Here is a 72,089-nt window from a genome sequence, read left to right on the forward strand (position 1 = left end):
TTGTTGAAATCAGGAGCCCGCCTGAAGAGAGGAGTGGCGTTTATTTTTAAAGTTGTTTAAATCTCGCCAACCTAAAGAAAGGAATGGCATTTTATTTTCAAAGTTGTTGAAATCAGGAGCCCGCCTGAAGAGAGGAGTGGCGTTTATTTTTAAAGTTGTTGTGAAAATCAGGAGCCCGCCTGAAGAGAGGAGTGGCGTTTATTTTAAAAGTTGTTGTTGAAATCAGGAGCCCGCCTGAAGAGAGGAGTGGCGTTTATTTTTAAAGTTGTTTAAATCTCGCCAACCTAAAAAGAGGAATGACATTTTATTTTCAAAGTTGTTAAAATCACTCGCCAACCTAAAAAGAGGAATGGCATTTTATTTTCAAAGTTGTTAAAATCAGGAGCCCGCCTGAAGAGAGGAATGGCGTTTATTTTAAAAGTTGTTGAAATCAGGAGCCCGCCTGAAGAGAGGAATGGCGTTTATTTTAAAGGTTGTTGTTAAAATCAGGAGCCCGCCTGAAGAGAGGAATGGCGTTTATTTTAAAAGTTGTTGAAGTCAGGCGCCCACCTACATAACGAGTGGAATACATTTCAGTCTTTAAATTTTGTTGTTGAAATCAGGAGCCCGCCTGAAGAGAGGAGTGGCGTTTAGCTTTAAAGTTTGTTAAAATCAGGAGCCTGCCTGAAGAGAGGAATGGCGTTTATTTTAAAAGTTGTTGAAATCAGGCGCCCACCTACATAACGAGTGGAATACTTTTCAGTCTTTAAATTTCTTGTCAGGCGCCCACCAACATAACGAGTGGAATACATTTCAGTCTTTAAATTTCATGTCAGGCGCCCACCTACATAACGAGTGGAATACATTTCAGTCTTTAAATTTCATGCCAGGCGCCCACCAGTATAATGAGAGGAATACATTCCAGTCTTTACTTTTCAAGTGTTGAAATTGGGAGCCCGCCCATAATAACAGAGGAATACATTCAGTCTTTACTTTCAAGTGTTGAAGTTGGGAGCCCGCCCATATAACAGAGGCATACATTCAGTCTTTAGATTTCTAGTGTTGAAGCCAGGCGCCCACCTGTATAACGAGAGGAATACTTTTCAGTCTTTACATTTCATGTCAGGCGCCCACCTGTATAACGAGAGGAATACATTTCAGTCTTTACATTTCATGTTTCAGGCGCCCACCTGTATAACAAGAGGAATACTTTTTAGTCTTATACTGCAGATTTTGGAAATCAGTAACCCCACCGGAAGGTAGAAGGTTACAACAGGAATCCCCAGCAGGAAACAATAAAGATCCCCAGCACCGGGAAGCAGAAGGCTACAACAAAAATCCCCAGCATTCAACCAAGTTATAAATAGCAGAAGCTCGCCTCAAGAATGCGAGTCAACAGGCTGAGATGGTCAACAAAAGCTGGTCACAAAAACAAAAACAAAAAAAACAAGAAAAGAAAAAAAAAAGAGGAAAAAACGAATCCAAAGCACGGAAGTGGAGAACATATGTGGTCTGCTCAAGAACTAGCACCTACAACTAGCAAGTATCAAGGTTCAAATCCAAAGTCTGTATGAAGCACCATTCAAGAGTCAAGATCAAGTTTCAGAAGACTTAAAGATAGGAATCCTTGTAACTAGTAGCTGATAGGCTTAGTTAGTCTTTTTCAGTTATCATTTTGATGTAATGACAGGACCGCGGACCGGAACCTCAACGGAACGGCACCTCGATCGGCTCTTCACCTCGGTACACTCTACCATCTCTCTCTCATTTCCGAACTACACGTGGCCTGATTCCTGTAAAACCAAGGATATGTAGGCAGCTCAGATACCAGGGCTCGGTCACATTCCCTCCCTTTCCTTAGTGTAGTCCGTCCAAGTAATGGTCGGGTCAAAAACATGTCTAGTCGTTCTTTGTCGGAAAACTCTTCGTGTTTCCAGTCAAAGAGGGCAGCTGTAGACACCTGATTTTTGACCCTCCCCGAGAATTTTCACATTTTTAGCGTGAATATGTGAAATTGGGTCTAATATAGCCATTTTAACTATTTTTACTTTATTTCGTTGCAAAAAGAAAAATTAGAAAAAATATATATATAAATTTTAGTTTATGTATTTCTCATAAACTTGAAAAAATACAAAAATTGTACTCTATTTTTGTAATTTATATAATTTCGAAAATAACCAAAAATATAGTTCTATTAATGTTTTGTAGTCATTTTAATTTTTGAAAAATACAAAAAATATTACTTTATATTTTATCCTTATATAAAAATGAAAATTACAAAAAAATAGTTTTATTAATATTTTGTAGCTATTTTAAATCTTGAAAAATATATTAAAAAAAAAGATATAGTTTTGTTTAAATATTAGTCTTATTTTTGTAGTTATTTTGCTTACATAGGATTAGTCGAACAACGTCGTGTTCTTAATCGGGTCCGGGCAAAAGAATAATATTCGGGTTCAAATTACCCGCTTTTAGGCCTAATTTCGGACCTAGCCCATAATAATCCGAGTCCACCACACATGAGGGGACACGCGTGGGGAACACGGACGGAATCCCGTACACGGGGAACCCCACCACGCGTGGGGGACACAAGTCTTGAACCCCACCACGCGTGGGGCTCATTTTCCTAGCAAAGGGATACTAAATACACGGACAAACATTTTTGGGAGGAGGGGACTTGGGGAAAAAAAATTTAAAAGTGCACTGTTCATGTTCTTCTTCTTTAAGAAGAAGAACAAAAAACCCTAGCAAGAAAAAAGCTTCAGCTCCCTCACCTTCCCCGACGCCTGAAACCGACCCCAAATCAGCATACCCTCACCCAAACCATCGTCAAACCACCCAAACACCAGCCCACGACCATTCCTCCTCCTCCTAGCTCCATCGTCGACCACTACCCAAAACCACCCTCCACCCGACGGTCCAAACACCACCACCATCGTTCCACCTCCAAACCCTCTCCAGCTGCCTCGTCCGTCAAACACCCGTTAGCAGCCCTCCCCTTCGCCATAGCTGCTCCCTCGCGCACAGCTGAACCAAGCAGTCCAGTGAACGACCACCCCTAAAATGACCCTTCCAGAGAACCTCCATAACTGGCCGGAAAACGAAACCAGAAAACCAGCTCCCTCCATCCTTTTCGGCACCCCCACGCACCAGCCATAGCTCGTCGTCACTGTCCGGCAACCACCACGCCTCAGGTTGGTTCGAACAGCAACTGTTGTTGCCTCCCCATCGTCACCCCACCAAGCCAACGTCTCCATTTCGACAAACAAAACAAAACGAAAACACTACCACCAAACGGGCTCGTTACCAGCTCCCTCCATCGCCCAAATAACCCACTGCCAGTCAAGGTCGTAGAGAGAGAAGGTGAGCATCGAGGTCGTTGAAAATCTTGGTTCGAGTTTTCGTTTCCGTTGAGGTCGTCGTTGTTCGTTGAGGTCCGTTACGTTGAGGACAAAGAAAGGTCTGTTCCTATCACTCTCTTTTATTGATCCATAGATATATTACACGATTCCGTGAGTTTTGGAATCTACTATGATCCTAATGTTGGTCATTGATTGTATTTTGTTTAAGTTGGGTTTTAATGGTTGAACTATGTGTTGAATGCTTTATTCAGCATATTTCAAAAAGAAAAGAAACGAAAACATTACAAGTTTGAGGTCCAGTTTTATTCTCTCTTTGTTCTGTTCTTGCATGATTACATTTTTAGCCGGAGTGATACTTGAATCTCGAATGAATACGTGATATTGCTTTAGTCGTAAAATTTCCATCTTTTGATTCTCTGTTTCTGGATTTTCCCTTAGCATGCCTCTAAATTTCTGTGATTGAATGATGTAGCGCGAATTTAGTTTGTGTATGAATTATGAAACTGTTAGTTCTCATGAACGAATGAGCTTTGATCGTTATTTTTATTAATTATTTTCGGTCGTTATGAACATTCGTAGCTTACTTTAGGAATGTATACAAATCATCATCGTGGTTAGGGGTACGGTTCCCATGACATGGTTACAATGCCTAAAATTCGGGGGTACATTTTATGTGATCCGATTATAATGACTTTAAGATCTTAGTGAATAAATTAGGATTTTTTAGAGGCGAATAAAGTAGATAATCATAGTTGTTTTTAGGCTTGCCTTAAATAAAAATGAGACGAGCCTCGACACATAAAAATGCACAAGCTGCGGGGCCCTCCAAACGTGTCTATTAAAATACTTAGAATTCGGGACATGCCGTTTAGCGAAATTCCACGGCCTTACCCAAAATAATAATACGCTAGTCGCTTTAGGCGCGCCTTTAATAATTTAATTTTCTTAAACTCGGGTGCACATTTATGTGACCCAAATCCAAATCTCAACGGAGTCGAAATGTGTCTCTAATCACGGGTACATTGATTGTAACGTGGTTCGAGATGTGTTTCCACGATGTTGCAATTCTTGATAAAAATAACAGTAAATGATAAAAGCGGTTAAAAGTTAAATTTTGCACATAAGTTCATATTTATATAAAATCAGATAATCAAGCCGAATATAACAGTTGAGCGACCGTGCTAGAACCACGGAATTCGGGAATGCCTAACACCTTCTCCCGGGTTAACAGAATTCCTTATCAGGATTTCTGGTACGCAGACTGTAATATGGAGTCATTATTTTCCTCGATTCGGGATTAAAATTGGTGACTTGGGACACCCTAAATCTCCCAAGTGGCGACTCTGAAATAATTAAACAAATCCCGTTCCGATTGTCCTTTAATTGGAAAAACTCCCTTGCACCCCCGCGGGTGCGGAAAAAGGAGGTGTGACATAGAAAACCCTACAAAATTATCTACTTAGCTTAATTTCATGCATCATTAGTATAAAAATTAGCGGTAACAAACAAACAAGAATGATTGGAAGTGTAATCAAGAGCACTACACACTACTAGATTAGATATGAATCCAACTCCAAACATTGTATTAGCTCCATGTGGATTCAATCCCGACCTTCTCGGGTAAAAACTGCATCGACCACTCTTGCCACTCTGTAGTGGTGTAGGGTTGGACCCGATCAGCAGTATCTTTATTATTTGACCAGAAAAAAGTGGGAATATGAACAACAATACAAACGAGAAGTTGCGGAGTTGAAGGAGAAACTCAAAAGGGTGGAAGAAGAAAAACATAAGCTGGAAGAAAAATTTAAGTGGTTGGAACAGAGAATACTAGGCAGTGGTGACTAAACAATGACATGTATGTGTTGAGTGTAGTAGTATATCTTTATGTTTCCCATGTCATGTGTTTTCATTAGTTGTACTGAATTCAAGTTATGTTAAGTTTCTATGTTTGTGTTTGTGTTGTAGCATTAAAATAAAGAAAAAATGGGGTAATAAAAACATAATGCGCATATTATGTAAAATTGTTGTTATTATTTACATAAAATACAAAAAGAAAATGAGTCCCAAAGCCCTTGTGCTTCAATGCAGTCATTGGCCTGAGGCGCATCCCCTCCTGCCCGGATACACTATCAGGATCATCCCCATCACGTCGCCTCTTTATATGAGGATGCGCTGCAGCATGATCGTCAGTTGGGCTGGCAGGATCAGTAGAAGGGGTCGTCGGTCCATCAGCAACCAACAAAATAATAAGTAAGCTCAATATATGAAAATGTATATTAGTAATGTACGTGTTAAGTCAAAAACATTTTCTTACCATGGTCTCGTCGAGATCCTGAATATAAGCATCTGTGGTGTCCTCAACATCACACAAAGTGGCCTCCGCGATGGGCTGGGATGAAGCCTTAATAAGAAAATTAAAAATTAATTTATGGCGAATCAATATTAATATTGAAAAAAAAAATTAATAGTAATACAAACATACCTGCACTTGTGATAGATCCACAGCATCCGACGATGATGAACCAAAACTCATCCTGTACCCACCATCCACATCTCGGGTCGGCCAATCCTCAGTTGCGGTCGATGGGCCTGAAAGGAACTGCTCCCAACCTCTGGTGAAGCTTGTGGCCATAATCAATAATGGCTCTAACGGGGCCACTTGCAATGCTGGCAGTGCCAGACGGCATGTGGCTGGGATGCTTGTCTGCCTGAGGAATGTCACCCGGCAGATCAGCTCCAACCTCCTCATCAGGTGCCTCAACACCCCCTTGTTGGGGACCACCTCCTCACCGGACCCCACAACCTCGTGGGGTACCCCTGCCTCGTGGGACAGCCCTGCCTCGTCCCCGTCCCCGTCCCCTCGGGCGTGCGATAGTCCTACCCTAATGGTAGTGCTCTGGCACCACATAATCAGGGTCGTGATCTAAGCGCTTGCCCTCTCTGGCTCGCTGCAGTGTCTGGACAGCCAGCTCTGTCACTTGCTGGCCGAACTCCTACAAAGCGACCGCAGGATCGCCGGCATGTTGCTGCATCTGCAGTCCCAACTGGAGGAATAAATCTAGACCAATAGCCTGCACAACATGTAAAATATTAATTACAAAACGCTATGTCACAATTGTAAGTAAGAATACCAAATAACATATTAGTGCCTCGTGCCTATCGGCGTATGGTCTATATCGACTGCCAGCTTGATGATTGGGATTCCCGAAAAAAGTTGGGTAACGCAGCGGTACCAGGACGTATAGAGCTAAATAGTCATCGTCTGGATCTGTGAAGGTGGGGGCGAAATTAGGTCTTCTCGTCGGTCCCAAGTATGGACCCGTGCCTCTAGCCATGCTACAAATGCGTCGTCCGCCCTAGAATAATTATCCCGCTGATAGAGTGTAGCCTCATATGTAAGCCCCCTCGGTATATACTGTGGACGGCTAAACTGGCAAAGTACCCGCTCCGTGGCATGATGCTCCACAATATCGAGGCACATCAGCGGGATGGAAGTGCTCCAAATCAGTCAGACGGCCGAGCAATAATCGGGCAGGCCACCTATCAAGTCGTCGTTGTATGGCGTCCAGATGAACTATCAAATAAGAACATAAAAGTGAGTATGCGCAACACAAGTGAACCTATACCAAGTAAGTTTAGGTACACATTTACTTGTGCGCCCTCCAGCATATCCAACACATCCTTGCAAAGGGGAAGATTATGATGAGCAACATAATCTCGTACATATCCTGTAGAAGAACCCACCTCCTAGCTAGAGGGAGAAACGGAGGTGGTACATCCAGAGGTAATGGTGGTAGAGGTGGCTGCAACTGCAGGAACCGCTCCCTAGCCCAAACCTAACATACAAAGTTGACGTAAAGTTTAAGATAAATTTTGACTAGATAGAATTGGAAGTAATGAACAGAGTATTCGAATATGTTGTAACCTGTAGAAGCAGCAAAAAACTACATACGTCACTCTGGATGCCCATGCTCGCTCAGCACAGATGCTTGTACATGTAAGCAAGAACAACAGCACCCCAGCTATACTGGGGTAAAGCATCTAGCTGCTGAAGATGATGTAGAAATTGCAAACTCACTAGATTTCCCGAAGTGTTCGGGAATAAGACCCCCTCCCCCAAAAAAAAGGAGCAGCACCAACCTCGTATACCGGTGAATATGCAAATCATCTGTCTTGCCGGTGATGACGGGGTGCAATATCTCCAAATGCTGTCTAATAGCTGTCAAACTCATGCGATTGGCCCCTAAATGTACAGTCTCATCCTGTGGCCTGAAACCAGTGAGCTGCTGCAGCAAGTCCAAATACTGCCCACGCGTCATCTCTCTCATGGCCTGAGGCAGTGCAACGGGCAGTCCATCAACAGGCATCCCATATAAAACCTCCACGTCCTGCAGCGTGATGGTGGCCTCGCCAATGGGCAGGTGGAAAGTGTGTGTCTCCGGTCGCCACCGCTCTATTAAGGCCATGATCAGAGACCAGTCGAGCTGCAGCCGCCCAATCTCAAAAATCTTGTAGAAGCCCGTATCCCACAGGCGCTGGACTACACGGGGATGGAAATCTTTGCCCCTCATAAAGTCCCACAAGTCGTACACTCTCCTGGCGCGGAGAGGCTGGACCAGTAGCTCTCCCTCCCATACGTAGGCGGACCTATGATCGCCCTGTAACACTAATAGCTCATCGGAGACAAGTCCAGGATGCATAGGCGGCACATCCATGTCATCTACTGTAAATTAAACAATATTAATTGTATGTTTGTTTTATAAATTAAATAATTAATTTTTATAAATTGTAATTGGATAGAATATATATCTATGGGTTCCAGGCTCGATATTTGAGGCCCAATAGCACCAATCTATCTTGAATTCTTATGTGTGTCAATATTTTTATAATTTTGTGTGTTTGTTTTGTCAATTAAATAATTAATTTTTAATAATTTAATTGGACAGAGTATATATCTATAGGTTCCAGACTCGATATTTGAGGCGCAGTAGCACCAAGCTATCCTAAATTTTTATGTGTGTCAATTTCAATACTTTTCATAATTTTGTGTGTTTGTTTTATAAATTAAATAATTAATTTTTGTAACTTGTAATTGGACAGAGTATATACCTATGGATTCCATGCTCGATATTTGAGGTCTAGCAGCACCAAGCTATCCTGAATTCTTATGTGTGTCAATATTTTTATAATTTTGTGTGTTTGTTTTGTAAATTAAATAATTAATTTTTATAAATTGTAATTGGAGAGAGTATCTATCTATAGGTTCCAGACACGGTATTTGAGGCCTAGTAGCACCATGTTATCCTAAATTCTTATGTGTGTCAATTTCAATACTTTTCATAATTTTGTGTATTTGTTTTATAAATTAAATAATTAATTTTTGTAAATTATAATTGGACAGAGTATATACATATGGGTTCCAGACACGATATTTGAGGCTCAGTAGCACCAAGCTATCCTGAATTCTTATGTGTGTCAATTTTAAGATTTTTCATAATTTTGAATGTTTGTTTTATAAATTAAATAATTAATTTTTCTAAATTGTAATTGGACAGAGTTTGTGTTTGATCTATCAATATAATAGATACTTAAACTACAGGGATTCTACGCTAAAAGGCTCTATATTTTACTACGCTAAAAGGGCACTAGTCTTAGGCAAATAAATAATCTAAACTAAATAAAAACAACAAATATATTTTAATAACATAGCATTTACGAAATTACATATAAAACAGTAAAAGAAATTTATGAACATTTTTATTAACAAAAAAAATGATTTCTCAATTTATAAATATTTTCTTAAAACACTAATATCATAATACGGATAAAAATAACATATTAGTTTAATCGCAAACAAAACACAAAATAACAAATACATTCAAGACAACTAATATGCATTATTATACTAGTTTCGACATAAACCAAATCGGAATACCTCAATTTATATTTTTTGAAAAGTCGATGAATTGAAATTTCGAGCCCGAAACGAGGAAACCACAACAATAGAAGGCTTGGGTAGGATGTGAGACCTACAATATTATCTTTTTGTGTGACGGGTGGGGTCCACTCGGATTTTTTTGGAGAAAAATAGGAGGGGCCCCACCGCAGTTTTTTATTTATTTAAATTGGGACGTCTGGTTTCCGTCGTTGGGGAAGAAGGAGGGTTTATTAATGAGAAGGTATAGCGCGGTATATAAATGCGCTAAACCCAGTATAGCGCGGTTATATAATGCGCTATACCTCTCCGTCACATGATGTCAGCATAGCGCGGTTTATTCATGCGTTATACATATATAACATGGTTTTATACCGTGCTATACTTTAACGGCCAAAACATCATTAAAATATAGTGCGGTGTAAAATAGCGTTATATATAGAAATGTAACTTTTTCTTTTTAGCATTAAAAATGTATTTTGAGTCAAAATTAACAATATTTAGGTTCCGGATTCGTAATCCGATTCTAATAAAAAAAATTCTAATAACTTTTATAGAAGTATATTGTTAAAAGGCGTCAAATAAACAAAATCAAACTCAAATTAAACCACACGTTAGTCTAAAGACTCTAAACTAAAGGTGTGTTTGGTATAACAAAAAATGTTTTACAAAAAACATTTTTGGAAAACAAATAGTAATTTTATTCATTTTTCGGTGTTTGGTATGCAAATTAAGAAAAATAACCTTTCAAGAGAATTCATAAATAATTTATATACAATAAACATGAAACCATACACTTTCGAACTTGTAAACCGAAAGATGAAAAAACTAAAACTGAAAATATAAAAAAAAAAAAAAATCGGGAGGGGGGGAAGGGTGTAACAACAAATTTTCGCGTCGAGAAAAATAAATAATCAAGACTGAAAAATTGTGTAACAATGTAGTAATTGATTTCAATAAATGAAAGTGTTACAATCTCTATGGTATTCCTCTTATTCTTCAAGAATGTAAAGTATCTTAATGAAATTGACTTTGATTTGATTGTAAAAAATGCACGGGCCGCCCTATTTGGTCGCCCCCATTTAACCTATACTCATTTTTTTAAAAACTTTTAACTTATACCCACTTTTTAAATAACTTCAGCCCCCTTCTCATCCTCCTTCTCCTCTTTCGTTTTCTTCTTCTTCTTCTTCTTCTTCTTCTTCTTCTTCTTCTTCTTCTTCTTCTTATTTCTTCTGTTGTTGTTGGTGCTGCTATGGAATTTCAGTTCATGGGATGATTGCCATAAATATAGGCTATAAAATTGAAAAGTAGAGAGCCCAGTTGTTCTATGTGAAATTTTCCCTATTTTATCTGCTTTGGATTGGATTGTGCATAGATAGATTTGTTAGATGATAACAGTGGGACCGTGTATTTACATTTTTGCAAGCTGGTTCATTTTTACGTCCTTTCTTCACGCAAATCGTCTACTATCTTGAACTACACATACTGTGAAGCCAATGCTTTGGAATATGCTTTCTTCAGTAGTTAAGTTTTTGGAATTCGCTATTGTTTGCAACCTATATTATTAATTATTAGCTAAGGCAAAACAAAAACTTCAGCTCTAGAGCTGAAGTTCGCCAGTTACAAAAACAAAAACTTCAGCTCTAGAGCTGAAGTTCGCCAGTTACAAAATAAAAAAAAACTTCATCTTTAGAGCTGAAGTTCGCCAGTTACAAAACAAAAATTTCAGCACACTTGGTTCATCACACTTGCTACTTCAGGCTCGTCTACTAGAAAGCTGAAGTTTTGCGTGATTGTCTTTGCTACTTCAGGCCCGTATGCTGAAGTTATGCGAAAAAGCGAGTACGCTTGCAACTTTTTTTGCAAAGCGGGCACAAGTTAAAACGTGACACAAAAGGTGGGTATAGATGCAAATGCCTCGATTTGATTCAAGGGCTTGTAAAGCTTGATCTTGAATCCTCCTTGAACTTCAATTTGGGTTTGATCACGAACAAGTAATTTGATCTTGAACGCCTTGGTATTTGATTTGGCTTCGTTCTTGATCTTGAACTTGAACTTGAACTTGAACTTGTAGCTTGAGTGCTTGAACTTGTATCTTGTAGAGAAATCTGCGGTATTTGATCCACGAGCTCTCTGCTTGTTTTTTGTTATCACTTCTGGTGCCTTCTAGCTTTAGGAAGACCTCTATTTATAGTTGTAGGGGATGGTACGGCTCTGCGATTTGATTGGTCCGTTTGAACTGACCAATACCATCCAGACACTTGGCATGATTTAATTGGCTCATTTATTTGGCTTGGATTGCCACATTACTTGACACATGTCATGATTTCATAGGCTCATTTACTTGTCTTGGATTTCAATATCACTTGACACATGTCATGATTTTGTTGGCTCGTTCATTTGACTTGGATTGCCACATTACTTGACACGTGGCACGAGCCTGGGCTTTAAGACGCGCAAATAGCCATTTGGACCTTGGGCTACTGAACTGGGCTTATCATTTAATTTATAGTCCAATTAAATGGACTAGCCCAACACATATATTGGCTTTTAGTAATTTGCCTAATTTACTAGCCACAATATTTGTTTGGACTAATGTCTTGAATTTAATATGATCCAAATTATTATACGGATTTAAATTCAATAAAATTTAAATATTTACAAATGTCCCCTACTTCAAGACTTGTCGAATATTAATCTTCAAAGACTAGGCTTGAAGTACTAATAATATCCTTAAATATAAAGGGTACATTGAGCTAATTAATGAAAATATGTTAACTTGCTAATATTGCTGCAAAGTACATCTTTTAATTCATACTTTAACATTAAAATAATATAATAATGTTAAAGTGTTGAATTTTGCAATAATTGGCAAGTTTTACTCATTTCAATGGTAAAAGGCGTTTGTCGCTTTATTCTTTTCCAAAAAAAACGACAACGACCTTATCTTCTCAATTTGCAAAGACTTTGTGTTGTTTTCCCATTCCGTCGCGAATTTTTTTTAAAAATTTTCCCTGCTCTTTGAATTCAGCTAGACTCAATCTCTATAGGACTCTTCAACTTTATCGGATCTTCTATTGATAATTCCCCACGCTACTATTTTCCTATTTTTAGGAGATAAAATCTTATTCTTTGAGAATATCCTAGCCACGATACATCTTACTGGATTAGGAGAACTCCTCCAAACATCTATAAATAGAGACACCATAAGCCTGGATTGAAATACACACAAAATTCCAAAGCAAAGAGAACTCAAGAAGAGAGGAGAAAAAAAATCGTTCTCCAACATCTGCTGCGAAATAGCTATCAATGAGTAGTTTTATATTTCTTCTGTGAGTAGTTTTATCTTTCTTCTGTGAGAATATGAAATTTTTATTCATATATAAGAAGAATGTACCATGCCAGATACTTTCTTTTGGCCTTGTACCATTGCGTGATTTTTGAATCACATGACTTTATTTATTGCAATACGTTTGTTTTTTTAATCTATGCGTTAGTTACTTGCTTGGATCATTCATGAACTCATCCATTTGTTGCTTGCTATAATCCATAAGTGAAACTTGTCTGCACTTGCAAATTCAGTCAATATTGTAAGTCTAGTCAAGTGACTTCTTCAATATATCGCCATAGGGGATCTTTATTGGAATTGACTTGATTGCCTTTAGATGAATTACTTCTGCTATGATTCCATCTTTAGTTAATATCACCTGGCTATTCACACAAATCCAAAATATTTTTTTTTGTTGTTTAACTTTGGTCGTTTTGCTTGTCATGCAAATTACTTTTCAACTTTGTTTGGTGAAGACCATTACATTGTCTAAGCCAAAAGATTTTGTCTGAAATAAAAACCATTACATCGTCTCTACCAAAGATTTATTTTGTCTGAAGCGAAAACCATTACATTGTCTGAACTAAAGACTTCATTTTATTTGAAGCGAAAACCATTACACAGTTTAAGCTAATGACTTCATCTTGTTTGAAGATTTAACTTTATTTTATCTGAGGCATAGACCATTACACCGTCTAAGCCAAAGATTTTACTTTATCTTAGGCAAAGATCATTACACCATCTAAGCCAAACATTTTACTTTTAGATGAGGCAAAGACCATTACACTGTATGAGCCAAAGATTTATTTTGTCTGAAGCGAAGACCATTACACCTTCTGAGCTAAAGACTTCATTTATTTGAAGCGAAAACCATTACACCGTCTAAGCTAATGACTTCATTTTGTTTGAAGATTTAACTTCATTTTTATCTGAGGCATAGACCATTACACCGTCTAAGCCAAAGATTTTACTTTATCTTAGGCAAAGATCTTACTTTATCTTAGGCAAAGATCATTACACCATCTAAGCCAAAGACTTTACTTTTATCTGAGGCAAAGACCATTACACTGTATGAGCCAAAGATTTATTGTATCTGAAGCGAAGACAATCATCCAAGCTGAAGACTTTACTTTGTCCGAGGCTAAGACCATTATACCGTCTAAGCTGAAGACTATACATTGTCCAAGGCGAAGACAACCCTCTAGGCTGAAGACTTTGCTTTGTTCGGGAATAATACCATTACACCGTCTAAGCTGAACACTATATTTTACCCAAGATGAAGACCAGCAAAGTCTATTATATAGTCTAACTTGAAGATTTTACTTCACCACCAAAAGATTTGAACTTTTGGCGCAAAGGAATGAAAATTTGTCCTCATTTCGAGATACATGAATCAGAGATTGTATGAAGCATGATTTATTTATTTTTTCAAAAAGCTAACCACCAAGAATATCTCTTCAACTTCAATCTTCGCAAGCAATTTTATGATCTCCTTTATATAGATATGTTTCTCCTTTTCTTTTTTTTGCAGGTAGAAGAAGAAATCAATTCCAAAGATATTACTTTAATAAAGATAACCTCATAGTCGAAGAATCTTTTTTTACATTTCAAGTTGAAGACATGGCAGACTTGAAGGCTTCTACTTGAAGACTTGACAGATTTGAAGACTTCGACTTGAAGACTTTAACTTGATGATTCACTTGAAGGTTAAAGTATAAGAGTTAAATTTGAAGACGTAGCCACTTTGAAGAATTCAACTTGAAGACGTGGCAGACTTGGATAGTTGAAGACTTAGCGGACTAGAAGAATTTAACTCAACTTCAACTTGAAGATTAAGTATGTAGAGACTTCAAATCAATGATATAGAAAATATGAAGAATTCAACTTGGCGATTTGGCAAACATAGAGAATTCAGCTAAAAGACATGATGGTCTTGAAAACTTTGATTGTCTTGAAGATACCAATCTCGGTGAAGATCAAGTCATTCTGTAGTTTATAACGAGTGAGCTTCTTTGTTTTTAATAATTTGTGAATTTGATGACTTGGCACACTTGAATACTGCAACTTTAAGACCTAGCGGGCTTGAATACTTCAAATTGATGATATAATAGACTTGACATAGAATTGGAGCCTTCAACTTGAATATTTAGCCTTTTATTAAAGAAACTACAATCATTCCATCAAAGACCTTAATTTGACATGGAGGGCTTGCCCCCATTGACCATCAAGATAAGACAAAGAGTTCAACTAAAGAATACATGTACACCTAATTTTCAAGTGTCAATCAAGTGAATTATATTCCATCGTACCTCATTTGAATAATGCCTTGGGTAATATTTGAACTCATATGACTAAACTTAGAATAAAACTCTAAACTGCCTACGTACCTCGGTGAAAAGGATCAAGTCATTCTATAATTCGAAATGGGTGAGGTTTTTTTCCTTTTTTGCGTCCTAACTTTTGCCTAGGCCACCTCTTTCGAGATTTTCAACCTAGTGGACTTATTTAATTTTTTTGATGTCCTAACTTTTGCCTAAGCCGCCTCTTTCGAGGTTTTCAACCTAGCGGACTTTTTTTTATGGGCCGTGCACAGTTTATATTCTTGCGGGTCAATAGTAACATGCAGTTTATGCTCGTGCGTCGAGGAGCGTATTTATTTTCTTCAAGGATAGTATCTCTTCATGAATTTCCCATTAATGGGGCCAATCCGCAAACCTTCTGAGTCAACTATCTTGTAAGCGCCACTTGAGTATACCTCTTGTACAATATATGGTCCATCCCACATCCCACTTAGCAGAGAATTTGCCCCTATATTGACGAGAGGTAATAATAGGCCTTTTGACCACAAGAACTTGGTCACCCACTTGGAAAGATCTAAGGTGTACCCTTTTATTAAAAGATCGAGACAGACGAGCTTGATAACATTCAAGGCTTTGTTGATCTTCTAGCCTCTTTTCATCAAGAGCTTCCAATTCTTCAAGGCATAACCGAGCATTTTCTTCATCAGTGAGTCCTTCTTGAATGGCAAGCCGCAACAATGGGATTTGACGCTCAAGTGGAAGGACTGTTTCAACTCCATAAACAAGCAAATAAGGAGTCTCTTGCGTTGGTGTGCGATATGTTGTCCTATATGTCCAAAGAGCTTCTTCCATTCTCTCATGCCAATCTCTCTTAGACTTAGCAACAACTTTTTTCAGCAAGTTTCAGAGTGTCTTGTTAAATGCTTCAGCTAGTCCATTGGCAGCAGCATAATACATGGAGGAATTGTGTTGCTTGAAGCCAAAAAGATCACATATTTTATTCATCAACTTGTTATCAAATGGCTTACCATTGTCCGTTAATATATATTGCGGAATGCCAAATCAATAGATAATATTGACTCGGATGAAGTTAGCTACATTTTCCTTCTTTACTTCCTTAAGAGAAACAGCTTCTGCCCCACTTCGAAAAGTAATCAGTTGCGGCCAAATATATAGATGTCCACCAGAAGACTTCGGCAATGGACCAACAACATCTAAATCCCAAGCATCAAATGGCCAAGAGGCAACAGTTGGGTGTAATACTTCAGGTGGTTGATGTATGAAGTTAGCATGGAATTGGCAAGCTTTACACCTCCGAGCGTAATCCAAACAATCTTTCACCGTGGTTGGCCAATAATACCCCATTCTTTTTATGTTGAAATAAGTTTTGGCCCAGATTTATGCACACCACATACTCTAGAGTGTGCTTCTTGCAAGGCTTGAAGGGATTCATCAGTCCCCAAACAACGTAAGAGCACTCCATCAAATGATCATCTGTAGTGTGTATTCTTGTAATAAAGAAAACGAGGGGCTCTCCTTCGGATTTCCATTTTCCTTCAAAGATTTTCTGGCAATATACTGTAACAAAGATAAATGGTTGTCGCCAGTATTCAATTCCAACCTCAAGAACGAAAGCAATATTCTCAACTTTGCTTTATTCTTTCTCATAGTCATTTGGTGGAGGAACTACCCATCTTTGGCAAACAATGACTTGTGTCTGATCAGGCAAAGATAATGTAGAAGCTAAGGATGCTAATGCATCAACTCTCTTATTTTCCTTTCTCGGCACGTGTTGAATAGTTACCTCTCCAAGCCAACTTATCAATCTTTGAGCATATTTGTGATATGGCACTAACTCTGGCATCTTGTCCTCATAGCTACTCAAAATCTGATTGATCACTAACTTGGAGTATCCAAAAACTTGTAGTTGCAATTGTTTGATATCCACAGCCATTTCAAGCCCAAATATGAGCGCTTGATATTCAGCAATATTATTGGAGCACCGTTGTGTCAGAGTGAAAGAATATGGCAAAACTTCTCCTTGAGAAGTGATAAACACTATTCCAGTGCCATCTCCTTCACGATGTGCAGTGCCATCAAAATACATCTTCCAAGGAGGTTGAATTTCTATGACTATTGCATCTTCATCAGGCAATTCATCAGACAACTCCCAATCATCTGGAATCGGATGATCAGCTAGGAAGTCTGCTAATGCTTGTCCTTTTAACGCTTTTTGAGGAACATACACAATTTCAAATTGTTGAAATTGGAGGTACCACCTTGCTAACCGATCACTTAGGACTGGTTTAGACATGACAAACTTGATAGGGTTCGCTCTTGAGACGAGTCGCACAACGTGAGCTTGGAAGTAATGCTCTAGCTTTTGAATAGAGAAGACAAGTGCCAAACATAACTTCTCAATAGGAGAATACTTGAGCTCATTTGGCGTCATCATCATACTCAAGTAATAAAGCGCATTTTCTTTGCCTTCATTGTTTCCTTGAGCGAGAAGCGCTCCTACTGACCTTTCTTGTGCTGAAATGTATAATATATATGGCTTTCCAGGTATGGGGGTTGCCAATACTAGAGGTTTCATCAGATAAGACTCAATGCTTTTAAAAGCATTTCTGCAAGCTTGGTCCCATTCAAAATGAACCCCTTTCTTCATGAGGTGACTAAATGGTTGGAACCTTCCAGCCAGATTCGAAATAAATCTTTTAAGATATTCCAACTTACCCTGCAAGCTTTTTAATTCATGAATATCTTTAGGCTCGGGCATTTTCAAGATAGCATCCACCTTAGCTTGATCAATTTCGATACCTCGATGTCGAACAATAAAACCGAGGAACTTCCCAGAAGTAACTCCAAAAGCGCACTTCAACGGATTCATTCTGAGTTGGTATCTCTGAAGCCGTTCAAATACCATCCTCAAATCTTGCAAGTGATCATTCGTCTTCCTTGACTTTACCACTACGTCGTCAACATAACACTCCACGTTTTGATGAAGCATGTCATCAAAAATATTTTGCATGTCACGTTGATATGTAGCACCAGCATTCTTCAAACCTAAAGGCATTACCTTGTAGCAGTATATACCTTTAGGGGTGCAAAAGGCAGTACGTTCTTCGCCCTTCGGTGTCATACGAATTTGATTATATCCAGATGAACCATCCATGAATAACATTGCCTCGTATCCAGTTATTGCATCAATCATGAGCTCTGGGATAGGAAGAGGAAATTCATCCTTAGGACAAGCGTTATTTAGGTCCCTAAAGTCAACACAAACTCGGATTTGGCCATTCTTCTTTCTTACAGGGACGATGCTTGAAATCCATGTAGGATATTTAACTTTACAAACAAAACCAGCCTCAATAAGCTTGTTAACTTCGGTTTCAATCAAAGGAACCAGTTCAGGTCTGAAGCGACGTTGTGCTTGCTTCACAGGATGAGAACCTCGTCTGATAGCAAGATGATGAACAACCACCTTGGGGTCTAAACCTGGCATTTCTTTGTAGCTCCAAGCAAATACATCGTTGAACTCCTTAAGTAGCTCAATATATTTGTCATCTTCATCATTAGTTAGAGAGGCACTGACATATGTGGGCTTTGGATCTTCAACTACTCCAAGATTGACTTCTTTTAGCGCATCAACCATTGTCTTCACCCCTTCTTCAAGCTTAGGTGGTGAATATTTAGCATCTTCATCCTCTTAAGGATCACCATCATTGAAAGATATGTGATGACATTCATGAATATCAAGGCACTTTTCCTCGACTTCCGTATAAGATGAAGCATTTTGTTCATCATGAATGGTGATATGATATAATGACCCCACACTTTCTTCATCTTCCTCCCGTTCTCTAGTGTGTACTATAGTATGAGCCTTTGCTTTGAGGACCTTTTCGCATGAAACTACAAGTTTGGTCTCTCGCCTCATTCTAGAAGGAATCAGACTTGGGCAGTTTGTGGTCAAAATCTCCTTTTTAGCGAAGATAGGTGCTCCAATCCTTCTATCACTTCCATGACGTTTGTTTTCCTTCTTCAATGGTCCCAACATATCAAAGACTGAGGTCCTTGGCTTCGTAAGTCGATCAAACACAGAAGGTTTCTTATTAAGCGTCGTAGACACTTCTTTAGCAGTAATGTAGTTACAACTTGCCCTTTTAATGGAGATACGGATTGGCGAGGGTTGTTTGTAACCCAATCCTTCACGTGATTGCTTCAGTGGGTACCCTTTCTCCATCATCATCTTTTGAGTAGGGTTTGAAGCTTCAGACGGGAGCTTTCCCAACTTGAATGGTTCGTTGGGATCATATCCAGCTTTTGCTAACAGCTTGTAGGCGTTTGGGTCAAAGCCCTCATCTGTGCGCTTTGCAGGAAGTGTTAGATTTAGAAGCGAATTGTGGCTTGATGATTTGACAAACCCTTTAAACAACTTTGTAGACGACTTAATTGCATCAATTCGCTTGATAGGAAGGGTCAAGTCTCCCAAAACCTTACCTTGTAGTGCAGAAGATGGATCTTCGACATCCCTTACCTTTGGGACATAGCGAAGAACATGAGTCACTTTCTTACTTGAAGATGCCTCATTCATCTTGTTCCTATCATAAAGCACCTGATCTTTTTCAACTGTAATATTTTCCTTGCTAGTTGTTGCATCAACCTCCTTTGCAACATTTTTGGTCAATATCACATCATCAACCTTAACCTCCTTTGAGACGTAATTCTTTAAATAGAATTTTGCATCGGCAAAGTATGATTTAGCCTCGGTAAAGGGCTTATCATCAGCAACTATATTCTTTTCGACCCCATCTTTGCAGTATTTCAAGCACTGATGGTAGGTGGATGAAACCACTTTATTCTCGTGTATCCATGGCTTCCTAACATGATATTATATGAGGTTTTTTGCATCGATCATGTGCATCCATGCACTCGAATGCAAATCTCCCATATTTATTTCCAATTTGATAGCCCCTATAGCTCTTTCCCCCCTTGATTGAACCCTTGAATCATCAAACGACTCTCACATAGTTCATCAATCGGTATGCCAAGCTCTTTGATAGTACGAATTAGGAGAATATTGACTCCAGACCCATCATCGATCAAGATTCTACTTATTCTCTGTTCTCACACAAAACCAACCATAAATAGGGGAGATTATGGCGTGTTTCACCAAGAAAAAGATCATCATTAGTAAATGTGATTTTTGCATCACAAACGTCCACCTCCTCAGATTTCCCAGTGAATTTTTCAGGCAAAGGAGGTGGCAACAATGATAGATCCTCCTTTGTTGTCTCTTCTTCATCTATCTTACAACATGAGGCTTTGATATATTCATAGGAAGCTCGCGGGTGTAACCAGATTGGCAGGAATTCCTCCAATGTTACTGGACGACGTAGCCTTTGATAGTGATTCTCCGGCATTTTTGCTTTCTTCTAGTTCTTCTTTATCATTTTCTTCTTGGTTCTTTTCACCATTTTTACCCTAGTCAACTGCTTATTTGACTCCCTTTGTGAATTTGTCTTGCAGCGTCTCCGCCGAGTCACAAGAATCCAACCTTCATCATCAGTTTGATCATCATGTGATTCACCTTTCTCTTGAGATCTTTCCTCCACTATTAGTTTATATTCCATAGAGAGAAGCAATGGTTTGCTCACATTGATAGATTCAAAGTCACCAAATTTAATCATATTTGGTGATGATGCAGTTTGGATGCCATCACATTCATGTACTTCGACAAAATTGCAAAGGAAAATGGGATCAAGTGAACCAAAAATGAAAGATACTTGATTTGAACTGTATTTCTCATCCTCAAGCAAGATTTTTCCTTCAGCGGCCAAGTCCATGACTTTCTCCTTGAAGACAAAGCATTTTTCAATAGGGTGGCCAATCAACCGATGGTACTTGCAATAATTTGGATTATTAATATTTCCAGCTTCATCTGGCCGCTTCATTTCGGGTAACTCAATGAGTTTCAACTCAAGGAGTTCTTCAAAAATTGTTGGGACATCGGAGTCCAAGAATGGATATTCTTTCACTTGCATTTCCTTCAGAGTTAACTTTCGGCCAACTTTATCCTGTAAGGACGTTGTTTTCACACTTTGCTTCTTTCTCACTTTTGTAGTGACCTTTAATGGCGAGGCATTAACATTCATTGATTCTTTGCTCTTAGACTTCGGAAAAAACCTGCCTCCTTTCTTTATTTCTTGTTTATCCTTCACTTTGCGAGGTTCATAAACATGTGGCCCTTGATTTCCGCTTGAAGACACACTTAGATCCATATCATGAGCACGTGTAGCCAATTCTTCAAAAGACTTAGGCTTGATACTATGCAGGATGTAGCAAAGTCCCCAATGCATTCCTTGGATACACGTTTCTATTCCAGAAGCTTCATTAAGTCTGTCTTTACAATTGAGGCTCGCATTCCTCAATCGATTGATGAAATCAACAACTGGTTCATCCTTCCATTGATGCGTATTTGTGAGTTAAACCATACTTACAATGCACCTTGTGCTATAGAAGCGATTGAGAAATTCATGTTCAAGTTGCTCCCAGATATCGATGAAACCAGCCTCGAGATCAGTGTACTAATCAAAAGCATTTCCTTTTAAGGAACGGACGAACTGCTTGACAAGATAATCTCCATAGGTTCCAGCATTATTAGAAGTTTCGACGAAGTGTGCAATGTGTTGCTTCGGATTTCCTTTACCATCAAATTGTTGAAACTTTGGGGGTTGATAACCTGCAGGCATCTTCAAACTATCAATTCTCACAGTGTATGGCTTTGCATATGCGAGAGAAGACTTTGCAGCAACATCGTACTTATATTTGATGGTTCTCATAATGAAGTCTTTCAATTTGTTAATGGGAATAACCCTGTCAGATGAAATCTGAAACTCTTTAGGAGTCGTTGTCTGCCTTGCAGATGAATCTCCTTTATCTTGCATCATCGGGAGCTTTCCAGGTGCTTGACTTGAATCTCCCTCCATCATGCTTTCAACTATATCTGTCAGCTTGATAATTTGATTATCTTGATCTTGCATATGCTTCGTTGACCCTTCAATTGCCTTTGTTAAATTTGCGAGTTGTTCTTCAACAGTTGAAGTATTAGTCACCATTGCTTGGATAACCGTCATGGATGGTGGAGCAAAGCACGGATTTTCTCTTACACCATACTTTGAGTGGAATAACTCATGTGGAGTGCTTGGAGAAGATCCAGTGATCAAGACATCACCATCGCCCTGTGCGATGAGATTCTTAGATCTAGAAGGGCTAAGTAGAGCCAATGTCTTCTAAACAATTTCAGCAATGTTCGCTCCTTCTTCCAATTCAGTTGGAAAGGATCTTGCCCTCTTTGAGGATTGAAAATCAAAGATAGGAACCGATGCAGATGGCATTTGAAATGTTTTTTGTCCCAGCAAGTTTGCTTTGTTCCTAGTGACAGGCCCTACGCTTTCCATAGTAGCATCCAGCAAGTTTTCCACATCAGATGAAAATTTAGAATCCGTAGCCTTAGCAGAAGTGAGTTTGAAGTTGATCTTCTTAGGAGTCATTTCTGTGTTCTTGAAATTTGGTAATTTGAAGAGATGGGAGGTAGAAATTGTTCCACTGGGCGTGCTAGAAATTTGTAACAACAAATTTTCGCGTCGAGAAAAATAAATAATCAAGACTGGAAAATTGCGTAACAAATGTAGTATTTGATTTCAATAAATAAAAGTGTTACAATCTCTATGGTATTCCTTTGATTCTTCAAGATTGTAAAGTATCTTAATAAACTTGACTTTGATTTGATTCAAGGGCTTGTAAAGTTTGATCTTGAATCTCCTCCTTGAACTTCAATTTGGGTTTGATCACGAACAAGTAATTTGATCTTGAACGTCTTGGTATTTGATTTGGCTTCGTTCTTGATCTTGAACTTGAACTTGAACTTGAACTTATAGCTTGAGTGTTTGAGTGCTTGAACTTGTAGCTTGTAGAGAAATCTGCGGTGTTTGATCCACGAGCTCTCTGTTTGCTTCTTGTTAGCACTTCTGGTGTCTTCTAGCTTTATAAAAACCTCTATTTATAGTTGTAGGGAGTGGTATGGCTCTGCGATTTGATTGGTCCATTTGAACTGACCAATACTATCCAGACATTTGGCATGATTTAATTGGCTCATTTATTTGGCTTGGATTGCTACATTACTCGACACATGTCATGATTTCATAGGCTCATTTACTTGTCTTGGATTGCCACATCACTTGATACATGTCATGATTTTGTTGGCTCGTTCTTTTGACTTGGATTGCTACATCACTTGACACGTGGCACGAGCCTGGGCTTTAAGACGGGCAAATAGCCATTTGGACCTTGGGCTATTGAAATAGGCTTATCATTTAATTTATAATCTAATTAAATGGACTAGCCCAACACATATATTGGATTTAAATAACTAGCCCAATTTACTAGCAACAATATTTGTTTGGACTAATATCTTGGATTTAATATGGTCCAAATTATTTTATGGATTTAAATCCAATAAAATTTAAATGCTTACAGTTGTAACGATGAATAAGGAGTATTTTATTAGCTATTATCGTTGTTGTTGTTGTTATTGTTGTTTTTGTAAATTAGACCGAGCGTTCCAAAATTGATAAACTAGCCAAATTAGTCTTTTTCGTGAATCAAGTGTAACTAATTTTAGCTGCAAACTGTTGGAGAAAATGATTAATTTTATTGCAAAAGTTCCTCAAATAATTTTTTTGCGGGGAGGGGTAGCAGGGTGTGTAGTGTCCAAAAATAAATTGAAATTTAAAAATAAAAAACCTTTTTGGAGAGAGAGGGTGGGGTGGGGTGTGTGTGGGGAATTTTTGGAATGGGGACGACGAGCATATCAGCTTAGATAGTTTACTCACAGAAGAATCAAATGCTGCTCCATTGCCTCTAGTCTCTACGGAAGAAACCACATATACTGCATTGCCATCATTCAATGAACCGTTTAAGCCCTTAACTGAAGAAGAATTGGCCTTTTTTGATAAGTTGTTAGTGCAAGTGCAGAAGGATCAAGAAATTGCCTTTGTTTGTCCCAATAATGATATTGCTTCTTACCATAAAGAATTGGATGCCTATGCTGCAGAAATACTTAAACTTAATCCCCCATTTGTTCCTGACATTCCACAAGATTTGGAGGATCAATGCCCCCTTTTCTCTGAAGATTTTTATAGCTATTGATATATTCATTCCTGATTAATTTCAAACTGTGCTAATTAAATGTTTTGCTGTGATAATATGATGCTGTTATTTGTCTATTGAGAAGTAATGATGTTCTTAGTTTGTTTATGAAAATACAAAAGGAGGGAGCGTGTACTATAGCAAGCGTGATTTAGGCTAGTATAATTTAGCGGACACATGCACTATATATTAATTGAATTTAATGTATTATCTAATGATAGTGTAATAAATTATTCTCCAGAAAATGTTTTCCTTCTTACCAAACACACCTAAATGCGTAACAATTTCGCAAAATCGTACGGCGGTAGCTCTGTTTTTTCTTAAAGCTTTACGTTTTACGAATATGGAGAAATGGCAACTTTGTAATAATACCTAAATCCAGGACCTATTTAATCATGCTAACCATTTTGCCTTTATTGATGTTCGATTTTAATGCTACTAAATTCACCTTTAAGATTTAATGGTCTCCAATTTCGCTGAACAAGACGTCATCGAAGGGTATTCATAGTATAATTCTATGAATTGTGTAAATAATATTTACACAATAATGCATAATTAAAGATATACACGTAAAAGAAAGTGAAGACTAGTGTATATTTCCTTTACGTGGACCTCAACTATGACTTTTTGGGTTCCAAATATCTCTTTCCAAAAGGTCATTTCCAACACTTGACCACCACAGACACAGTTTGTTCTTGTTTCCATATTCACGTGTAAGTACAATCTAATCTGAAGTTGGCGTCATTCATTCTTGGACTTATATAGCTAGATATACTGGTCTTTTATGTAAGCTCTGAACTGGTCTTGCATTTGCCTCAAATCCCTGTTTTTTAAATAATTTTTTTTTTAAAAAAATAAAAGAAAATTAACAAATCAAAACCTAAATGAGATTTACTCATAATTGCTTTGCATTTTAAAGTACACTATTAGGGTATATATATAAGTCGTAACATGTTAAAATACGTAAAAAAAATAAAATTGCATTATCAGTTTATATAAGTTAAACCGTAAATACATTATCAACAAACACATTTTATTTCTAACCTTATGGAAAACGGCAAGTCCGTAATATACGAAAAGTTTTCAAGATTTATAGATGTCGAATAAAATTTGTTGAAGTTAGGACGATTAAATGAGAAGTAATACTTACATCATGAACAGCACTTCTATATGCCATCAATTGTTCCATAGAAACAGTCCTTGCCTACATTAGCCAATAAAGAAGAAATAAGATACTAAGGGAGTAATTAATTTAGAATTTCATGTATTATAAATATGCAGTTAGGAATAATTCAGCAAAATTAATAGAAATTAGACCTAAAACGCACCATTCCAAATATAAAAACATTTGAGAAGATGAAAAAATAAAAATGGATACCTTGGGGAGTACATTCCAAGTGATACCCTCAGTGCAAGGAGGAACAGTGAGTGAACCAATGTATCGATAGAAAGGTTCATCGCCGACCCCAAGTTGTTGAGGATCAACCCATCCCAATTTCAGACCCTTATCATCAACTGTCTCGATGTGATGCATTAACTGGTACAAGAGAAAAAAATGTTAAGTTTACATGCAAAATAAGGTAACTAAGGAGAAAGAAACAGAGAAAAAAAATTAGAAGAGGATTTGTCTAATAATTTGTTACGTACTCCTAGTATTTTTTCTTGACCTTTTCCTTATTCATGTAAGTTGTGGTAATAGTGAAATGAATTTAAAGAACATCAACATAGTATAATTAGGATATGAAATAGAAGGAAGAATAGCTAGAAGAATTAATACAAATTAAATGATTTGGATCATTACCTCCTCAAAGAAAGGGTTAGGGCTTCCAATTTTGAAAGGTATTGCAACCACAGCTATTTTCCCATCAGCACTCTGATGAACCATGTGCGCCTCCATTGCAAAGCTGCAAATATCAATATTGTCCTAAAGTTTTTAAGGTTTTGGCACACTCACTAAGAAAATTATATATTTTCTCATTAAGGATTATTCAGAGTAGATTTGGACAAAAATCATTAATGCCTTCTTATCTTGAATTTGACTAAAATGATACTTATGTTAGACCAAATGGAATTGATAAGCTAGTATAATGAGACAAACCATTTATTATTAAGTTTGTGCTCAGAAGGAGTATGCCAGTGACATTGTTGTAATTTATACTCAGTACCATCAATATTGATATATCCTGCATCTCCTTCCCATTGCAACTGCCAAAAATTAATAGTTTTTTTTTTTTTTTTTGAGCAAACCAAAAAAAAATAAAAAAAGGCCAAAAATTAATAGTTGGATTCACTGAAACTGTATAATTACAGGCAAATCTCTATTAAATTAAATAAAAAGAAAACTTTACATGGTCAGACTCAGTGTATATATATATATACCTTAATATCATGACCTCTGTTAATAATAATAGCAGGTGCGACTTTGTAGTTTGGTTTCAAATGCTGGAGAGCAGTGGTAACCGTCACAGTTTTGTTACGGATATTAACTGGAGACTGAAATTTGCCCGTAGTACATAGTGTCCATTCTGGTTTAAGGTTACCCCAATTCTCTGGTCCTTCGTTGGTTCCCAACAGGTAAGTGAATTTTGACTCATCATCTGGTGTTTCACACACAAAAGAAAAAAAATATCATATACATATAAGAATTAGAGAAGAAGAAGAAGAAATAAATATCATTGCAGAATGAAGAGAGAGAAAAACGCTTTTATTTTGTTTCTCTTGTTTAACATAATCCAGCCACCTTAGTAAGCCCTTTTTATTGAAAAGAAAAATTATGTCACCTAGTAAATGAATATCAACGAGAAGAAAAATGTTCGAGCTTTTCATGTGATCATTTCCACCACAACAAAGTTAAATGTTAGGACATATTATTAAAGTATAAAATTATGTATTTGTCGTGCACTATGAAAAATTAATTGGCTATACTTTGATTCAATCTCAGAGACAAACCTTCATTAGTCCTATACTTCTATTGCAAAAAACAATAGGTTTTTTTTTTTTCCATCTATACCAATACTTGTACGGGCGAAAGGTGGCAGAATTTAGTAATGCAAATTGACTCGATTGAACATCGATCACCGTTATAAACATACATACTCCCTCCGTTTCAAATTATATAAGTTGCTTTCTTTTTTAGTAGTTTGTTTCAAAATAAATGACACATTTCTAAATTTGAAAATAATTTAACTTTAAACTCTTCATTGTACTCGATTTACTCTTAATGAGAAGCATTTATAATCATACAAATGTCATGGTCCCACAAAACTTTTACCCTTTAAGCTTTTAAAATCACAAGTTTTTAAAAGTCTTTTGTTTTCCTTAAATTCTGTACCGAGTCAAACTACCTTATCTAAATTGAAACGGAGGGAATATAAAATATCTAGTATATTGATAAAACAAAACCAAATAGAGTACATAAGAAGGTGAAATAGTAAATATGAGAAAGGGATTAATGAAAGATAATTTATACCAACTTCATTATCATCATGAGCACTGCAAAAGGTCTGTGATGAAAGAAACAGAAAGGCAAACACAACTGGGACAAAACTTGGCTTGGCCATGATTTAATTTACGGTTGCACTAGGTTTCTCAGCCACTACGTGGCGGCGGTTCACGGTGGCAATGGTGTTGCTGGAGGCCCCTTTTAAAATTTAAAAAAAAAAAGAAGTTTTTAGTGTTAATATACAAAAGGTGCCAGCTTTCCAGCAAGCCAGCAGTTAAAAAATTAAATGGAAGGAAAAAAAAAATGAACTTTATATAGAAGAGTGGTGCGTTATTAATTAAAGACCTCTTGATTTGTGGGGATATGAGGAATTAAAACAGCGAATGAAACGGGGATGCAGTGAATTACAATAGTATAATGTAAAAGACCTCTAAATTTTGACAAGACTAACGCTTCACCACTGGATAATATTTATTTATTCAGTTACACAATTAAAAGCTTTCCAGCTAGTATAGTAAGCATGCAGAAAAATATCTTTTTATCAAGAGAAATCTTACCTCCCTGTTGCAAGATTCTCTGATTGTTTTGATGCCCAATTACACAATTCTTCAGGAATAGAATGTGATCAGAATCAGACTATAATATATCGTAACCAAAAATAGTACAGTAACACAGATATTTTCAAAAGCAACTAAGTAATAATTAATTGTAGAATCATATTTAAATATAACTGTTAATATTATTGTTTACCCTAAAAAATGGATAACAACTGAATTTATACTGTGGTTTTAAGGACACGTGATTTACTTAGCACAAACTGAGAAAAAAAGTAAATTGATACTGAAATTAACTGCAAATATAAATAAAGCAAACCAAATGAGATGTATAGCTTTGATCCTTGAGCTAGGTTGCCTTCGAATCAAGTGAATATTTCGCCGAAAAGATGAACAAAATGACAGAAATATTGAAAGCTTAAGAGAAAGAGAATATATTGTTTTAAGTAACGTGACTATGATGCCTTTTACAAATGGTTAGACTCTCTTTATATAGTAGGGGAGTCCTACTCTTGGTACAATTCTAAATACAGTAAGAAATCCTATGATTGGCTAATTAATCGGCCTCTTCTTGATACATGTCGAGACTTGCACCGTGATCCTCGCCCGATTGCGGATATTTCGTCTTTACGCTATTCGACCTAGTAAGCTTCCCTCGATCTCTATCTTATTCGGTCCCGATAATGATCGATATCGATCTCATTCGGTCTCGCTTTTAGTCGGTCTCGATCTCAATCGGTCTCATGGTCTCGAGCTTGACAATCTAACCCTGCACTATAGTTTGATATAAATCGAAGCCGATCCTTAACTTATCATGCTCCACCCTCGATCAGTTGCACAAAAAGGGAAAGCCCGATTTTGACCGCATATAGATAGTCCCCTCATTTTTTGGAGAGTAATGACAAGAAACGATTTGAGTCCTCGATCTTCGCCTCGATACATCATGACGTAAGCAACAGGGATAAATGAAACGTCTTGTCGGTACGGTTGCCCAGGCACTAATGCGCGTTAGTCGACGGTCGGCCATTATCGGCTTTGAACCGTCGTTGGGAAATTATAGATACCCTCCTTCTTAACTTTTCAAACTTTATTTTCAAATCTTCTTTCACTTTAATCTTCAAAATCTTGTGTCTTCCTCAAAGCTTTGTATTCTCATATCCCTGAGTTTCATCACAAAATACCAAGCACTCCTCCAAAGTTTCACTCTTCTTTACTCACCAAAGCAAAAATGGCTAAGACTTTAAAAACCGTTCTACGAAAGGAGACTGTTTCATCGTCACGGTCGGCCGGTGAGGGGCCGGCAGCGGAGCCACGCCCTGAAGAGATTTTCCTAGAGGATATATTCCCGATTCTGATTTTAAGGTTGAAAAAACTTCTTGGTGTCGGGCCGATGCGACTCGGTATCGAGGTATATATGCTCGATAACCGAAAACTCCTCTTCCAAGTTAAAAAGATTGCAATTGCGGTAAAAAAATACGTGGTGGTGCCAGCTCCAGAAGAAGCAATCACCACCCATGTGGAAGGGTTCTTAAGTGTTTACACTTACCCCTTCACGTTGGGTCCCCTTGATCTGATCATCATAGATTTTGCAAGAAATACGAGGTGACCCTCGGTTAAATTTATGCCTCTTTCTGGAGGATAGTGATACTACTCAGTTTCTTCTCAAGCAAAGTCAATGGGCTTCTCTTCACCCTCGACTACCTCATACGCCTATATAGCCCTCGACTCTATCGAGGAGGACTAATAAAGCTTCAACGTTGAGCCACTAGGGCACCTTTCTCGAGCATAGATGAAGACAAAAACCTAGGCTGGATGGGCCGATTTGTTTGAGTGAAGACTTAGACTTGATCCCGGTCGAAAGTATGCCATTTCCCAAGAAATGGAATATGAAACGTAAGTATAATTCCATCCTTAGCTTCTGTTTATTTTCTTCATTCTTTCACCCTTTCTTATCAGTGTACTTGATATAGTCGTTGCTTGGATGCCGGGTGCGGTTCCCCAACTCGAGAACTCGGTCAGGAGCCTAATATCGCAGTCAACGCACGCTAAGCATGCATGGCGCGATTTGGCGAAGGGTCGATGGAAGGATAGTAGTCATGGTAAACCTTTCTTCCTGACTTAATATTTGACCATTATTCGAATATTTTCCCGGGCTTACTCATTTCTTTCCTTTTGTAGGTCTCGGGAAGGATGTGATGATGAGGCTCCCGTCTGGTGATGAAGAAATCCAACCATCTATATCGACACTGGAGAAAAATAGGAAAAGGGCTTCGAATTCCATGGACTCCAAGGGGCAGAAACCCAAAAAGAAAGCAGCATGTAACTCAAAGGGGGAAATCATCCCTTTATCTATGGAGCCAGTCCAACGGCTAAGGGATGAGGTTGAGGAAGAAGAAGAAGACTCCGGGCTAGTTTCCCGTGTGCGAGCTGGCACCGAGATTCGAGAAACTACTGAGCCGGTGCGAGCTGAAACGGCTCTGTCTCGAATTGATGAGATTGAGGGGGAAGTTTCAGCCAAAGTCCCTGAGCCAGTAAGAGTCGAAGGCATTTCGCCTCGAGGTGAGAAGGCTACCAAGGAGGCGGTTGATGCTGGTGTAGAAACCATGCTCGAGGCTCCCCGAGATGAAGGCGGTGCCCCAAAAGATTTACCTGGGGCGATAGAAATTGGAGATTCCCCTATCGCTTCTTTCATTCACTGAGTCAATGATTAAGGATTCTCAGGCGGTGGAGACTTTCCATGATGAAGGGGTCCATAGTGCAGAAGACCCTTTCCATGGCTACTTTGTCGGAGTGGAAGATGTCACCAGTCTGGGTGACTTGGAGATACCAAAGAAGAGCTCGAGCGAGGCTTCCTCGAGCCTTAAACTGACTACTTGGTTTCTATCTCCAAGTGTTGATCTCGGGCGCAAGCGATCAATTATCATCTCGGTCCCAGAGGATGCTCGGGTCTTTTCTGCCCCCGTAGGACACGTGATTTACTTAGCACAAACTAAGAGCAAACATAAATTGATATTGAAATTAACTGCAAATATAAGTGAAGCAAACCAAATGAGATGTATAGCTTTGATCCTTGAGCTAGGTTGCCTTCGAATCAAGTGAATATTTCGCCGGAAAGTATGAACAAAATGACAGAAATATTGAAAACTTAAGAGAAAGAGAATATATTGCTTTAAGTAACGTGAATATGATGTCTTTTACAAATGGTTAGACCCTCTTTATATAGTAGGGGAGTCCTACTCTTGGTACAATTCTAAATACAGTAAGAAATCCTATGATTGGCTAATTAATCGGCCTCTTCTTGATACGTGCCGAGATTTGCGCCGTGATCCTCGCCCGATTGCGGTATTTCGTCTTTCCGCTATTTGACCCAGTAAGCTTCCCTCGATCTCTATCTTATTCGGTCCCGATCATGATCGATATCAATCTCATTCGGTCTCGGTTTTGGTCGGTCTCGATCTCAATCGGTCTCGTGGTCTCGAGCTTGACAACCTAACCCTGCACCATAGTTTGATATAAATCGAAGCTGATCCTTGACTTATCATGCTCCACCCTCGATCAGTTGCACAAAAAGGGCAATGCTGATTTTGACCGTATACAATTATTATGTACGTATAATTTATATTTAAATGTACAAGAGGAAAATATTAAATCACTACAAAATAAATATGAAGCATAGAGAAGGTGGGAAATAATATCATATTTTTCATTATTAATAACCAATTTTTATCATATAAAGTGTTAAAAAAATCAGGTCTCAAATTAAATACGGTCAATCAAAGAAATTTTGATTTATTATAAAAAAAATTGTACTTAAGAATGCGAGAATTATCATGATAACCAAGAAGGAACAAAGTTACCCATACAAATTCTTGACTTCGGTGCAACTAATGATGTGGTCAAGTGGCTAATGAAGTAATTTGAAATTATAGAAAAGATAGAGTTTAAATTGGCATATGTAGGATAAAATGGTCAAAATACGGGCAAGCTAGTTTTTTTTTTAATCACTGAACCATGACCAAATTAGCCGGAACTCAACGTGATGCTCTTAAATGGCTGCCTGTTTTAAGGTTCTCCTTTTCCTTTCTTATACTTTGTTCCGCTGGGACTCGGAAACATATTTAGAATTCCTTGGTAAACTCTGTCTAAAATTAAAAACTCAAGTTTCTGTATTAGTTAATGGTAGTTAGTGTGTCAGTTAGTCGGTTAATGCCACTGTACACTTAGTGCCCAATCACGTCCAGCTCATAAGTTAATTGTTAGTTAGTTAGGCTCATTATAAATACTCTGTGTTTTCAGAGAAGTGAGAATCATTTTGCATTACCTGCTTCTTCTTCATTTTTGTGCTCTAGAAACTTCTGCCATTAGAGCAGTTTAGAGCTACTGCAAATTTGTTCGGTGTAAGTGCGGATTTCATCATTCTGGATGTTTTAATTAAATTTGACACTATAATCATGAGGCTTGCTGCAATTTTTCTAGCACTCTATTTAGAAAACTTGAGTAGATTTTTATATTTATGTACAGCATTATAATAGTCGTATAGCAAATTAATTGTTGTTGAAACGCTGCCAGCTTACCAATATTATATGAATGACTAATTTTGCAAAGTACATGGACAAATATGAAATTTTCCTTTTCTTTTTTCATGTGTCTCCCTTTTGTAGCAAGTTAAAATGGTTGTCATACTTAAAAATGTTCATATAGGAAACCATGAAATTGTTTTTGAAACAAACTTTTAAAAGGTATGAATAACTAATTTCTCAATGTCCAGGGCAAAATGTGGGCTTTTCCCCTAGAATATAGGGGGGAAATTAGAAATAGCACTGACAATTGAAAATAATTACAGTTTCAAAAGAAATCAAAATTTAGTCACTTTTTTATGTAAAAATAAAATCTGAACAAAAATACTCTTAAAAATCCGAAAAAAATTCAGCATATTATGCTGGTATTCGAATTTTTTATATATGACATTCCAGCATAATGTGCTGGAATTCGAAAATAATAGGCTGAAAGTTTAGACGCAGGAGCTCCATAATCCATCATATTATGCTGGAACTTTTCATGTGCTTGAGTTCCAACATAATATGCTAGAAGTTTATATGCAGGAGCTTTGTAATCAAGCATAATTTTCCGTGTTTCAGCAAAATAATGGCTATTTTTCAATGACTTTGTAAACGTTACTATTTTTCAATCATCAATAGCAGAAAACTAAAATGTAAAGCAGAATTGAACTTGTGGAAGCATTAATTTTCTACATTCTTTCTCAATTTTAGGGACAATTTATTTTCCTCATCTTCTACCAAAAGATAAAATCAACTTTTCAAAAATGAACCTGCCAATAGAGAAACTTAGTACATTTACAAAGATAAATCCAGGACAACAAACTATATAACAGAAACAGGAAGAAAAAAAGTGCAAAGACATCGTGTATTTTGTGCTATAATGCTAAAGTACTTAAAATGATCCATACATGATAATTTGTATTAATCAATCTATCATAACATTAAATGTGCCACCAGCAAGTTGCTAACGAACAAACTCCCATGAAACTTTGCAAAATCATTACACATTCCAAGAAACATATTATCAAAACTTTACTCATTTCCCTCATTTGCCATTTGCCAACATGTAACTTGCGCAAATTAATGGATTTGCTCACTGTAAAACCGCCCACGTTTATGATGAATATTCAACATATTTCTAAGAATTAGCGCAACTAAGATGTCACTGAAGTAGATGCCTTCAACTTCTTGGGTGGTGGATTACCCCCAGACAGTATCACATAGGAGTAGAAGCAGAACATCGCAGCACTGCAAATTTAGCAATAAATTAAAGATAATATTGCACGGTTGCACCTGGTAATGAATACTCGCAGAGAAGCAAGAAAAGAAAGACGTTGCAGTACCTGATGGCAGCGGAAAAGCCAGTAGGGAACAATTTTCCCGTCTGCACCACACAAAAAAGAAGACCACCATTTTTATTAGACAATGTAAACCTTGCAATAAAGTTATTAGAAGACTCTGACATTATGGAGAACTACCAGTGAGAAGGTCTGCATATTTTTCCACAGAAGGGCCGCAGCAAGTACTGCAGGACAACAAAAAGGGAATGACGAATTAGTGAAAGGAACATACATTCTGCAATTTATTTTAGCAGGTAAGGAACCAGACAATAGGGAGTTCATTAAAAGCTTCAACTCTAACTGGAAAATGTGTAAGATGGTATATAAATGATGCATAAAGTGAATCTAAAAACTATATTTCTTTTCAATTAGTAGCAGCATATCTACAATAGGTTAAATCACAGATAACTGCAGATTAAACTTTTCATTGAGGAGAAATATTTTACTTGCAGCCATATAGGTTGAAATTTCACATTACGCCCTTGTTATTTGGGTGTCTCACAGAGAAGATTAGTAGCTCACTAAGAATCATATAGCAATAATAAGAACTTTGAATGCAGTGCCTTGAATTAATGTGTTATATTGAGCTCTTCATAAAATATGAGAAAATGCATGCTTAATAAAGTTAGAAATTAGCTTTGCTTGTGATTCCACAATAGAAGCAGATATTGAAAATGTTACAATAGGCTGGATGTATTGATGTCAACAGCAACCACCTCAAAATTGGGCACATCGACATGGCAATCCACGACTAATAATAATACAAAGGCACAGCATTGTCCTTCTCCCTGAGTCAGCAAATATCATACACTACCACAATCCCGACTATAACAGTACAAAACTGATCACACAGCAATACCTATTGAGAATTTGTTTTACATTGTTCAGGTGATATAGCGACTACGTATTTCTGAAGTTTTAAAAAGCCATAAGCTTTACAATAAAAAAAATAAAGAAGCGTAATGTTGGAAATCAGATATTGCCACATTAACAAGGCCATAATCTATTAGCACTGCAGAATGGCACTAAAATGTGCAGTCAAAATTGAGTAAGATTGAACTATTCATTTCAGTCAAGCCAGGTTGGAACATGCAAATGAATATTTACCATTCGTTAAGTTAAAAGGTTCACAGTAACACATAATCAGATGATTTTTCAGTAGTAAGCTATTTTATCAAAGATCTAAGAAGTTGTCATCTTCCTTCTCTTTCTCTCTCCCTCTTCAGCCATCTCTCCAACTCCCCCCCCCCCCCCCAAAAAAAAAAAAACACCTACACACAAAAAAAATGAATATCTGTTTGCTCCAACAACTGTGGAGACAGCTCTTTGGATTGTTTGGGGAACTCACATCTTTCTTTCCCTCTTTTACCCTTTTCATTTTAGCATGAAGAATATCCTTATGGACCTCACTCTACTTATATCAGGAGGCAGCTGTGGTTACAACAACAAACCCAGTGGAGACCCACTAGTGGGGTCACCCCTACCCTTGGGAGGTAGAGAGGTTGTTTCCAAAAGACTCTCGAGACTCTCGACAGGAGGCAGTTGTGGTTGAAGTTGTTAAATTTAAGACTTGAGCGAAAAATAGAAATTAACCATGGGAACTGAGCTCAATGATGATTTAGGTTCATAGGGTAATTAGGCTATGGATGCCTAAGTTAGTGCATTAATAAACGTGTCTATGATCACATATAATGCTAAACCTATGATCACATAGACACATATAAAAAGAGATTACACTCGAAGAGAGTGTCCCCTGCTCACCACCAATAACAAGGTGAAGCCCATCCAATAGCCACAACTAGATGAGGCAGAAAAACAAATTAGCAAATAACTGATAGAAAACCAGCAAATACCTGCTTGACCCAGTATGAATGGAAAGCTAGTTTTCCCCTGTCTCCAGACCTTCATGCTAATGGTGCTGAGGGCCAATAACGCACCTCCAAAAAGAACACCACTGCTTAATGTGGCTGGATTTCTTGAGAAAATAAAACCAATAAGCCCCCCCGTGAAAACAAGACCACCTGTGATGTAAATCAATAAGTTGTTGACAATAAATTGAGTAGTGCAAGAGACTAAAACATCTTTCTTACTGTAACAACAAAGATTAAGATAGATCCGGAGGATATGCGACTTGAATGATTTCTCTGAGAAATAACAGAAGAGATCATGAAACTGCCAAAGCATTGTACTTTATGCCTAGTGCTTTTATAGACACTATCTACAATACAGTAGTTTAATGTAGTCTGCTGACATTACAATATTACATTGATACACTTTCCTATAGATGCGCACATTTCAGAGCACCCACTCAAGGTAATGGATATACATATGTACCAAGTTTATTACGTATGTACCCAACATGGGTGTATCCAGAGAAGTGCCACGCACACGTGTGAGGTACATGTTCCGGGAATTTAGAACTAGGGTGGAACATGAAAAGTGCATTGGACTTCTGGTAGTAAAGTGACTTCATGGGCTGCGATTCACAGGACTTGCCCAACTTTTTAAAAAATCTAAACTGGCTGAATTCACCAGTGGAAAAGGGATTAACTTGAAAAGAATTGCAAGAAGATGTAGCAAAGAGAAAAAGTGCACTTGTTTGTACCACTATAAGCATCATGAAGAAAAGTATGAAAAATGGAATGCCTTAAATACAGAAGTATCATATGTTCCTCAGCCTCCTCAGAGTATGAGTTAATACTCACCGAAGGGAATTCCTAAACAAAAATCATGAATTTTTGCAGCCTTTTTTGGCTGGCTGCTGGAGTTTTCTTGCACCGACTCATTCATTTCTTTCCTAGTAACATATTCTTCTGGTGCAGAATATGAGTTGGATGAAGTTCCATTAAGTGATTTTGATGAATCTGTTGCATAACTTAAAGAATTCCTGCTCCCTAAACTGGATTCGTCCGTGCCATGTCCGTCGTTATTCATAGCAATTACCTGAAATCCATGGCAAGTGAAGTTTGTCTAAGTGAAGGAATACAGATTCAACATGGAGAGACACTCTACAGACTGAAATGTCAACCATCATACAAAAAGTCAAACCGAAGGAGCCTTTAGCCTTATATCAGAATTCAGAAAGAGAAAAACAGTTATTATTGAAGTCATATCCGTACTATCAGCAAAATTATCCACTCTGAATTTGCTTCAAAGAAACATAGAAAGAAAATGAGTGAGAACGAAGGTTGAAAAATAGCGGCTGAAATCAGAATAATAATATAGTACAATCAAGTATAAGAAAGCATCATAGAAAGTTTGAGGATTCACTTAGCAAATTTGAAAATCAAAGCTCCCAAAAGTCCATTCTGGTCGTATATTATATGCTTGTTTTACAAAGAATAATCCAGACACAGTTCAGGTTCCATCTTTCCTCTGTTTATGAGCAAAATCATATTTAGAAAGCGCAAGTATGTGCCAATCTTCGGCATAATAATTATGATCACATTAAAAGTAAGTAATTTTATTGGACAAAACATATCAATCAATAAATCAACTATCACAAACCAGTTGGGGTTAGCTAAACGAATCCTCTCCAACCATTCTGCTTGTATTATTGGCCCATTTTAATCGTAACATATGATTGGTGAATACACCATATAAATTCATCAAGAGACATTACTTAGGAGATTGTCCAAAATTTCTTAAAATTCTTTACTCTTCCCAGTAGGAGTGGCAAAAGGGTGGGTCGGGTCGGATATGGTTCGGATTGAAAACGGGTAATGAAAAACGGATCAATTATCCGACCCGGCCCATATTTAATACGGATAAAAAAGGGTTAACCGGCGGATAATATGGGTTACCCATATTATCCATGACCTCTTGTATATGATCACTTTTGGAAGAATTCTTAGTCTCTCTAACTTGATGAACCTCCAATTTGAGGCGTTACAAATGTAAAAATTAGATCCATTGGTTATCCATTGGTTACTCATTGGTTATCCATTTTCTAAATGGATAATATGGTTCTTATCCATATTTGACCCGTTTTTAAAAAGTTAATTATCCAACCCATTTTTAGAAATAATATGGGTGGTTAACTGTTTTCTTTGAACCATTTTGCCACCCTACTTCCCAGCATTAACTTCCAAACAGTCAGAGGCAGATTCAAGATATTAAACTAGTTCAGCAAGGTACATCATCACACCCTATCTACTTATAAAATCAACTTTATATGCACCTCGAGCTTAAGGAAGCGGATGCAAGCCCCTGCAAACAGTAACTAAAGCAACATCCAGCAGGAAAAAACATTATTTTTGCAATAACCCTAAAAGAAATTATGGGGAAAAACATGTCTTGGCAATAATAATGGACAAATAAAATTCTGGGTATTCATAAAAATCATTTCTTGAGGGGAAAAAAGTAAAAAGATTGTACCTTGAAGGGAAGAGGAGAACATGGGTGCAGTGGTCGAGTGTGAAATTGTACCAATAATCTGCGATTGATTGAAGAGAAGCAAGAGAACTGAGAGATCGCCAAAGACATGGCTGCTTATGTTTGGATGTTGATTCTTGATTTGGTTCCAACTGCTCAGTTTACACAATAAACAAAACAGTGTTTTGAGTTTGGGGAAGTCAATGATGTTAGGTGCCAGCAATTAACAACTTTGCTTTGACTGAGGCTTCAGCTTTTGTATTTGACCATAAACCAGTAGATTCTAATGATGAAAATTCGACGGAAATCAAATTAGGGGAAATGTTGAAAAATCAAACAATTCCCTTTATTCAGATCTGTCTTTCCCTAATTAAATTTGCTCAGTAAATCCGGGTTAAGAAATAAGAGGAGTCCGGAACCTAAATAATGTGTGTTTGGACTCAAAACACACAAATAAGTGTATTAAAAAAATGACATTTCTATATATAGCGTGCAATAACAACACGCTATATATTAACAGTAACGTCTGCCGTTAAGTATAGCGTGTTGTTGTTACACGCTATATGTATAGCACACAATTAGAAAACGATATCCTCTGATTTTGGCCCCACCAATAAGTGAACAGACAATCACAATTATTTTAATGTATAGCGTGTTTAGAAAACGCTATATATCCAAAATTTTCTACCTCCCGGACTAGCCATTTCCTATATAAAGTGGTCAGAGTATTTGGAAAAATCGTTCACATACAATTCTAATTCTCTTCAATATTTTCTTATTGTTAAACTCTGAAGCATTTTTTTCGCAATGTCTGAAGAGCATAGAATAAGAGTTTCATTATATTGGGGGTGAGGTTGTGACGGAGAATAACTCTGTGAGATATAGTTTATCTCCACACGGTCATGTAAATTACCACTTACACTAGAGTACGATAAATTGATATCGTTGTTATGCAAAAAAATGGGAAAGAGGAAACGTTCAGTGATACTTAAAGTAACTGGAAGATATCCGTATTCCGTCACTCCGCAAGGGGCTGTTTTTTACTCGGAGTTAAACATCTACGATGATGAAACTTTGAGGGATTTTCTGAGGACTCCGGATGAATACCAGAAATATCTTGTAATAAATATGTTGGATATGTACGTCAAGGTCGAAGATGTTCCAAACAATGAGGTGGCCAGACATGTTCCGGATAATCCCCAGTCATCAGCTGGCTATTCTGGAGGAGTTTTTGTCGGACATGTTCCTGATGAAAGAGTTTTCCTTGATTTAAACGTATCCCCGCCTGCTTTACATAATTCACAAGACGAGTGGTAAGCTTCAATTTTCCTTTGTGGTACAATGTACAATTTTGTTGTATTCAATTTGTATTAACGCTGATATATTTAACAGGGGGTACATGCCATATATGAGTTTTATCAATAATGAACCCGAGCATAGTTTTGGTGTGTTGGATCAAAGTGGTCCATCCGAAAGCTATTACCTACATGAAAATGTCCATCATGGAATTTCATCACATTGCGACTTGTAAGTGAAGTGATACGGCTATAAGAAAAGTATTTTGTAAATTTAGCATCTTATTAATTTGTTGATTGTGCAGTGAAAACTAGCAAGTTGAAGCAAATATACTCACTCATTGCCCGAAGACGACGTATTAAATCGGGATCTGGCAGATGCACAGAGTGAGGAAGAGAACAGTGATTACGACAACAATGTTGATGAATCTGGAGGCGATACACCCTTTCATCGTGAGGATGGTGATGAGGAGGATGAGAAGGAAGGACCTGATTTGACGAGAGAGTATGCTCCACCCCCCTAGACGAAGAGTGCATGAGTCCCAAGTGTCGTTTCATTCAAGGGAGGTTCCTTACCTTGATAACTTGCCAAACATGCCGGATGTGGAAGCTCTAACAAGGGATTTTGATGAAATTCGAACAACAATGTAGGATGAGTCTAGACCAACGGTGTTGGCAAAGGGCATGTTTTTTCCTGATAAAGCGCGCCTAAGCAGGGCTTGTAAAATGCATAACGTAAAAGAGTATCGTGAGATGACGGTATGGGAGTCAAGTCCAGTTGTATACAAGGTTGTTTGTCGCAGGTGGTTTTGGCTATGTCATTGGATGTTGCGTGCGATGAAGAAGAAGATAGGTCTGTGGAAAGTGGGTAAATACATTCCCACCCACACATGCGAAATGGACACATTCAACGGGAATCATTTCAACTTAGCTATTGACTTGATTTCTCTTGTTCTTATTCCACACATCGAAGAAACCATAAGGTATAAAATCAAAGAGTGCATTACAGCAGTCCACCGGGAACATGGCCATACAATTACTAAAAGAAAGGCATATCTCGGGCGGAAAAGAGCGTTTGAAATAGTCTATGGTAACTGGGATAAGTCATTTGCAGATCTCCCTAGGTACATGGCTGCACTGCAGCAGTTTAACCCCAGGACAGTTATTGAATGGAAGCTTGAGCATATTCCAGGTAAACCAGAATATATGTTCAATTACGTTTTCTGGGCGTTTAATCCAGCAGTTGATGGTTTTTCGCATTGTCGGCCCTTAATATCCATAGATGGCACTCATGTCTATGGAAAGTACGATATCAAACTGTTGATAGTCGTGGCAGTAGATGCTGATGGGCAGATATTTCCTCTAGCTTTTGCTATTTGTGCCAATGAAAGCCAAGAGACGTGGACTCTGTTTTTGAACCACTTGAAAGAGCACGTTGTGAAACAGCGTTCCGGTATTTGTCTAATATCCGATCGGCACGGTGGTATCTTAAGTTCTGTGGAGAACTTGCCTGCATGGCAAGAACCTTATGTTTATCATCGTTACTGTTGATACCCAATTTTTCCCTAAGTATTTTTTACACTCAAAATACTTTCAAAATAACATATATGTGCATACATAATCATGCCCAAGTATTTTGGTATTTTTCCCAAATTTTTTAAGGATTTTTCAAAACCAATTTATTGTCTATTTTTAGCAGTGCAAAATCCAATAATTATTCCCAAAATTATCATTTTGGTGAATAATTTATTTATTTCTCATATTTACACCAAAATATAATTAAGGTGATTTTTGCATATTTTTACAAATTTATTTGGTATTTTTAAAGCTAATTTGCATATAATTGCAATTATAGCCCATGTTTCGACTAATAGTATTTTTATAATTGCAAAATCAGTTCCAGCATCTTTGTATTACTAATGGTTTCAGTACTTTTAATTTTCTTTTAAAATCATTTCCATTATTTTTATAAAATTAAGAGGGAGAAATTGGCTATTTAATACCTAATATATTATTATTGCAATTTTAGCCCCAATTGTAAACCACCCCATCAGATTTTTAATTAACCCAATACCCAATCCAAATCCGCCCAGCCCAATCTCCGAATAACTCGACCTAGCTTCGATTTAATTTGAGTCGTTGATCAAATGAGATCAACGGCCCAAATTTCGTTTCCTTAATTAAATTCTAACTACTACCCCCTGACCCCTCATTTCATCGAGACCGGTCTCTCTCTCTACTTGGTCTCTTCCTCTCCTCCTTCTCTCTAGAACCTTCTGGTTCTTCTCCGTGGCCTTCACCATCTATCCGGCCACCTCCAGCCTTACCTCTTTCGACCACCAGCCGTCGTGAAACCTTATCTCGCTGATTCCCTCTATCCTGGAGACCCCAGGAGCCTCCACCATACGATATGGTCACTGAAAGCTTTGCCTGGTTTGTCTTTGGTCTTTCTCCGATGGGTTTTGATTCGATGGTGCTATGAACACCATTATTGCTGAGTTTCACAACCAGGTTTCTCCTACTTCTCACTGGTTTCTTATGAAACCCTAATCTCTTCCCAGACCTCTTAAATCTCTGTATTTTTAAACGATTTTAACTCACACCTTTATGTTTTACACTACTCTCTACTCGATCTTTACGATTGCTCAAGTTTTAAACGTTTTGTTCCCTTTTTTCAAACTAGGGTTTCTGAACCCCTCTTTGAAATCACTTTATCTTCTGATTTTGAGTACTATATGTTTGTGTTTATATTATTTTCTTGTTTGTGTGATTTTCTGGGTTATTCTCCGAGTTCTATGCTTTAATTTTGTTGTTAGGGTTCCAACCTTCTACTGTTTCTGTGATTTCTTGCTTAGGGTTCTCTGATTTTCGTGCCTATCGTGTTTAATAGATTTAATTATTCATTGTTTACCAAATATTCTGCTGATTCTGTGCATCTCTTCGAATTCCTGATTTTGTACACGTTTTCCTTAGAAGTTTTTCACTGATTTTGAATCACTTCCTTATTTGTGAGATGTTTTCCTTACTTAGAACTAATTCCTTGTGATTTTAGTCTCATCCGTGATTCTTTGACTAATTTTCAGAGTTAATTTATATTTTTTACCATATTTATGCGCATAAACATACTTTCAAATATTCAGTATATATTTTCCTTACTTGAAATATTATGTATTTGGTCCTTATTACATGTTACATGCTTTACTACTCCTATTATGGTAGATTCAGTAGTCTAAGTGATTTTTTCCTTATCTGATATAACTTGTACCCATTCGAATCATGACTCCCTAATTAAAAGGAGTTTGGTCCTGTGATTGATTCCAATTGGTATTGCTTCTATAATTGTGTACTTGTTACCCTATTCTCTACTTGTTTTCAAAACTATAAATACTCTACCCTCTATTTAGCATAACAGTCGAACAACCACACTGTTCTGAACTCTCTCTTATACACACAAGCATACTCACTGTTCTCTCTTACTTTCCTACACATTCTCGCTCGCTTCTCTTATTGACTACTGGTTACCTAGTCGGCTAGAAGCCAAGATTGAGTAACTTGTTACTCTACTATTTTATTGCTCTATACATTGCTTCCCACATCCCTGCACACTACTGCTCTACTTCCCTGCACACTACTGCTCTACTTCCCTGCACACTACTGCTCTATTATCCCACTCCTGACTGGTATGTCTGCTATTTGATTTACAGCTTCCAAAACAACATGTTTTTATGCATATTGCACTTTCTCTTATGTCTTTTATGCTTCTACTTATGGTTCTGCTGTTTTCATTGCAATTATCGTGCCTCTTTGCTAGTTCATTGATGTGATTACCCTTCCCTTAATTCAACATGTCTACTGCTTCCCTTACTTGTTTAATACAGTTCTTCCTTACCCCCTAACCCCAGTATATTATTAGCATGTATTCACGACCCTTCCTAGCTACTAAATAATCCTGAACCTCTTCCATGAGCACTTTGGGATGAAATGTGTTGTGACTGTTTAAGTTCCGAAATGTTTTCTCTGATGTCTACGTATGTGCAACTATGCTCTCACATGTGAACTACTTGTCCCCATTTCCCCTTTCCCCTATTTGTGTTTGCTTCCCTGAACTATGTGTGATATTCTAGTTCTGAGATTGTCCTACTCACCTTCTTACAAAATTGTCACACTCTTCTATTGTTTTTCTTTCAAGAACTGATTCTATATGGATCATTTTTAAACTGTTTTTTTTCTCAAATCAATTTCCTTAAAACTATATCACGCACTCTCACTACTCTTAGAGATTAGGTCCTACCCCCTTCGTGTAAGCATTGCTTTGGGTACCTCTGAGTACTCACTGGACTTTGATGCACAAGGCTGGTAATTCCATACTGCACTTGTTCAACATTTTTTGGTAAATGTTTGGGTGTTGGTATTGGTCAGGGACCCAATGGGGCCTTAGAGAGCTTTGCCGCACCCAGACCATGGCAAAGGTCGTGAAACTCGAAAGGAGTGAGGTTGGAAGATTGGGTCTGGCTGAAGGCTCCCTATAGAATAACTTCTTATTTTTTATTCTTTATTACTGTAATTCGGCTATCCTTGGTTTGCAATAATTTGTAAACGAATGATTGGGGTCGAATAGTGAATATGGGAGGGGTTATGCATGCTTAGTTCAAGTAATGGGTAGAAAACATGCTTATAGGACTTTGTTTACCTACTTGTGCAATAGATATCATGTATAGGACATGCATATCACATATTAGTAATCCTGTTTTAGGCTCTTTACTTTCAGTCTGTTATTATACTTATTTCGTAATCACGATTAGTTAATAACCAACAAGTAACTGTTATAAAATTACTGTTGCATTCTCATTAGCATTTAGAGACCATGTTTTAGGAGCTTCTATGTGCATTAGACATCCTGTTACTTAGGGTTTTTATTTTTTCTGAGTTGCAATTGTTGAACGCCTCACCAGTATGTTTAATCTAATAATACAAGTTTGGTTAATTGCGTCTTTTTAAAACTGGAATTAATATGCGTGTTCACCCCCTTTAAGGTAATTAGGCAACGCATACGACGCCTAGACAAACTTTAGGCCTAATAAAAATCGATTAATCATGTTTTACCGGTTTAAGACCAATCAGCCTCTTATAATTTGGAACTCTGCTGCTCCCATTCTTGCTGAAGTTCACTCTGGGTTTTTTATAAAAAAAAACTCCCGCTCTATCTGGAAACAAAATCTTGAAATTGTGCATCTATTTACTCTCATTGATTTTCTGGTTCTTGTTCTATTATGTTTTCAAACTATTGGGTTACCATTCTCTGCCCAGAATCGTGCTATTTTGAATACTTGTCCAGCACCTCGTTAAGCTATTGTCACTACTTGGTTTTCAAAAACCATGCTTTAACGATTTTTTTATCTGTCGCTAAACTCAACTGCTGTTATCTATTCCTTTTTTCTGAAAACTCCTATCTTTGAGACCTTAAATGTGTTTGAGACGTGTTGATTACATGTTTACTTGTGGAGGGATCTGTGAGCTTTTTATTTGCCTTTTTGTTCCCTTTATGTGTAGTCCTACTTGTTATGTATGTCGCTTAGCATTTTTTCCTTTAAACCTAAGGGTTCAGCCTAGTCCCTACCTTGTAGGAATAGTGGTCCTAAATACCCTCTAGGATTTATAGGATGGGACGGGTAATAGCATGCAATAAGTAACGATACCATTCTGTGCTTTAATACCTTAACGGGGTGGGATGGGTAGAATATGAATATGATGACCGGTGCGCCAATACCACGTGCGACCCCTCTTCTGAGTAGTGATTGCTGGATATTGCATTGATGTGATCCATATTATTTGTAAACCTAGGACCCCCTTCCCTTTATTTGCTTTCATCTCTTCTTGTAAAACTTTCAGATCCTTTTTCATAAATTTTTGCCCTCTCTACTTTCCTTCTAAAGTTTTCAACCTAATTGTAATGTTATATGCGAATCCTTATTTGAACCTTGATTTTTTACTTGTAAAGTAACAATTGTAGCATGGTTGGGACCACACTAGTGGATCTTGAGGGATGCCTAACACCTTCCCCTCGAGATAATTTCTAGCCCTTACCCGAACTTTAGTTTTCCAACTCAAACTCTTCTATAAAGTGTCCTAATGCACTATAATCATTAGGTGGTGACTCTTCAACTTCTAAACCCAATTCTCGAAAGGGAATAGAGTTGTCCTCCCAATGTCGTATACACAATTTTGACCCGTATAGAAAAAGGGGGCGTCAACAGCATGGCGACTCTGCTGGGGACTCTTTAGGCTTTTACCATTGCATGTTGCTTGTGACTTTACTATCTCATTAATTGCTTTATTTACTGTCTTTTATTCTTCCACTACGAAACTGACTTGGCTCTTCATGTCTTTTCTTTCCTTTAACTGCTTTCCTTTACTGCTTTATTTCAATATTGTTGTGATTACTGCAATTATTGTAATTATTTATCTTATGAACATGAAAATATATGTCAATTTGTTTCATTCTTGTAAACTGCATCTTCAACATCATATTCCACTCGTGCCAAACAAATACCATAGTAACGCTTATAATGAGTGGTTGCGCTCTTCTAATATTATCACCCTTTAAATTTGGCAAAAGCGTATTTGCGGTAAAACCAGTCGATCAGCGGTGCAGTCGACGGTTCTGTGCCTTTCCCTCTTGAGTTGTCCACTCAAGGGTACCTGTCTAATACCCCAATAGAAACCTTACTCTATTTAATTGTACATGCATCATGGTCAAACCTAGCCGAGTCAGTTATGTTGTCTGCATAATGACTCATTAAGATAGCCTTGTCCAAAGTCCATCGGGTTTCCCTGAAACCCAAACGGACACCTACATGTTCTATGCATTTATTTGGAGAACTAAATGCTTTTTATGTTGATTATTGGTATTAAATAGTCGAGTCCGGTGGGGTGAGGTCTTAACCCTTTTGTTTTGCAGAAAATGAATGACAAAGTTCCTGACTTCGGTATGGTAAACATACCTTCACTCTTGCAGACTTGGTGGAGAAACCTCCCATCGAGCAACCAAATCAACGAATGGAAAGAGAGAGTCACCAAGGCTAGTGAGAATCTAGAATACCCGGAGTACAACTTGCTGGAATTGGAAGGGAAAGTGAGGAAAAGAGTCATCGACTGTCAAATGCTGAAGAAGGCAAAGGAGAACGTCTGGCGATAGCATTTTTACTGGAAAATCTGCGTGAGCTGGAGGACTTGATCAACGAGAACGTTCAACCTGAAAACGGTCCTTCCGGGACCAAGTAGTTAGGAGTCTTTCATTTTGCTTTGATGATGTAATAAGGCCAATGGCCACTAGTGACATTTTACTTTCCGTTATTTAGTGTCATTTTGGATTCGTCTTATTTTTATCAATAAAATGAGGCATTTAGCATTATAAGTTCTCCAAATTAATTTGTCGCTAGGCCTACCTCGGGCACAACGAGGCACCCAAATCAGGACGCGATTTATATTCTTGCGCAATGTGTTTAAATATTACAACATTTTCTTCTTATAATCCGCACTAACTTGTTACCTTTTTTATTTTTCTTTTCTTTTATTATTCCCCTCCCCAAAGGTTAGTTCGTGCATTCTGGCACCATCATCATACAGTACGAGATCCAAGGGCCCTCCTCCTCCTCCTCCTCCGAGTCATATCCAGAATAAGAACAAAGGTAGAATGGGAGATTCAAGTGCCAGAAAGGAAATTGAAAGAATTGAGATTCCTCCGGGTACCCTGATTTCTAAAGAAACTGCTGCCCAACTCGAGCAAAAAATTATTGAAGTTTCGAGAAGAACTAGTCCAAGTTCAGAACTTGGCAAATTTATCATTCTCTCTCACCGCTCCTGATGTCAACTTTCCAAATGCTCAAAATCCCGCACCTCCACAGAATACCCCATAACCACAGATGCAACCCACTCATGCTCAACACTTCAACACATGCCACACTCCAAACAACACTCCACTACTCATTCCTAAACCACTGAACACCACAAACGACCACCTCCACAACACTCCCATCTACGTAGATACCGTACCCTGCTACACTCAACCAATCTCAAGTGCACCTGAGTCTGATGACAAGGAGTCTCTTATCAGAAACTTGGTAGCAGAACTCAAGAAGTTGACCAGCCGAGTCCAGGGCATGGAAGGAAACAAAGGTATAAAGGGGATGAATTATGAGGACCTCTGCATTCAGCCAGATGTTGAACTTCCGGAGGGGTACAAACCTTCCAAGTTCGAAATGTTCGATGGCACAGGAGATCCCAGAGTCCATTTGAGGACATATTTTTGATAAGCTGGTTGGAGTCGGAAGGGATGAGAAAATCCGTATGAAACTCTTCATGAGAAGTCTGAAGGGGGATGCTTTATCCTGGTACATCAGCCAGGACCCCAAGAAATGGACAAGCTGGGTAGGTATGGCATCAGATTTCATGAACACATTCCGATTCAATATAGAGAATGAACCAGATGTATTCTACATCTAGAATTTGAAGAAGAAGCCTACCGAGACATTCCGTAAGTATGCTACTCGTTGGAGATTAGAGGCTGATAAGGTCAGACCGACCTTAGAAGAGGAACAGATGAACAGATTCTTCGTCCGGGCTCAGGATCCACAATATTATGAGAGGTTGATGCTTATCGAGGGCCAGAAATTCTCTGATATCATCAAGATGGGAGAAAGAATTGAGGAAGGCATTAAGAATGGTATGATTACTAATCTTGAAGCATTGCAAGCCAGCAACAAGGCTGTACAGTCTGGTGGCACATCCAAAAAGAAGGATGTGAGTGTCGTGATGGTCGCACAGGGAGCCAAATCACCACTAAAATACCACACTTACCCGTCACCTCCACTTACATATCAGCCCATCCCAAATTACCAAGCACCCGCACCCTCTTACCAAAATCCACCACCCGTTTACCAATCATCTCCCTCTCCCGCATATCAACCCACTTCACCCAGATACTCTCAACCTGCACCTGTTTACCAAGCTTATAATGCCCAACCCTCTCATTACCAATCACCTCCCACTCACCAAAATTTCCCTAGACCCAGACCAAATCTCGACCGCAGACCTCCCAGACAATATACGGCCATCACTGAGCCAATTGACCAGCTATATGAGAGACTTAAAGCTACTGGTTACGTCTCCCCTATTCCTGCCATAACTCCAAAAAATCCTTCCCAATGGGTTAACCCTAATAAGACCTGTGCGTACCACTCCAGCATGAAGGGACATACCATTGAAAAGTGCCGCTCGTTGAAGGACAAGATTCAATCTCTGATCGACAATAAGGTTATCGTAGCAAAGGAGCCTGCTTCTAATGTCCGCAACGACCCTCTACCTGATCACAAAGGTGGAGATATTCACATGATCGAGATCGAAGATGACTGGGACCCTAAGGGGTCGATAGGATTAATTGCTGAGGGTGATGAGCCAAAGAAACCGACAGTCACACTTAACCCGATTGTTGTGCAGAATCAACCCTCCAGGGGTGGTGAAGTAAACATGTCTATACCTCTCGAATTTGAAGCACCTTCTTCTGCGAAGGTGGCCGGGCTAATTAAAGTTGAGTTTGGAGTCTCGAAGGCACCTGTACCTTTCGAAGTTGTTGTGTTACCACCAAGGGTACCCATTCCTGTAGCAATGTCAGACATAACACCGTTCCACTCAAATGCCATACCATGAGATTACATAGCTGAAGCTAGGAGGAAAGGGAAGACCAAGACGGGAGAAGCAATTGCTGCGCAGGGTATGACCAGAACAGGCAGGGTTACACTCCAGAGCACCTAGCCAAGTCCAGTAAGCAAACCTCTGGACGGACTATTAAAACTGGGCCCGATGATCTTTGGAGGAAAATACAAGCTAAGGAGTATTCAGTCGTTGAGCAGTTGAACAAAACACCAGCGCAGATCTCCATCCTAGCTCTTCTACAGAGCTCTGACGCACACAAAAATGCCTTGATGAAGATATTGAGCGAAGCTTATGTGCCCAGCAATATAACTGGAGGCGAAATGGCAAATATAGTAGGACAAATACTGGAAAACTACAAAATCACCTTCCACGAAGATGAGCTGCCGTCGGAAGGACTGAGTCACAACATGGCACTGCACATCACCGTGCAATGCGAGGATTACTTCATTACTAGAGTCTTTATCAATGGAGGCTCCAGCCTCAACATCTATCCGTTGATAACTCTCAGAACATTGGGAAAGAGCCTACACGAGATCAAAGATGGGGCCATCAATGTCAAAGCCTTCGATGGGTCCCAAAGGTCCACTATCGGAGAGATCAGCCTATGCTTGCAAATGGGGCCAACCTGGTTCGACGTTGACTTTCAGGTGATAGATGTCCCAGCATCCTACAATTTGGGAAGACCATAGATCCACGCCGCCGGAGCTGTAGCATCGACCCTGCATCAGGCAGTGAAGTTCGAATGGAATCACCAAGAGGTGATTATTCATGGCGATGGTAGCAACCCCATATATAGTCGCCAGACCATCCCGATGATTGGAGGCAGAAGGAGAATAGGCGGAGAAACATACCACCACATTGAAAGGGTCAATGTTGTAGACAAGGATAAATGGTAGGATAACAAGATTGAAAGTATCTTGAATTGGTGTGGGTACGAACCTGGAAAGGGACTCGACAAAAACCTCCAGGGAATCACCAAACCCATCAAACTGAAGAAACATGGTACTACATTTGGTTTGGGGTATGAGTACACTTGGGAGGAGTTCAATCATTGGTCGCCACCATGGTGCGGTCCCTACTACCCACTGGAGCATCTGATACCTCACCTAGAGCAGACTTTCCAGCCGGCAGATACTATATATGGGTCGGAGGAAAATGAAGCATTGGCAGCCATAAAGAATCTGTTCCTGGAGGATGATAATATGGATTGTTGTGTTATTTTCGAGGAGGAAGGCCCTTCTATACAAGTTGTGAACCAAGGAGAGCGCCTAGGCAATTGATCAATCAGAACCACCAGGGCCCGGAAAGCTTCGGGGTAGCAAGGCTAAACAAAAGCACCATGCATCACATTTTTACCTTTTACTAGCTGATTTTATTTCCACATTGTCTTCTAATTTTGAAAAGAGCTCTGATATTCAAAACAATTATGAATTCAATCGAAGCATTTCAGTTTATTATATATCTCTCTCTTATTATTTTTTCTATCATTTACTTTATTTTACACAACATTACTATTACTTGCCTTGACGATGAACCAACGATTGTGACTTGCAACGAGACAACGCAACAAACGGATACGGACTCAGAAGAGGGTGATATACCAGAAGAGGTCGTTAGAGGGGTTGAGAATTTTGAAAATAGGTCTAAGTCTAACTTGGACGAAACTGAGGTCGTTAATCTGGGAGATACAGAGAATGTCAAAGAAACGCGCATCAGTATTCACCTGTCACCATCAGAAAAGAAAGAGTACACGGAGTTACTAAAGGAATATAAAGATATATTCGCCTGGTCATATGATGATATGACTGGTCTCAGCACATCCATTGTAGCTCACAAACTGCCAATAGATCCAACATGTCCGCCGGTAAAGCAGAAGCTCAGGAAATTCAAACCCGACATGAGTTTGAAAATCAAAGAAGAGGTTACCAAGCAAGTCAAAACCAAGGTTCTCAGGGTAGTAGAGTATCCGACATGGTTAGCCAACATCGTGTCAATGCCAAAAAAGGATGGGAAAGTTAGAGTTTGTGTTGACTACCGGGATCTTAATCGGGCCAGTCCCAAAGACGACTTCCCCTTGCCGAACATACACATTCTAATTGACAACTGCGCCAAGCATGAGTTGCAGTCTTTTGTTGACTGTTTCGCTGGGTATCATCAGATATGGATGGATGAGGAAGATGCAGAGAAAATGGCTTTCATCATACCATGGGGAATGTACTGTTACAAAATGATGCCATTCGGTTTGAAGAATGTTGGTCCCACCTACATGAGAGCCATGACTACCATCTTTCATGACATGATACACAAGGAGATCGAGGTATATGTGGATGACGTCATCATCAAATCCAAGAAAGCCAAGGATCACATGGAAGACCTAAGAAAGTTCTTCAACAGACTGAGGAGGTACAATCTGAAACTGAATCTTACCAAGTGTGCATTCGGGGTTCCTGCTGGTAAATTATTGGGTTTCATTTTGAGTCGTCGAGGAATAGAATTGGACCCGTCAAAGGTCAAAGCTATCCAAGAATTGCCGCCGCCAAAGAACGAGAAGGACGTGATGAGTTTCCTGGGGAGACTCAACTATATCAGTCGGTTCATAGCTCAGTCCACGGTCATTTGTGAACCTATCTTCAAAACATTGAAAAAGGATGTTGCTACCAAGTGGACTGATGATTGTCAGAAAGCCTTCGACAGAATCAAGGAATACCTGTCAACACCACAAGTCTTGGTTCCGCCTGAGCCAGGAAGACCCCTATTGCTTTACCTTGCGGTATTGGATGGAGCATTCGGTGGTGTTCTGGGACAATAGGATGAAACAGGGAGAAAGGAGCATGCCATCTACTATATCAGTAAGAAGTTCACACCATACGAGGCCCGGTATTCTCTTTTAGAACGCACTTGTTGTGCTCTTACTTGAGTCGCGCAGAAGTTGAGGCATTACTTCTGTGCTTACACTACTTATCTCATATCCAGAATGGACCCTCTGAAGTATATCTTCCAGAAACCCATGCCCACTGGCAAGCTCGCCAAGTGGCAAATCCTGCTAAGTGAATTCGACATTGTTTACGTGACCTAGAAAGCAATCAAAGGGCAAGCCTTGGTGGATCATCTCGCCGAGAATCCCGTGGACGGAGAATACGAGCCCATACGTTTCCCGATGAAGAGGTATCTTTCATAGGAGAAGATATTGCAAAATCCTATGATGGTTGGAGGTTGTTTTTCGACGGAGCTGCGAATTTCAAAGGAGTTGGCATAAGAGCAGTCCTAGTATCAGAAACCGGCCAGCACTACTCGGTATCCGCCAAGCTCAGGTTCCCTTGCACCAATAATATAGCCGAATATGAAGCCTGCATCTTGGGGCTCAAAATGGCCATTGACATGAACGTTCAGGAGTTGCTAGTGATCGGGGACTCAGACTTGCTCATACATCAGGTTCGAGAAGAGTGGGCAACCAAGAACTCTAAGATACTTCCCTACTTGCATCACATATAGGAGTTGAGGAAAAGGTTCACAAAGACAGAATTTCAGCATGTCCTCAGAGTCCAGAACGAGTTTGCTTATGCATTAGCTACTTTATCATCCATGATCCAGCATCCAGATATAAATTTCATTGATCCCATCCCAGTAAAGATTCATGATCAGCCAGCTTATTGCGCCCATGTTGAGGAAGAAGCGGATGGAAAGCCATGATTCCACGACATCAAGGAGTACTTGACAACAGGGGAATATCCAGAACTTGCAAACGCTACTCAGAAGCGCACACTTCGTAGGTTATCCAACAACTTCTTTCACAGTGGAGGAATCCTATACAGGAGGACTCCCGATTTGGGTTTACTAAGGTGTGTCAAAGTAAAAGAAGCATCCAGGCTATTAGACGAAGTGTATGCAGGGACCTGCGGGCCACACATGAATGGTTTTGTCTTAGCAAAGAAGATACTCCGAGCAGGGTATTTTTGGATGACTATGGAAACAGACTGTATCCAGTATGTTCGCAAATGCCATCGTTGTCAGATACATGCAGATATGATAAAGGTGCCTCCAAACGAGCTTACTACAACAAGCTCACCATGGCCATTCGCCGCTTGGGGAATGGATGTTATCGGACCTATCGAGCCTGCCGCATCAAATGGGCACAGGTTCATCTTAGTGGCAATCGATTATTTTACCAAATGGGTCGAAGCAGCATCATACAAGGCGGTCACTAAGAAGGTTGTGGTGGATTTCGTCCACGACCGCATTGTTTGTCGGTTCGGAATTTCAGAATCAATCATCACCGATAATGGTTCCAGTCTCAACAACGACTTGATGAAAGCAATGTGTGAAACAGTCAAGATCATACACAAGAACTCTACAGCATACAAGCCTCAGATGAATGGAGTTGTGGAGGCAGCCAACAAGAATATCAAGAAGATACTAAGGAAGATGGTCGAAAGGCACAAGCAATGGCATGAGAAGTTATCATTCGCCTTATTGGGATACCGCACCACAGTTCACACATCGACCGGAGCAACTCCCTACATGCTGGTTTATGGTACAGAGGCGGTCATCCCCGCCGAGGTAGAAATTCCCTCCTTAAAGATCATACAAGAAGTAGAGTTGGATGATGCAGAATGGGTAAAAGGTCGCTACGAGCAGTTAGCCCTTATAGATGGGAAAATGATGAATGCAGTTTTCCACGGTCAGTTGTATCAGAACAGAATGTCCAGAGCCTTCAACAAAAGATTTAAGCCAAGGAAGTTTACACTGGGGCAGCTGGTGTTGAAGAAAATATTCCCACATCAAGATGAAGCCAAGGGGAAGTTCTCTCCCAATTGGCAGGGTCCGTACGTGGTTCACCGGGTTCTAACTGGAGGAGTCCTTATTCTTGCAGAAATGGATGGAGAAGTCTGGCCGAAGCCAATCAATTCAGATGCAGTGAAACGATACTATGTATAACCACTTATGATTCCCTTTATGATGTAATTTGAACTACGCCTGACCTGATTCCCTTTTAAGAAGGGATACGTAGGCAGCCTTATGGGTTCGGTCACAATTTAATAAAAAATCCATTTCCCCCCGCTATTGGAACTGGGGCAGAATTTTGAGGAGGACCCTCAAAATTCCGAAATTGATTTTAGTCCATGCATCGCCAGAAGCGCAGCCCAGTAAACTGGGGCAGAATTTTGAGGAGGACCCTCAAAATTCCGAAGATGATTTTTTTAGTCATTCAGCACAGCCGTCAGAAATGTCCACTCAGCAAACTGGGGCAGAATTTTGAGGTGGACCCTCAAAATTCCGGAGCGAAAGAGGTTGCAATGTCTGGAACCACGTCGCAGTCGTTGGTTCATCTAAAGAAAACTATTTTCGATTATATACTTACGTTATATTTACTAAATCATGCATAACTATTATCCGGATTGTTGCTGTTTAGCGACGCTACCCCAATGACACACAACGTCAAGAGCCCGGGGAAGACGAACTAACATTTTCCCCTTACAGAACTCACGATTTTTCTTTGGATGCAGGCACTCAATTTGCAATATCATTAGATATATTTATGCACTCACACTTTCCCAAAAATGCAACTTCTCAGAACCATCGCGTGCCCGCAATCGCTATCCGTACACAATCTCCCCAGCAGTCATATTGTCATAATCGGCTATCAGCTAAGAGATCTTACTACTAATTGTCCTTTTACATTCTTGCACTGCATAAGACTACTTTTTTGCCTTCCGAGGTTAAGCTCTACCTCCATCATCATCTGCATAAGGCTACTTATCTGCCTTTCGAGACTAAGCATTGTCTCCATCCTGCATTTCTCATCATTTGCATAAGGCCACTTATCTGCCTTTCGAGACTAAGCATTGTCTCCATCCTGCATTTCTCATCATCTGCATAAGTCTACTTATCTGCCTTTTGAGACTAAGCATTGTCTCCATCCTGCATTTCTCTGCATTGCATAAGGCTACCTTTCTGCCTTCCGAGACTAAGCATTGTCTCCATCCTGCATTTCTCTGCATTGCATAAGGCTACCTTTCTGCCTTCCGAGACTAAGCATTGTCTCCATCCTACATTTCTCTGCATTGCATAAGGCTACCTTTCTGCCTTCCGAGACTAAGCATTGTCTACATCCTACATTTTTCTGCATTGCATAAGGCTACCTTTCTGCCTTCCGAAACTAAGCATTGTCTCCATCTTGCATTTCCTTGCATTGCATAAAGCTACCTTATCTGCCTTTCGGGACTAAGCCCTGTCTCCATCTGCATTTCGCATAAGGCTACTTTTCTGCCTTCTGAGGTTAAGCTCTACCTCCATCATCATCTGCATAAGGCTACTTTTCTGCCTTTCGAGACTAAGCTCTGTCTCCATCTGTATTTTGCATAAGGCTACCTTTCTGCCTTCCGAGGTTAAGCTCTACCTCCATCTGCATTGCATAAGGCTACCTTTCTGCCTTCCGAGACTAAGCTCTGTCTCCATCCTGCATGGCTGAAATATCGCCACTTTGTTTTCTTGCATCGGCTGAAAGATCGCCACTTTATCTCTCTCGCATGGCTGAAATATCGCCACCTTTTATTTACGTCTTGCATCGGCTGAAATATCGCCAAATCCTACATTTCATGGGCTGAAAGATCGCCATCTTCTGCATTTCATGGGCTGAAAGATCGCCAAATTGTCCAAAGGCGTCATTGTTCGGAGGCACCATTTGCATAGCCCGAGAACGCCATGCCATGGCCTGAGGACCCTATTTTATCTTTTGCATATCATTATTCAAAGGAATCATAGTTCGGAGGCATAATCTACATGGCCCGAGAACATCATTTCATGGCCTGCGAATTTTTATTTACGCTCTTCATAGCCCGGGACGTCATCCTAACCGTCCAAAGACAGCATTCATAGTCCAATGGGAATTTGCATCACGTTTAAATTTATGCACAATATACGCTCGTATGGCTTACTTGCAGGTACACCGGCTGGAAACGACCGTCTCAGCATGAGCGATCCCGCTCCGGTTCCCGCAGCCTATCGATTTTCAGAAACCTCTCTCAATCTAAACATCGCGTTCGTCCGTTTCAAATCTCCATCGGCATATTCTGTCAATGGTTCCTGAACTACATATGACCTGATTCTTGTAAGACCATGGATATGTAGGCGGCTCAGAAACCAGAGCTCGGTCAGAATTCCTTTCAAATCGCCACTTCCGGTCAAAATTAGCCATCTTATCTTTACCCGACAACTCTTTCATCCTTCCCGGGTAAAGAGGGGCAGTTGTTGATACCCAATTTTTCCCTAAGTATTTTTTACACTCAAAATACTTTCAAAATAACATATATGTGCATACATAAGCATGTCCAAGTATTTTGGTATTTTTCCCAAATTTTTTAAGGATTTTTCAAAACCAATTTATTGTCTATTTTTAGCAGTGCAAAATCCAATAATTATTCCCAAAGTTATTATTTTGGTGAATAATTTATTTATTTCTCATATTTACACCAAAATATAATTAAGGTGATTTTTGCATATTTTTACAAATTTATTTGGTATTTTTAAAGCTAATTTGCATATAATTGCAATTATAGCCCATGTTTCGATTAATAGTATTTTTATAATTGCAAAATCAGTTCCAGTATTTTTGTATTACTAATGGTTTCAGTACTTTTAATTTTCTTTTAAAATCATTTCCATTATTTTTATAATATTAAGAGGGAGAAATTGGCTATTTAATACCTAACCTATTATTATTGCAATTTTAGCCCCAATTATAACCCACCCCATCAGATTTTTAATTAACCCAATACCCAATCCAAATCCGCCAAGCCCAATCTCCGAATAACTCGGCCCAACTTCGATTTAATCTGAGTCGTTGATCAAATGAGATCAACGGCCCAAATTTCGTTTCCTTAATTAAATTCTAACTACCCTCCTGACCCCTCATTTCATCGAGACCGGTCTCTCTCTCTACTTGGTCTCTTCCTCTCCTCTTTCTCTCTAGAACCTTCTGGTTCTTCTCCGATGGCCTTCACCATCTATCCGACCACCTCCATCCTCACCTCTTTCGACCACCAGCCGCCGTGAAACCTTATCTCGCTGATTCTCACTATCCTGGAGACCCCAGGAGCCTCCACCATACGAGATGGTCACTGAAAGCTTTGCCTGGTTTGTCTTCGGCCTTTCTCCGATGGGTTTTGGTCCGATGGTGCTATGAACACCATTATTGCTGAGTTTCACAGTCAGGTTTCTCCTACTTCTCACTGGTTTCTTATGAAACCCTAATCTCTACCCAAACCTCTTAAATCTCTGTATTTTTAAACGATTTTAACTCACACCTTTATGTTTTACACTACTCTCTACTCGATCTTTACGATTACTCAAGTTTTAAACGTTTTGTTCCCTTTTTTTTCAAACTAGGGTTTCTGAACCCCTCTTCGAAATCACTTTATGTTCTGATTTTGAGTACTATATGTTTGTGTTTATATTATTTTCTTGTTTGTGTGATTTTCTGGGTTATTCTCCGAGTTCTATGCTTTAATTTTGTTGTTAGGGTTCCAACCTTCTACTGTTTCTGTGATTTCTTGCTTAGGGTTCTCTGATTTTCGTGCCTATCGTGTTTAATAGATTTAATTATTCATTGTTTACCAAATATTCTGCTGATTCTGTGCATCTCTTCGAATTCCTGATTTTGTACACGTTTTCCTTAGAAGTTTTTCACTGATTTTGAATCACTTCCTTATTTGTGAGATGTTTTCCTTACTTAGAACTAATTCCTTGTGATTTTAGTCTCATCGTGATTCTTTGACTAATTTTCAGAGTTAATTTATATTTTTACCATATTTATGCGCATAAACATACTTTCAAATATTCAGTATATATTTTCCTTACTTGAAATATTATGTATTTGGTCCTTATTACATGTTACATGCTTTACTACTCCTATTATGGTAGATTCAGTAGTCTAAGTGATTTTTTCCTTATCTGATATAACTTGTACCCATTCGAATCATGACTCCCTAATTAAAAGGAGTTTGGTCCTGTGATTGATTCCAATTGGTATTGCTTCTATAATTGTGTACTTGTTACCCTATTCTCTACTTGTTTTCAAAACTATAAATACTCTACCCTCTATTTAGCATAACAGACGAACAACCACACTGTTCTGAACTCTCTCTTACACACACAAGCATACTCACTGTTCTCTCTTACTTTCCTACACATTCTCGCTCGCTTCTCTTATTGACTACTGGTTACTTAGTCGGCTAGAAGACAAGACTGAGTAGCTTGTTAATCTACTATTTTATAGCTCTATACATTGCTTCTCTCTTGGTCTGCACACTACTGCTCTACATCCCTGCACACTACTGCTCTATTATCCCACTCTTGACTGGTATGTCTGCTATTTGATTTACAGCTTCCAAAACAACATGTTTTTATGCATGTTGCACTTTCTCTTATTTCTTTTATGCTTCTACTTATGGTTCTGTTGTTTTCATTGCAATTAGCGTGCCTCTTTGCTAGTTCATTGATGTGATTACCCTTCCCTTAATTCAGCATGTCTACTGCTTCCCTTACTTGTTTAATACAGTTCTTCCTTACCCCCTAACCCCAGTACATTATTAGCATGTATTCACGACCCTTCCTAGCTACTAAATAATCCTGAACCTCTTCCATGAGCACTTTGGGATGAAATGTGTTGTGACTGTTTAAGTTCTGAAATGTTTTCTCTGATGTCTACGTATGTGCAACTATGCTCTCACATGTGAACTACTTGTCCCCATTTCCCCTGTTTGTGTTTGCTTCCCTGAACTATGTGTGATATTCTAGTTCTGAGATTGTCCTACTCACCTTCTTACAAAACTGTCACACTCTTCTATTGTTTTTATTTCAAGAGCTGATTCTATATGGATCATTTTTAAACAGTTTTTTTTTCTCAACTCAATTTCCTTAAACTATATCACACACTCTCACTACTCTTAGAGATTAGGTCCTGCCCCCTTCGTGTAAGCATTGCTTTGGGTATCTCTGAGTACTCACTGAACTTTGATGCACAAGGATGGTAATTCCACACTGCACTTGTTCAACATTTTTGGTAAATGTTTGGGTGTTGGTATTGGCCAGGGACCCAATGGGGCCTTAGAGAGCTTTGCCGCACCCAGACCATGGCAAAGGCTGTGAAACTCGAAAGGAGTGAGGTTGGAAGATTGGGCCTGGCTGAAGGCTCCCTATAGAATAACTTCTTATTTTTTATTCTTTATTACTGTAATTCGGCTATCCTTGGTTTGTAATAATTTGTAAACGAATGATTGGGGTCGAATAGTGAATATGGGAGGGGTTATCCATGCTTAGTTCAAGTAATGGGTAGAAAACATGCTTATAGGACTTTATTTACCTACTTGCGCAATAGATATCATGTATAGGACATGCATCTCACATATTAGTAATCCTATTTTAGGCTCTTTACTTTCAGTCTATTATTATACTCATTTCGTAATCACGATTAGTTAATAACCAATAAGTAACTGTTATAAAATTACTAGTGCATTCTCATTAGCATTTAGAGACTATGTTTTAGGAGCTTCTATGTGCATTAGACATCCTGTTACTTAGGGCTTTTATTTTTTCTGAGTTGCAATTGTTGAACGCCTCACCAGTATGTTTAATCTAATAATACAAGTTTGGTTAACTGCGTCCTTTTAAAACTGGAATTAATATGCATGTTCACCCCCTTTAAGGTAATTATGCAACGCATACGACGCCTACACAAACTTTAGGCCTAATAAGAATCGATTAATCATGTTTTACCGGTTTAAGACCAATCAGCCTCTTATAATTTTGAACTCTGCTGCTCCCATTCTTGCTGAAGTTCACTCTGTTTTTTTTTTTTAAAAACTCCCGCTCTATCTGGAAACAAAATCTTGAAATTGTGCATCTATTTACTCTCACTGGTTTTCTGGTTCTTGTTCTATTATGTTTTCAAACTACTGGGTTACCATTCTTTGCCCAGAATTGTGCTATTTTGAATACGTGTCCAGTACCTCGTTAAGCTACTGTCACTACTTGATTTTCAAAAACCATGCTTTAACGATTTTTTTATCTGTCGCTAAACTCAACTACTGTTATCTATTCCTGTTTTCTGAAAACTCCTATCTTTGAGACCTTAAATGTGTTTGAGACGTGCTGATTACATGTTTACTTGTGGAGGGATCTGTGAGCTTTTTATTTGCCTTTGTGTTCCCTTTATGTGTAGTCCTACTTGTTATGTATGTCGCTTAGCATTTTGTCCTTTAAACCTAAGGGTTCAGCTAGTCCCTACCTTGTAGGAATAGTGGTCCTAAATACCCTCTAGGATTTATAGGATGAGACGGGTAATAGCATGCAATAAGTAACGATACCATTCCACGCTTTAATACCTTAACGGGATGGGATGGGTATAATATGGATATGATGACTGGTGCGCCAATATCACGTGCGACCCCTCTTCTGAGTAGTGATTGCTGGATATTGCATTGATGTGATCCATATTATTTGTAAACCAAGGACCCCCTTCCCTTTATTTGCTTTCATCTCTTCTTGTAAAACTTTCAGATCCTTTTTCATAAATTTTTGCCCTCTCTACTTTCCTTCTAAAGTTTTCAACCTAATTGCAATGTTATATGCGATTCCTTATTTGAACCTTGATTGTTTACTTGTAAAGTCACAATTGTAGCATGGTCGGGACCACACTAGTGGATCTTGAGGGATGCCTAACACCTTCCCCTCGAGATAATTTCTAGCCCTTACCCGAACTCTGGTTTTCCAACTCAAACTCTTCTAAAAAGTGTCCTAATGCACTATACTCATTAGGTGGCGACTATTCAACTTCTAAACCCAATTCTCGAAAGGGAATAGAGTTGTTCTCCCAATGTCGTATACCCGATTTCGACCAGTAGAAAAAGGGGACGTCGACAGTTACTGTGTTAGGCACTTTAAAGCTAATTTTCAGAAGGCATATCCCAACAAGGATCTCCATGATTTGATGTGGATGGCAGCAACAAACCATCAACAGCATAAATTCCGGATGCACATGGAATATATCAGACAAGAAGACGAGGTAGCCTATCGTTGGTTAATGCGACATGACCCTGAAAATTGGACGTTGCATGCGGATGGTGGCAGACGATGGGGAACTCTGACTACAAATGTGTCAGAGTCTTTCAACGGGTTATTGAAGTCTGCAAAAGGATTGCCTGTCACAGCCATGGTGCGGTTGTTGTTCAAGCAGATGGCAGAGAGATTTGTTGAAAGGTCTGCAACTGCAACATCATTGATGGAAAAGGGTGTTGAATTTATGCCAGTGCCTATAAAAAGATTTGAGAAATATAGATGGCGAGCGCATTGGCATTCATTTTTGCAGTATGATAACGAAAGAAATGTTTTTTGAAGCTCGCACCGCTATCCATCAAAATCGAGGTAATAATGTACATACTATAAATGAATCTAGAAGGTTATGCTCTTGTGGAAAATGACCCATCTACCACATGCCTTGCTCACATGCCATCAAGTGCTTTCAACAAGTTGGTTTGGGTGTAATCGGGCTATCTCAATAATCCTATAGAATCCCGTGGCCTGGAGGCGATGGACTACACGCTCGTGGAGAACTCTGTCATGAAGAAAATCTCACAGGTCATCCACTCTCCTAGCGCAGAGAGCCTGGGAAAGTAACTCTCCATCCCATATATGGGCGGGCCTATGATCGCCCTGAAGCACTAATAGCTCACGAGAGTAAGGGCTGAGACGTATAGGCGCGTCCATGTCGTCAACTGTAAATTAAACAACATTAATTGTATGTTAATTATTAAATTGTACAAAGTATATGTAACAATTTGGGTCCATGCTCGATATTTTAGGCCCAGTAGCACCAAATTTTCGTGAATATTTATGTGTGTCAATTTTAATTTTTTTATAATTTTGTGTGTGTTTGTTTTATAATTTAAATTCTATATTTTTTTAGAGATTTAATTGTACAAAGTATATGTAACAATTTGGGTCCAGGCTCGATATTTTAGGTCCAGTAGCACCAAATTTACATGAATATTTATGTGTGTCAAATTTAATTTTTTGATAATTTTGTGTGTGTTTGTTTTATAATTTAAATTCTATTTTTAATTATTAAATTGTACAAAGTATATGTAACAATTTGGGTCCAGGCTCGATATTTTAGGCCCAGTAGCACCAAATTTTCATGAATATTTATATGTGTCAATTTTAATTTTTTAATAATTTTTTGTGTATTTATTTTATAATTTAAATTCTAAATTTTTTTAGAGATTTAATTGTACAAAGTATATGTAACAATTGGGTTCCAGGCTCGATAGTTAAGGCCCGGTAGCACCAAACTATCGTGAATATTTATGTATGTCAAATTTAATTTTTCAATTATTTTGTGTGTGTTTGTTTTATACTTTAAATTCTAAATTTTAACAAAGTATATATTTTCATCTACCATTCTAAAATTACTTAAACTACAAGGATTCTATGCTAAAATACTATACAGTTTACTATGCTAAAAGTTTCTACATTTTACTACGCTAATAAATAAATTAAATATAAACAACATATATATTTTAATCAGATAACATTAAAAAAAATAGCTACAACAATACTAGTTTCGCAAATAAAAAACACATAATGACATAGTAATACTAATATCTAAATACTTATATTAACATAAAAAATTAAATCTAAATTTTACACTAATATCTAAGTCCGGATAAATATAACATACTAGTTTTGCAAATACAACACAAAAGGACATGAAAACACATTCAATAGGCAGTGATATACATTATTATACAAGTTTGGACATAAAATAAATTGAAATACCTCGATGTTGTGTGTGTATTGCGTGAAAATTTGAAGACGAAGGAGATAAACCACGAGTCCAGAATGCTCTACTACGATGGAGGACCTACGTTCCTGACCTTTTGTGTGACAGGAGGGGACTACATTTTTTTTTTTTAGATTGTCGAGCAGTTGGGGACGGGGGGACCAGAAGGAGAAGGGAGGGTTTGTAAAAAAACGGGGGAGGGTTCTGTCGAGGAAGAAGACGAGTTCAAATTAAACGCTATATATAGCGTATGATTTGAAAACGCTATATATAGCGTTTAATTTGAACACGCTATATGAGAAGTCAAATCGTCTGACACATATAGCGTATAACAACAACACGCTATACTTAACGGCAGACGTTACCGTTAATATATAGCGTGTTGTTGTTGCACGCTATATATAGAAATGTCGTTTTTTTTAATACACTTATTTGTGTGTTTTGAGTCCAAACACACATTATTTAGGTTCCGGACTCATAATAAGAGTAGGGAAAATCTTTTTTATCACTTCATTTTGATTAATAATATTTATTTTTTATCAATTCATTACATAATCATGCTAAATTTATGTGGTTGTTAGATTTAAGAAAATCATGAAAAAGAAAATATTTAACTATAACTTACATCTGGAGTTGCAATTTTAGAAATTTCTTAACTATTTTTGGTCTATTAGGTGATGCTATTATTTGATACATTTGGTTTTTTTTGGTTAAATCTTTTCTTTTACGATTTTTTATTAAATTTAAGTCAAAATTTATTGAATTTTAACAAAGATAATAAAATACTTTTGATAAAACTTAAACAATTAAAGTTGCTTGTGAAAACATCACGGGCTAGCCAGTTTTCAGACTAGTAATTGAAAAATAGCCAGCATTTGCAAAGTCATTGAAAAATAGCCATTATTTTGCTGCAACACGGAAAGTTCCAGCATAATAGACTGGAGATTGGTGCACCTATGTTAGAACTTCCGGCATATTATGCTGGAACTCCAATACACGAAAAGTTCTAGCATAATATACTGGAGATTAGAGCACCCGTATATGAACAAATTTGGTGTGGTGGCGTCGTTTCCTTTCTATTTTCTCTCATCTTGTCATTCCTTATTATTAAATAATCATATTTTATCTTTTATCCTACTTTTTAATATAATAATTCTACTTCGCATCTTATTTTTTCTTAGTAATGTTGCTAGTTTATTTTTCATATTTTTGGTGTGTCACATCATGAAATGATGACAAATGATACAATCTATCCAAACATTGTATTCATCAAACAATACAATGCAATATAATACGATACATTATGAAATGACATGTAATAAGAATCAAACAAGATGTTAGGCACTGTTTGGTTGGAAAATAAGTTATCGCATGATTAATTATCCGAGATTAGTTATCTCACCCTCTCATAGGGATAAAAATAACATTATAATTTTGGAATAACTAATCCCGAGATTAATTATACCGTTATTTTATTTCAACCAAACATGAAATGAAGGTGAACCCGGATTAACGATGAGAAGCGGTCAAATCAGTAGCAAAGGCACCAGGACGGACGGTTGGTTGAACCGGGCGATAGCTTCGCGATCGATAGCTCAGTGAGGTACGCCACCCGCCCTACTTCTAATATCTCAAATTTAATTTCGAAAGTAATTATCTATTACCCGTACCAAACGATCCCTTAAGGGACTATTTTAAATTTAATTTTAATCCCAAACATACGGGATCATCTATGTCATTTTTCTCAAAAAAAAATTGCCCCTTTTTTCGTTCTGAAAAATAAGAGAAAAAGAAGAGAGATATAAATGCTCTCCTTGTAGAATTCATGGCGGGACTTAAGAGCACTGCAGCTGCTAAAGCGCCAAAATAGAAGCGGCAGAAATGCTCTACTGAACAAACCATGGTGCCTCATTCACTTCAATTTCTTCGTTTCATTCCCTCCTCCATTCGCCGCCTTTCCATTTTTCCCTACAAACCCCAGGTAATTTTATTCTCTCTTTACATATACACAATTAAAAATATGGGTATTTGTTCCTTTGAACTTAGAATTCAGTTATAAGTATAGTTGTTATCTTGTCAGTCTTATTTTTGCTTTTTGTTATAAGTTTTCTGCTTATTATGTGTCTTTTTTTGGGGGTTAATTATTTATCAGAATGGAATTGCTTGGACAAGGATGCTGAACACTGATGCATCTTGGGCAGGTGATAAAAACCATCTTTTCTTGTTTAGTTTTATTTTTATGATTCTAAAGTTCAAAACATTTTTAATTAACATAAAAAAGTTCAAACCGTTTTTTTTGGGTGGGGGGTGGGGTGGGGTGGGGGTTACCTCTTTCAGTGGCACGTTTCAGTCCTCTTCCTCATTATTTAGAAAAATGATCCACCGATTCAGGTACAAGATATTATCATTACCGCCTAGACAATTAGACATCCAAACCGTAATCGCAACGACCCAATTGCAGGAGCGGAGCTCTACCAACTGAGCTATATCCCCTGAGCCAAGTGGAGCATGCATGAAGTAATCGGATTCTTCTTCTATTCTTTTCCCTGGCGCATCTGGCCATCCCGGACTTGAACCACAGACCTCGCCGGTGAAGTAAATCATCGCACCTACTGTCCAACCAATTGGGAGAAAATCAATAAATTCCTTTTGGGGAGCGATTCATCCTTCCCGTACGCAAAAAATGAATTTGATATGTTATAAGACTTTGGAACAACTAGAAAATTATATTATAAAATGCTTGGTTGCAAGTTCTGTAATTGTCTGGTGCTTTTGTGTTATACATACCATTTGTATCTAGTCTTTCAAACTTTTCGATGGCTGAATTTTGCTGTTCCATGTTTCCAGGTTAGAATTATATAGCAGGTTTTCTCTTTGAGACCCTTCTTAACATTTGTACGCTTAATCCCCATGTGAAGCTTTCTTGTGTTATTCTATCTGATCCGAATAACACTGACTAGGAAAGGGGAGAAAAGAGAGTGAATAATATGGGTTGTAGAGTTACACAGAGTTAAAAATTTTCTAAACATCTTGTTTCTTGATTAGTCAATGATTACAAGAGTCTAGTTGTGGACATCAATCCTTAATATATTGAGATTAGGAGGAAGAATTATTCTGTTACGCCAAGAATATTGAACATGTTGATTTTTAGTTGATTGCTGTTTACCATGGCAACTCCTTCTCAGCTATGTAGCTAGCACATGTATCCACAAGTCTGCTTGGTCAATTTTTTTTTAGAACTCTGCTTGGTAAAATTTGTTTTGCATTTACTAATTGTGTGGTATTACTATATATGTTTCGATTTAGTATGAAACATAATACTTATTGCGGTAAAATATCGGTTCACTTACAAATCAAAGAGCAATTATTTGGCAGAAAAATTGACAAATAGGAAATAGGACGAGATTATGTTCTCAACTAGTAAATGTATGTAAGATAATGCTTTATTGTATGCTGCCAAACCAATTGCTTGTCTCCAAGTACAGTTTTAGGTTGGAGTTACCTATTGGTGTTAAACTGCATGGAATCTTTTTGTGGCTTCATCGTATATCATGCTCCTCGAGCATTCAGGTGTCTCTTAATAACTCCAACCTTGTTTTTTGTTGAATCTCAGAAGGTGAATTTGATGATATCCAAGATGATACCAAAACATCAGAGAAAGCCACTGCATTGCATTTGGCCCTCTCGCAGCTTGTAGGTGATTTTGGCAAAGAATCAATGTTGTCCTTGCAGCGCTTCTTTGGTGCTAGACGACGTGCACCTGTTGTACCTACTGGCTCGTTGAGGCTTGATCTAGCACTTGGGATTGGAGGACTACCCAAGGTGATTTTATATAAAGTGATTACATTAGATGTGTTTATTTCCAAATGTGGATTTTGTCTCCGATACCGGTTGCATAAATGGGGTCTTCATGTAGTGCTGATGTGTTGTTCTCTAAATTTTTTAATCTCAAACAAGTAATGGCTGATTTTCTGTTTTCCTGTATGTGCAAAGGGCCATGAATGTCTGATCTCTTGAAGCAGTTTGCAATTTTCCTTTGCCAGACTTTAGTTTCTTTTGAGCGGAGAGGATTAGGACAGTATAGTCTATATTTGTCTTAACTTATCTTGAAAATAACCGTATTGGATTTATAAATCAGCTACTGTTCTCAACCGGCTTGTTTAAGGCTAGCATCCAATTAGAAGTGGTTTTTTATTGGCTTTTAGTGGCATAATTGTCTGAGGATAGTCATGTGCCTAGAGCATTCTCCTTCTTTTCTGCTGTGAGGCTTCACCAAATGGATATATGTCATTTAACAATAGGAAGATGCTAGTGCCATTTGTAACCATAGTTCCTTTTCCTCTGGGGAAGGGTTCTTCCAGTACATAGTAGTTTCCGGGGATTATTAGTTATAAAATAATGATTTCAGCGTGTGTTGCTTCTCTGGATCAAAGTACTTCTTTGTGTGTTTTAAATTTGTAGTGATCTGTATAATGATTTTAGTGCTTGTTGCTTCTCTAAATCAAAGTACTTTGATATTGTTGTTGTAACAAGGATATCGCGGGTATTAACACTTGCTGTTCATTTGAATTTTCTACTAAAGGGAAGAATTGTTGAAATTTATGGACAAGAAGCATCTGGGAAGACAACACTTGCCCTTCATGTAATTAAAGAGGCTCAAAAGCTTGGAGGTGAATAGTTTAATGACCTTTTACTATTCACAATATGTTTTCCTAGCTTATTATTTACATATTGTATGCTTTTGTTTTCTTTTAAATAGCATCCGCTGATAGAATGAACGGAAACTTTATCTTTTCCAGTTGGGTACTATCCTTACTTTTTTCTTTTGCATAGTTCTCATGGCTGCAAATTTTTTGTGTTTATATAGATGAGCTTACTTCATTGGCTAACAAATGGATTGAGTGCTTCTTAGTTTTATATGTCGCAGAACTCTTTTTCTTTTTTTGAGAATGAATATGTCGCAGAACTCTCAAGAAAAGACTACTTTTGTTCTGATCTTCTTCTTGAATTTTGATTAGAAAACAACTAGATCTTATTTGATCTAGTTTGACACAAAAAGTGATGCCGCTTGAAACGAGGGGCACCACATAAGGATTTAAAAAACGACGTTAGACAGTAGTGATATTAAACAGTTTGATCTGCAGATGTACTCATGGACATTGTGCAATCCATATTCTTTCCAACCTAATTACTTAAAAGAAACTAATGAAGAGTAAATAAGAAAGTGATTCTAACTCTCAACGATAAGGATGATTTACCTTTTGAAAGGAAACATTTCAATGTTTAGCATGAGATAATGATATCCAGAATGGTAAGTGTGAAATCTTTACAACCATTTCAGTTTTTCCTTCCTCAAACAATTTTCAAATTAGTTTCCTCTCATCCTATTATCTTTGTACTGATAGGTTACTGTGCATACCTGGATGTCGAAAATGGAATGAACCCCTCTCTTGCTGAAGCAATAGGGGTTAATGTAGAAAATCTCCTTATTTCACAGCCAGATTCTGCTGAGAATCTGCTGAGTATTGTTGATACCCTGACAAAAAGTGGATCCGTGGATGTAATTGTGGTTGATAGTGTAAGTGCTTCCCTTTATAATTCAAGGCTGATTTATTTGCTCCAATTTTCCCAGTATATGTCCACAATTCCCTTTTTCATTCTTGTATTTTCTATAATTTACCCAACCTGTTACTTCATCCTATTGATCCCCTAGACTCAGGCTGCTAATTGAAATTTCTAGTTTTATTTTTAAATTTTTTTCTTTTAACAGGTGGCAGCTCTTGTTCCCCGACTAGAGCTTGATGCTACTCTAGGTGACTCTCCTAAAGGCTTACAATCAAAGATAATGACACAAGCACTACGTAAAATTCATTCTTCGTTATGCAACTCTAGCACACTAATTATTTTCGTTAATCAGGTTTGTTCTGGTTACTAGAACACATTATATCTTGCTATCCGTTTTCTGTTACAGCTGGCGTACTGATCTGACCTCTATTTAGGTAAGATCGAACAAAGGATTAGCTCGAGGCTCAGGGCGTATGGAGGAAGTAACTTGTGGTGGAAATGCTTTGCCTTTTTATGCTGCTGTACGACTTAGAACGATTAGAAAACAATTGCTTAAGAACAGGGATAAGGTAAATATTGCATGTTTTTGACTCATTGGTTCGTGCCTTCAGAAATATATTTTAGTAACCCAATTATGATATGAATTATTCCGAATCTGTCATTCCGTCTCTTTCTTATGAGCATGAGAAGGAGAAAATGCTATGTCCCTACTGACAGTTTAATTTTTTTTTTTTACAAAACATAATTAATCAGATAAACAACTGAAGTCATCAGGGTAAAAAGCTTAAAATCATTTAAGTTATGCCATCGGACCCAGACATGTGTGTGTGTTAATTGTTGAAGAGAACATATGAAACTACTTCATTTGGATATTTGAGATGCTCATTGGCTAGAAGCTAATCAAATAGACGCGAGTATGAGCTATTAGTCATTTACAGTGTGTATTATTTTCAGATTGGAAGACCTCTCAATCTGTGATCCAGAACATTGACTTATGACTTTTCTTAGATCGTGTACACTTGCTATTACTGTACTATTCACTCCCTCTAGCAAAACTAGAAAGAGCTTCTGCTCCTTCTCTATAGTGTGAATCTCTCTGGGTGTCATGTCTCCGTTCTTAATCCTTACATTCACCCCAGGGAAAAAAAAATTAAAAAAAAGAGAACTCTTTACCTGCTTGTCTTTGTTTTGTAATACCCTTTGTTTCCAATGGACTTGTCAGAGATGAGTTTAAGTGATGTTGCTTTGTCACTTACTTGGCTTGAACTTTTTTCCAGATTACTGGTCTTGGGGTATGTGTCAAAGTCGTTAAAAATAAGCTAGCTCCTGCAGCAACAGAAGCTGAACTGAGGGTACAGTTTGGGGGAGGCTTTTGCATAAAATCTGAGGTTTTGGAATTGGCTTGTGAACATGAAGTCATTCTGAAAGAGGGAGGGAGCTACTTCATAGATGGAGAGGTTTTAAACAGTAGACAGGATGCTGAAGAGTATCTAGCTGCCAATGGTGCTGTTTTAGCTAAGATAGTCGATACTTTAAGAGATCAGCTATTTGTGAACAAGATGGTAAAAACAACTGATTAGATAGTCAGTTTCTGGTTTTAATCAACTCCAAAAATTTTGCTGCCTCGTCCTGCAACAGTATCCTGCTAAAGCCTGCTGAAGGAAAGCTGTGTTAATGAGCAAGGAGCAACTGAGCGTTTATTTCCTCTGTGGAGCATCTGCAGCAACCATGCTATGCAATATTTGTGAATCTTCTTTCTGTCTTATGGTCAAGTATATATTTTATTTTGGGAAAATACATAAGTTGCTCCCTCAACTTGTGCCGAAAAGTGAGTTTCCATCCCAACCTTTACGGGTGTCGTTTTTCCATCCTATACTTGTTCATACAGAATTTAATTCCACCCTAAAAGCTGATGTGGCAAAAAATTAAAAAAAATAAATAAAGTGGTGGCGCGTCTTATTTAAAGCAAAAAAAATATTTTTTTGGCAAAAAATAAAACATATTTTTGGACTTCCCCTCTCCCCCACCTCCCTTTTCTCTTCATCTTCAACCCCCCCACCCCCCTCCCCCAAACCCCTCTTTCTTCTCCATCTCAACCCCATTTCTTTCTTCTCCATTTTCACTCCGCTCATTTTTAAGAGCAAATTTTCTTGCTCTTTTCCCTTTCTTTTTCTTCAACTTTTAGATTCCTCCGGCAAACTTCCCCATTTCTTTCTTCAATTCCTCCGGCAAACTTCTATATTTTCCGGTGATTCAACAAACAAACCCAACTAGATCTTGACCCCCTTATCACCAACCTATGGCGTCACAAATTTTGTGTAGTAAATTTCATTTCTTTCTTGTCTTTTTTTCTCTCTTTGGACTCAACAAATTAATTCATTCAAATGAAATCAAAGCCATGAACCCATTGATAATGGAGGTTTTGGTGGTTGGTATGAAAAAAAGAAGAATAATAATATGTGAATGAAAAAGAAAACAGAAAAAAAGTCAAAAAAATTTAATTTATTGCATTTCTGTCATGGCGTTGATGTGGCATGCGCGTGTGGAACACCCCAGGCCATGAAAGTGGTATTATGCTTCATAAGGTGGTATTAAATTCACTTTGGACAAGTATAGGGAGGTATTAGGACACCCGTAAAGGTTGGGATGGAAACTCACTTTTCGACACAAGTTCAGGGAGCATCTTATGTATTATCCCTTTATTTTTGGTTTCGAGATGTGAGATCACCAGAGTTGTTGCTGGACTGTGTTTTATCTATAGTTCAAAACATAGAGGAGGAGCTACTTCTACTGTCCTTCATCAAGAGGAAAATTTTGGGGCTTATATTTTTGGTTTGTTTGATGAAGATCAAAAGATTAAAGAGGCCTGAAACTATGAAGCATTTCTGACTATATTCACCAAACAGGCAACCAAACTACCCTTTTTTGCCAATTTTGGTTGTTTATCTGTCAGTAATCTTACATACCAAAATGCTTTTTCGTCTACATTCGGTTAGTATAATCCATTTTCTTTAGTTTCCAAAATCAGGTGTAATCGGAGAGCTTAGACCTAAATATTGTTTAAGTTTATTCTTCAAAGAATTTTACATGAAATAATAGAGAGGTAATCTTTGGTTTAAAGAAAGAAACCAAAAGAAATTAAGCTAAGTAAATATAGCAGACACAGACTAAGCCCCTAAGCAAATACCAAACTTAGAAATGTTTCCAGGTAAAAGGCCACCAAACAACATCAAAAAATTTCTGCCTAACATACTCAACTCAGACAAAAAATTAAATAAATAAAACAAGGAATAAC

The 72,089-nt window shown here is 38.2% G+C and overlaps 5 protein-coding genes across 12 annotated transcripts in view; 1 reads left to right on the top strand and 4 right to left on the bottom strand.

The window, feature by feature from the left end:
- Positions 1-15,330: 15,330 nt before the first annotated feature.
- LOC142180849 (uncharacterized) lies at positions 15,331-15,759 on the bottom strand. Its single transcript, XM_075252945.1, has one exon. It carries the CDS (start codon positions 15,757-15,759, stop codon positions 15,331-15,333), a length of 429 nt encoding a protein of 142 aa, XP_075109046.1.
- A 6,825-nt stretch (positions 15,760-22,584) lies between these two features.
- LOC107788920 (alpha carbonic anhydrase 4-like) lies at positions 22,585-27,821 on the bottom strand. 5 transcript variants are annotated; one of them, XR_012709237.1, is made up of 9 exons: positions 27,587-27,821; positions 26,497-26,714; positions 26,216-26,322; positions 25,919-26,021; positions 25,496-25,654; positions 25,268-25,321; positions 23,995-24,052; positions 23,802-23,857; positions 22,585-23,226 (listed from the first exon to the last, which is right to left on the bottom strand). XR_012709237.1 is itself a non-coding variant. In XM_075252680.1 (8 exons), exons 1-7 carry the CDS (start codon positions 27,675-27,677, stop codon positions 23,837-23,839), a joined length of 753 nt encoding a protein of 250 aa, XP_075108781.1. In that variant the 5' UTR covers positions 27,678-27,821; the 3' UTR covers positions 22,585-23,226; positions 23,802-23,836. The 5 variants fall into 5 exon arrangements, 3 of the variants coding, with proteins under 3 accessions (XP_075108781.1, XP_075108780.1, XP_016466147.1); XR_012709236.1 differs by having other exon boundaries at positions 22,585-23,261; XM_075252680.1 differs by lacking the exon at positions 23,995-24,052.
- Positions 27,822-33,826: 6,005 nt separating this feature from the next.
- LOC107788922 (protein FATTY ACID EXPORT 1, chloroplastic-like) lies at positions 33,827-38,497 on the bottom strand. The gene is given in 6 exon segments (NM_001325460.1): positions 33,827-33,920; positions 34,016-34,056; positions 34,151-34,197; positions 35,866-36,033; positions 36,718-36,955; positions 38,390-38,497. Coding segments are annotated over 6 exon segments (696 nt in total).
- A 26,496-nt stretch (positions 38,498-64,993) lies between these two features.
- LOC107798485 (DNA repair protein recA homolog 2, mitochondrial) lies at positions 64,994-71,697 on the top strand. Of its 3 annotated transcripts, XR_012709631.1 has the most exons (9): positions 64,994-65,210; positions 65,382-65,430; positions 66,843-67,051; positions 67,812-67,899; positions 68,635-68,807; positions 69,000-69,146; positions 69,229-69,363; positions 70,072-70,502; positions 71,471-71,697. XR_012709631.1 is itself a non-coding variant. In XM_016621488.2 (8 exons), exons 1-8 carry the CDS (start codon positions 65,130-65,132, stop codon positions 70,372-70,374), a joined length of 1,185 nt encoding a protein of 394 aa, XP_016476974.1. In that variant the 5' UTR covers positions 64,994-65,129; the 3' UTR covers positions 70,375-70,637. The 3 variants fall into 3 exon arrangements, 2 of the variants coding, with proteins under 2 accessions (XP_016476974.1, XP_016476975.1); XM_016621488.2 differs by lacking the exon at positions 71,471-71,697 and having other exon boundaries at positions 70,072-70,637; XM_016621489.2 differs by lacking the exons at positions 64,994-65,210; positions 71,471-71,697 and adding an exon at positions 65,691-65,824 and having other exon boundaries at positions 70,072-70,637.
- A 390-nt stretch (positions 71,698-72,087) lies between these two features.
- Positions 72,088-72,089, bottom strand: part of LOC107798484 (protein IQ-DOMAIN 12) — a 3,540-nt gene continuing 3,538 nt past the window's right edge. For both annotated transcript variants that reach the window (XM_075253777.1, XM_016621487.2), the window contains exon 6: positions 72,088-72,089. This exon is cut by the window's right edge and continues 883 nt beyond it. The gene's annotated coding sequence lies outside the window, so the exon portion shown is untranslated.

The sequence above is a fragment of the Nicotiana tabacum genome, chromosome 5 (assembly GCF_000715075.1).
Source record: "Nicotiana tabacum cultivar K326 chromosome 5, ASM71507v2, whole genome shotgun sequence".
NCBI lineage: Eukaryota > Viridiplantae > Streptophyta > Magnoliopsida > Solanales > Solanaceae > Nicotiana > Nicotiana tabacum.

Bases quoted from the DNA above. Each gene is read 5' to 3' on its own strand.
- LOC142180849 (XM_075252945.1), bottom strand. From the start codon at position 15,759: ATGGAAGAAGCTCTTTGGACATATAGGACAACATATCGCACACCAACG.
- LOC107788920 (XM_016610661.2), bottom strand. From the start codon at position 27,677: ATGGCCAAGCCAAGTTTTGTCCCAGTTGTGTTTGCCTTTCTGTTTCTT. The intron at 26,715-27,586 runs GTATAAATTATC...GTGAAACACCAG, and splicing joins TCATGATGATAATGAAGTTG to ATGATGAGTCAAAATTCACT. The intron at 24,941-25,267 runs GTAAGTATTACT...TTTAAAAAACAG, and splicing joins ATAGAAGTGCTGTTCATGAT to GGATTTGAGGCAAATGCAAG.
- LOC107798485 (XM_016621488.2), top strand. From the start codon at position 65,130: ATGGTGCCTCATTCACTTCAATTTCTTCGTTTCATTCCCTCCTCCATT. The intron at 67,052-67,811 runs GTGATTTTATAT...TTTCTACTAAAG, and splicing joins GGATTGGAGGACTACCCAAG to GGAAGAATTGTTGAAATTTA. The intron at 67,900-68,634 runs GTGAATAGTTTA...TTGTACTGATAG, and splicing joins AGAGGCTCAAAAGCTTGGAG to GTTACTGTGCATACCTGGAT.